The sequence below is a fragment of the Miscanthus floridulus genome, chromosome 10 (assembly GCF_019320115.1).
Source record: "Miscanthus floridulus cultivar M001 chromosome 10, ASM1932011v1, whole genome shotgun sequence".
In the NCBI taxonomy this organism is placed as follows: domain Eukaryota; kingdom Viridiplantae; phylum Streptophyta; class Magnoliopsida; order Poales; family Poaceae; genus Miscanthus; species Miscanthus floridulus.
Genome location: NC_089589.1, coordinates 55164738 through 55236597, shown reverse-complemented (window position 1 = coordinate 55236597; position 71860 = coordinate 55164738). Strand labels below are relative to the sequence as shown.

The 71860-nt window shown below is 48.2% G+C and overlaps 1 protein-coding gene, 1 long non-coding RNA gene and 1 pseudogene across 4 annotated transcripts; 1 reads left to right on the top strand and 2 right to left on the bottom strand.

Moving 5' to 3' along the window:
- The first annotated feature begins 19679 nt into the window (after positions 1–19679).
- LOC136490271 (uncharacterized) lies at positions 19680–21679 on the top strand. Of its 2 annotated transcripts, none has more exons than XR_010767572.1 (4): positions 19680–19809; positions 19913–20947; positions 21054–21191; positions 21413–21679. It is a non-coding gene; the product is annotated as an uncharacterized lncRNA (long non-coding RNA). The 2 variants fall into 2 exon arrangements; XR_010767573.1 differs by having other exon boundaries at positions 21404–21679.
- A 10335-nt stretch (positions 21680–32014) lies between these two features.
- On the bottom strand, positions 32015–46627 carry LOC136490270 (2-alkenal reductase (NADP(+)-dependent)-like; annotated as a pseudogene).
- A 12926-nt stretch (positions 46628–59553) lies between these two features.
- LOC136490268 (E3 ubiquitin-protein ligase UPL4-like) lies at positions 59554–63052 on the bottom strand. 2 transcript variants are annotated; one of them, XM_066486752.1, is made up of 6 exons: positions 62753–63052; positions 61338–61448; positions 60858–60937; positions 60311–60378; positions 60067–60225; positions 59554–59987 (listed from the first exon to the last, which is right to left on the bottom strand). In XM_066486752.1, exons 1-3 carry the CDS (start codon positions 63020–63022, stop codon positions 60926–60928), a joined length of 393 nt encoding a protein of 130 aa, XP_066342849.1. In that variant the 5' UTR covers positions 63023–63052; the 3' UTR covers positions 59554–59987; positions 60067–60225; positions 60311–60378; positions 60858–60925. The 2 variants fall into 2 exon arrangements, with proteins under 2 accessions (XP_066342849.1, XP_066342848.1); XM_066486751.1 differs by lacking the exon at positions 60858–60937.
- Between the last annotated feature and the right edge of the window lie 8808 nt (positions 63053–71860).

Genomic DNA, 71860 nt, shown 5'->3' with positions numbered 1-71860 from the left:
GTCATCCCCCACTCGAAGATGTTTATGCTTAGCCACGAATGCTAGCTCCTACCACAAAGATGGAGACCCACCTCTCGCCACTGGTTAGCTAGACTAGAGAGCTTCGCCATGTACACTAGGCGCTGTCGTGCCACTATGCACGCGGTCAGGCTCCCCCACTGCTCCACCATGGCCAGATCTTGCTCTAGAACTATGCTAGGTCACCGTAGAGGTAGGACCGTCCTTGTTGAAGCCTACCATGGCCGAAGATGGACAGCTCACCACCGTACGACCATCGTCATCTGCCATGCTCGTCGATGAGCTTGCTTTGGTGAGCCGCCGACCCAACCTGGGGTACCCTGGGTGTGGTTTGACGAGAGAAACACGATGGTGCCTGGGGTTTCGTCGGAGACCTCGCCGTTGGTGAGCTTTTCACCGGTCAGCGCCGTCCTTCGCTCTTGTGTCACTAATGGGTTGGACCGTTGACCTGCAGGCCTCACTGTCAGTTGCAGTGGGTGCACTGGACTGGGTGCACCTAGCAGCTGAGCCCGATTTGAAATTCGATTTCCTTTATTTATTATTCCAAATTTTGTAGCAAACTTTAAAAATTCATATCTAGAGCTAGGAGTGTCCAAATTGAGTGAACCAAATTGTGTTGGATTCATCATGAAGTGTGCTATTTGATAAAAATATGAAACCTACTGTCTGGGATATTTTTCTAAGAGAATTAAATTGAGCTAGGTAAGTGCTTTTAAAGTAGTTTATACCATGTAAAATGCATAACTTGAGCTAGGAAAGTGATAAAATTATGATTCCAATTTTGCTGATCTTATGTTGACATGCTATAGCTAAGAAAAATAATAAACCTACAGTAAGAATAATTGAAATATGGTCTTCCTATTTAATCTTAATTAATTGCTAACTTCTGGTGAAATTAAATAGGGTAAAAATACATAACTCAAGATCATGCAAATTTTTACACACTGTTATTGTGCTAGGATGAAAGTAAGAAAAATATGAAATCTGTTGTTTGACACTTTTCACTAGGCTAAACTATTTTTGCTAAAATAAGCCTATGCAACCTGTTATTTTTGTAGAGATGTCTATACTTATCCAAATGGCATGTAATTTGTACAGTAGACTTTTGGGGTCATATGTAGGCTACTGTAATTTTATCAGAATTTATTGTGCATTTTTTATATATGTTCCTTATTTCATCTTAGTGTCTAAATAAATTAATAAAGGCATTTAAATAATTTATTCGGGCTTGACCATTATATTTTCTAAAGTGTATATGATGTCTATGAACTGTTGGTTCCATTAGTTGTGCCCAAATTTGATTGCTTGTATGCAATGAAATATTAATTGCTCTATAATTTGATTTTAGTGACTGTTTTGGACAGTTTCTGTTGTTAAGTAAATTGCATAGATAAAATGATGTTTTTTGTGAATCTTGCCAATAACAAAGTTGTAGATAACTTACTTATATTGCTTATGTAAAATTTTCATGGAAATAGGCTAAAAGGTTTGAGAGTTATAGCTGTTGGAAGCGAGTCTCCAGAAATGCTTATTCTCAGGAATTTCTGGACAGATCTGGGAAATTGCTTTGTTTGACCTTGATAGACATTGAATGATCTTGAGATGACTATAAGAAAGTTGTAGGTAGTTAATTAAGCTTTCCAGAAAGTCCAAGATTATAGTATTTTGTTGTGTGGAACTCTAGATATGGCCAAAATAAGTAGCTGTTGTTTACAGTCCAGGAAATGACTAAGTCAAATTATAATTGTTTGTCTTATGTGATGCTTGTATAGATGCTTAGACTAATTGAGATTAGTTGTTAGCTGCAGGTTCTAAGCCTCTTACTAATGATGAACAACTTACCTTAGGTTACTAGAAGTTGGTGAGTGTATATTTCTTGTACTATAGAAGAGATATGCACCTACTCAGTAAAGATCAACTAGAAAAAAGTTATACATATAATTGGTCAACGAATGTTAAACTTATCATACATCTTGCAGATAACCATGATCATATGTATACAATTTATCATTTCATCTCATCTCTTATGCATTCATGATACTCATTTGTGCATATGCATGCAATAGGTTCCCTGGAAGGAGTGACGCTACTCAAGTTCGAACCCGAGCGTCGGGAGGAGTAGCAGGCAGCCCAGGAGCAGGAGGTTTAGACGGAAGGAGGAGTCAATGTGGAAGATCTTCCTGAGTGTCATGACCACCAATCTTCCTTATTTCTGAAAGGCAAGCCCTAGAGCATTCTAAGCCTCCTATGTTTTCTAAATATCGACTTGAGTCCTTTTATGTTGATGCATTAAGTACTAATTGTTGATTAGAACCACTTGCTGCATATACTTTCCTTGTCCAGACAAATATATCTTGAATCCTATGTAGGTCCAGGCTCAAATATATGCTTAGCCATGTTTAGTCTGGTAGAAGTCGGGTGATTTCCTATCACCTACGAGATATAGGTAGATATCTGATCATGGTTGGCTATAATTGCTATCGTGGAAATAACCATGTGTTGATGAATAAAAAGGAGATCGGGTAGGATTGTGATAGAGAAGCAACAAGGCATGGAGGTTTTGGTGCTTATTTATACCCGTCTGTGTTGGTTATGGACCGATTTGCTATACGTCCTCATGTCATGTTGAACGCATGCCTAGCACTTAGTTGGTTGGATAAGTCATTCCGACCATGAAGCCGAGTAGGCCAACTCAGGCCGAGACCCGGTAAGTGAAAGTGCGCACACTGGAGGAAGTAAGGATGTGCGGGGAGCCAGTGGCGTGAGTCTAAGGGCACGCCAGTCCTAAACTTCCTGGCAGACTGGTAGTATCCCTGAGGGTGCGACGCTGCTCGAACCTGCAACTGTACCTGAATTGTACCAAAGGTGACCCGACGCGACCCCAATGGGGTAAGTATGGGTTTATGTTAGGTATAACTCCCCAACTGGTTGGAATCGATTCGAGTCGCCGTCTCTCCCGGATAGTGAGAACTTGACTAAGCAGCAGCAACGTAGCATTAATTGATGAAACTTGATGGTTATGATGATGCTCAAATTAATACATCGGATATGGTTACTAATGCTTGTTAGCTTAATCAAGTGATTGCTCTAGTATAGGTGCTAATCTAGAGATGCTTAATTGAATAGGTATTGTCGGTGCAGAAAGTGACCAACTAGTAAATATTTGTAGTTTTGTTGTACGTTGTGATTGGAGGTGGTCTAGCACTCACTGACATAGGATTTATACTGGTTCAGGCAACGTGCCCTACGTCTAGTCAGGGTCGGTCGGTGACTTTATTCCTAAGCCTAGGTGCTCAAAGTCTGTAGTGGGGTTACAAATGAGAAGGAGAAAGGAGGGGTGTTCAAGAGGCCCGGTTGGGTCCGACCAGAAGGGTCGAGGGCAATCAGAACTACGCTATGAGCTAGAAGTCCAAGCGTGAGCTTGAGGGATTGAGAGCTGTCGATCTAGTGGGTCTGAACTTGAAGAAGTCGACCTCTCCCTCATTTGGAGGGAGCGCATCCCCTTTTATAGATGAAGGGGATGGATTTACAGGTGAGAGGGAGAGGGTACGGATGTTTCTAAGCCTTGCTGCCCACGCTGATGAAGATTGGATAATGGTAGGTGCCCCCAACACTATTGATGTCGCTGTAGAATGTCAGATGTGCACAGGAGGTCGAGCTATCTTCTTCAGGAAGGATGGACGCCGGTACCTGCAAATACTTTTTGATGCCTAGTGGCATGTGAGGAGCCATGCTATGTTCACCCGGTATGGCAAATCCTGGAGCCCATACTACGATCGATGTCCAGAGACACATGGGGGGCTTACCGTATGGGAGTTTTAGCGGCCCCTACAATACTTTGTGTTAGGGTGGCTGCAGAGCACTATTTTCGTGCAGGGTATGGTCTGGGTACAGTGGTTTTGACTTGTGAGCCATGCCCTACCTTTTTCCACATGTCTTCTGGTTCCTTCCAAACGGGGTGCCCCCAGTCGGATGGCTCCAGTCGGCTCTGAGTGTGCCGGTCAGAGAAGAGCGGTGAGCAGGGTTCCACAAGCCCCGGTCGCGGGGTTGGAGTCGCGGGGTCGGAGTAGGAAGTAGCGTTTTTGGGCCAGGCCTTCCGATTAGAGAGACCGCTTGGAGATGGTTGGTGCTCGAAGCGAGTGCTCTGGTCGGAGAGGTGGGCCAAAGAAGTTGACGGACGGACACTTGTTCTTTTGGGTAGACCTTCCGGTCGGCGACCGGACTGCCCTTCCGTCCCATTGTTTTTTAGACTCTTGGGCCGACCCATGAACTACATGTTGTTTTCCTAGGCCAAGCCTAGGCATGGAAGCCGGTCCTCGAGGGACCCCAGATTTATGAACCCAACAGGAGCCCCCGAGCCCCGGGTGATTCGGGTAGAATCGTTCGGGGGATTTTTTTTGACTTGCTGGTGGGTGCGCGCGAGCGCACCCGTGAATGTAGCCCCCAGGTGGTTCAGGCAGAACTGACTGGGGAGTTTTTTGTGTTGTGTCGGTGGGTGCGCATGAGCGCACCTGTGGGTGTGCATGTTTTTAGTTTTGAGATGGAATTTTGTTTAACCATGGCGTCGTTGTGCAGCCGAGGTGTTTTTAAGCGCGAGGATTGGATCAAGACAGAACTTACTGATCTTTGGCGTCGATGCGCGCTGTGGGATCAGGTGAGGCGGAGTCGTGAGTAGACCCAGGCGTCGGTGCGCATCGTGGGATCGGGCAAGGTGGAGTCGCTAGTAGACCCAGGCATCGGTGCGCGCCATGGATCGAGAGTTAGTTTTAGTTAGTGAAGCCATTACGCGAGTTTGGAGTCATGGTCCCAAGAGCCATAGCCGGATATCACCGATCCTATCGACGTGAGTTCGGAGTCGCGGTCCCAAGAGCCATAGCTGGATGTCGCCAATCCTATCGACGCGAGTTCGGAGTCACAGTCCTAAGAGCCATAGCCAGATGTCGCCGATCCTGTTGACGCAAGTTCGGAGTCACAGTCCCAAGAGCCATAGCCAGATGTCATTGATCCTGTCGACGCGAGTTCAGAGATGTGGTCCCTTGGCATTTGAGCCCCCAAGCCTTGTTGGGCCATCGTGGGGGTTGGTGTGAGTTGTTTTGTGCTGGCCCATCTGGTTTCTCACAACCAGAGGGGCTGAGTTTTGTCGCCTGTCCCAATCGCTCGAGCTCGAAGACTAGCTCGGTGAGCTCGCTAACGGGTGTGATCGAGCGGAATCCGGGTTCATCGTTCATGACAGAGTCGGCATAGCCCTCTTATGGCATTCCACTACTCCTTTACCTACAGCCCAGCAGATGCCTAGGTCGTTCCGGAGACCGACTCGGGTGGCCTAATGGCCTCCCCTCGATGGAGATTCTATGGGCTTGGTGAGAGGTTTAGGATTGAACGAGAAGGTTGAGATGACCCGGTTTGCCAGACCGGGCGAAGGCCACATGGTGCTCATCTATGGTTTTCTCCCCTAGCTCTATTTGGTTGCTCATGTCGAATGAGGCAAGCTGCCGCTTCATGATACAACACGGAGCGTTGTGGTGCATTTCGCTGCACGTGCGATGCTTAGTTCCTGAGCCCCCAGGTGGTTCATGCCCTAACCGTCTGGGGGGTTCAGGCATATGAGATGAATGCGCGTATGGTTGTATGAATGATTTGTAAAGAAATAGAGGGGGTTTTGGCAATGTTCACCTTGGCAACTGAAGTGACGGGGCTCGGAGAGCCTCAGTCGGAAAAATTTGACTAGGACCTTGATGACCTGAGTGACAGGGTTCAGAGAGCTTTAGTCGGAGATGTCTGATCGGGACCCATGCTCGTCGTCCACGATAGAGTCGGCGTGGCCTACATGGGCCACCCCTTCGCTTCCTTACCTGTCATCCGGTGTCTATCCTTACCTGTCATTTAGGTTCCTTTACGTCTGGCCTAGGGAAGTGGGGAGCCGCCCGTGTGCGGTGGTGCTTTGGTTCCTATGCCCGTCGTGTGGTAGTGGTTGATCATGCGGTAGTGGTGGGCCATTGCTAGGCCATGTCCCATCCGATCAGGAGTCGTTCCATCAAGCAGGGCGCGTCTTATCTGCATTAAATGAAAGAAAGAGAAAAATCTCGCCCCATCGTTCCGGCTTCCCCGATCGGCGCGTCCCTCCGTAACCGCTGCTCCCTTTCCCTTAATTAGGAGAGGGGAGAGGGTTTTTGTTCCACTCTTTTACCTGTTCTTCATCTATCGCCGCCTTCTCTCTTCCTCTTTGCCGTGAGCGTTCCTAAGAGCCATGGAGGTTTCTAGGAAAGAATGGGAGAGAGCGAGGAAGAAGAGAGGAACTCACCGACATGTTGGATTGGACGTCATACACCGTGAGGGCGTCGGTGCTGGAGGCGTTCATCATGAAGGGGTTCCTGCCGCCATAGGAGGTGGCGCACTGGAGGGTCCCCGGGAAGGAGGAGTTCCCACAACCTCGTCCTGATGAGGTGGTTTCTTTCCTTACCTTCCACGAGCATGGGTTAGGATACCCCATGCACTGGTTCCTGCGTGGGCTCCTCAATGAGTGGGGTTTGGAACTACAGCACCTCAACCCAATGGGGGTGTTGCACATTGCCAGTTTTGTGACCGTCTGCGAGGCTTTCCTTGGGATGGAGCCACGTGGATCTCTTCTGGCTCTTCTTCTTCAGGAGAGCTATGGCGGACTAGAGTTCGGCCAAGATCGCACCGGTCGTAGCTTCGCCCTGCAAAGGAAGCCACATGTGGGAGGCTTGTATCCCGCATATTCCCCATGTGACTCCAACCGGGCATGGCATGCGGAGTGGTTCTACATCAGGAATCCGGCGGGGGTGCCATTTCCAGCATTTACCGGTGGGAGGCCGGTGAAGCAGAAGAGTTGGTCGTGGGGCTATGCCCACACAGAGAAGCACAAGGTGGAGGCCATCGAGGAGGAGCTCTGGAAGCTCATAAGGGGTGGCCTCGATAGGCTGCGGGTGTTCCACACCCTTTACCGCCACCGGGTCACACCGTTGGCGGAGAGAATGCACCCAATGTGGATGTATGACGGCCAGTCGGACCCAGACCGCGCATCATCGGAGGAGCTGCCGGATGACGAGATCTAGAGTCATGTCGGCCGAGTGCTGCAGCTGAGGCCCAGAGAGACGGTGGTGGGAAAACCCATACCGTTTAATGTCTCGATCGTGTCCATGCTGGTATGCTCTCTTATTTTGTTCATGCTTTTTTCTTTGCCCCCTTCTTTTTTGATTTTGGTTCATTTTTTCATAGGGGCTTGGGAGGTACAAGTCCTGGCCACACCTTCCCAAGGGGCCAGTGGGCCAGGCCCAGCAGGCCACCTAGAAGGAGGCGGCAGATGCCCGGAAGAAGAAGAAAACTAGGGAGGTTCGGCGGAAGGAAGAGAAGAAGATGGAGGTCGCCCGACGCGTGAGGGCTGGGGAACATAGGAGCGATGTCGAGTCAGAACTCATGTCGAACGATCCTATGGATTTGGATGACATGATCTTCTCCGATGAGGAGGAGAGTCGGGAGGTCACCGTGACCTCAACGGAGCGTCACGACCCTGTGGCAGCGTCCACTGGTGAGGCGCAGGAGGCCACGTGGCGTGTTTTTGTTCCTACATCGAGGAAGCACGCTGCGAGTGCGGATGTCCTCAACGAATGGGCGGCGAAGCGGACGCAGTCACCGTGCCCCTCGGCGGCGTTGCCAGCTCCATCGTCGCCTGTGGCGGATGCGGCTGGATGAGCCAGGCGGTCTGAGGAGCGGACCAACGCCTATGCGGCGATAGAGCCAGTGCCAACGCCAAACTTGAGGCTGGAGGAGGCCCCGCCTGCTGTGGGTGTGGTCGAGCAATCCGGGCGGTCTGAGGGGTAGACTAGCACCTGGTCGACGTGTGACTCGTAGTCAGGGGACGCCCCGCCTACCGCTTCGGTCGGGGAGCCCTGAGCCAGAGGTCGTAGCGACCCGTAGGCTAGGCAGGAGCCAGTTGGAATGACTCTGACCCTATCTGAAGTGAGGGGGAGCGGGTCATAGTCTGGGAGCGATCCTTGTCCTATGGGCCCATCGTCGTCGGAGCCTGCCGTCAGAGTAGTGCCGCTCGGCACCCGGTATGTTTCCATTTGTTGCCTCTTCGACTTTTGATGGTTTAGTCTTTTTGGAGTGTGGCTTACCCATGATTTTTGTCAGCGGACGGGGGATGCCAGGGTTGAGCATCGCCTTGACCCCCGTGCGAGAGGTTTGGAGGCCCACTCTATAGCATGTTGCGGTAAGCGAAGGGGGGCAGCAGGGTGGTAGTGGTGAAGCCTTCCCTCCCAGGGGTGGTGCCCCCCGGGGCGGCTGCTGACAACGTGACAGCGGCGGCGACGCTGTTTGTAGCAATCCCAGTGCCGATGGCGGAGGTGGCATCGGAGGTAACTCTTGCGGCCCCTCCTCCACTGGTCGTGGTGGAGGAGACAAGGGGGGGTGAGCTCCCTACCTCGCCTGGTGGAGGGCTGCATGACCTATCCTTACCGTCGAAGCCAAAGGCGCCGGAGGGAAGCATGGTCGGGATGGAATTGCGATGGCCGGCGGTGTCCCATGCGAACGTGGTGGTAGAAATCCCGTCTGACGACGAGGCGGATACCGTGGCAGAACCAACGGTGTTGCCGCGGGAGGTGGTGGTGGTCTGAATGGAGGCTAGGCCCTCCAGTGGTTCATCGAAGGGTGATCTAGAGTGGCCCTTCCCCGAGGACCCATCGAAGGCGAGGTTCGTCCTCCAGGATTCCCGGGAGCGCTAGCTCTGGGACATTTTCAGGGGGCAAGGGCATGTCGTGGTGTCTGAACTCACCAAGCTATCCACAAAGCTTGATAGTGCCCAGAAGCTAGCTCAGTTTGCCTGGTAGTTGGTTGAGGTCGACCTATAGCTCGCCGCGGAGGTGAGTTTCTGGTGCTTACCCTTGCCCTTTGAATCTTTCATCGGTTGTTTTTAGCATGCCTGTTTTTCACAGGAGATAAGGAAGGTGTCATCCCGCAAGTCCTACTTTCTTCGGGCGAAACATGCCCGAATGGCCGAGCTTGAGCGCCGGGTGGAGTCCACTTGCCGCAAGTCCTAGGTCCGGGCAGCCGAGGCGGCCGCGGCGCAGGCGGAGGGGCAGCGTGCAGCGGAGCGGGCGACTGCTGCCGAGCAAGGGCTCGAGGCGACGAAAGCCCGCCAGGCGGAGACTAAGGTAGGGCTGCGGTCGTCCCTGGTGAACACCGAGGTGGCACTTCAAGAGGCCTTGGCAGCCCTTGAGCCGGAGCGGGCCGCCCTGGAGTCAGCACAGAAGGCCCTAGAGGCGGAGCAGAGGGCCCGGTCGGAAGCGGATCGGGAGGTGCTTGCGCTCTAGGACCAGGTGATGGGGATGGAGGACGCGAGTGCCCGGCTGTGCAAGCAGGTGGCTTGGCAGGTAGATTATTTCTCCGCCCTTGAGGCCTCTCACATCGATGCGTACCTTTTTGTTTTGTCGTGGTGTTGATTTTCCCCCCAGCCTGTTTTTGAGCTCGTCGCCCTTCTTGCAGAGCTGGGTGAAAAGGTGAAGGTGCTGGAGCGAGACCTGGAGATGACCAAGGCAAACTTCAGCTGGAATGTTGAGGAGCTGGCCAAGTCCCGTGAAGAGTGACGTGCTCTCAAAGGGGAGCTCAGCTAGATCCGCAACGCTGCCCAGTTCGTCATCTCAGAAGTCTTCGGGTCAGCGCTAAGTGCCAGCGCGCCCGTGGTTCAGCTGGCAGAGGTCCCGTAGGCGGTCAAGGACCTTTTCAGGAGCAGGCTATTTTATGGAGCATCGAGGGTGCTAACCTCGGTGGCGACGTACCACCCGAATCTGGACTTTGCCACTATCTGCAGCGGGTATGCTAAAGGCCTGAGCATGGAGGACATCCAATCAATCGGGGAGAGCTTGCTGCCGCACGTGCGGTCGGTGTCAGAGCAAGTCTCCGCCAAGTGGGTGATGGATGTTCGCTGTCAAGACATGGCCCGAAGCATGCATGGACAGGATGCCTCCGAGCCTATAGATAGCACGGAGCCTGGTTCGGGGGGGAACGTCACCGCAGCCCTGATCGAGCTGAACGTCGTGCTATCGGGGAGCGAGCAGCCTGCGCCTTCGTCGGTCGCGCCGTCAGTAGATGCCGTCAGGCTGGTTTAATACCTTGATGAATATAAGTAGTTAGTAAATGTAAGAAGTTTAAGTTCGTGGGGGGGACCCCTGTGTAAAACGTTCATGTGTGTTTTAATGACTGTAATTGGTTTTTGTTTTTGTGATGGAGTTGCTCCATTCAGGGAAGCTTGTTCCCTTGCGTTCCTTAGTTTTCCCTTAGCATACTTGTGTTTTAAATTTCTTTCTTTCTCGTACCTACCCGTTTGTTCCGTAGGCTGCAACTTTGCGAGCCCGGGGCGTGGCCCATGAGGCCTGGCCGGTCGTAACCGTAGGAAAAGGCGGGGTGCAATCAGTCAGAATGTTTTAAAGCAAAGCTACGTAAGGTACAACAAAGGAATGAACTGCCCTTTTGTTCAGGTAGGAAGGAGTTTCCCCATACGAAAATAAAAGAGTACTTGAAGTAAAAAACAGAAACAGAGGGGTAGTAGAGCCCCCTAGTGGAGCCCCTAGCGCCCTGAGCCAAGAAGTGTTTGGGTCAGGGTGCTCTTATAGGAGCATTCACTAAGTAGAGGTAAGATTGAAACTTAGGAAAAGAAAGAAAGACATAGCTGTTCCAAGGTCCTCGGAGAGGGCGTCGTCATCGTTGTCCTTCAGTCGGCAGGCTTTCGGTCAGATCACTTCAGTCGTCTGGATCCTTGCCCACTGCACCCCTTCCTTTGGTTGCCACTTCCTTGCCTTCTTCTTCCCTTGGCCTGCCAGCCTAACCCAGCAGGCGCTTGAGGAGCTGGCAGTCCTTGTAGAGGTGCTTGATAGGGTAGTCATGGTTGGTGCACGGGCGCTCCATGAGATCGTGGAAGAGGCCCAAAGGGTCTTGCTGGGGCTACGTGCCCACATGATCGGCCGCGGTGACCGACGCGAAGTTAGCCGGTTGGCGGCGATCCTTTCTATTCTTTTTCCCCTTAGCGTGGAGGGGCCCTCGTCTTGATCCTAGCGCTTGGCCTTACCTTTGTCACAGCCTCCGTTGAAGCGCGGTAAGAACGGCGCTTGCTAGAGCGGTTGGACAAAGGTCTGTGGTCCCAGGCGGTCAGGGCTGGGACTCCGGTCGACGCTGTGCGCGTCTCGGTTTGGCCTGAGCCGCGCGTAGATAGACGGTCAGCATGGGGCGGTCGTCAAGTCAAGATGAGGTGCGGTTGCGGCTTCCTGTGCTCCACTCGGTGGTTGTGGCGGTGACGGGGTGTAGTGCCCCATCTGCTGTGTCCTTGTTCCCCGGACGGGGAGCGAGGTCATGAGTCGGCGTCGCGATACGGAGCACTCCGCTTGTTGAACGGCGGTGGTCTCCACCAGTGCCCGGAGGTTCCGGTGGATCACTTGTTCGCAAGGGTCGTTTGGCTCGGACAGACTGCGCCGGAGCATTGCCGCGGCAGCAATGTTCTGACTAGCCGGAGCGAACTATGGGGAGTCGGTCCCCCGAACCGAGGCGTTGCGCTGGGGCTGACGGGCGCGACCCCGAGCGCCATTCACCGGTCTATGCGCACGGGGCACAGTGTGGTGCACCGAGCACACTGGTGTAGTTGGTGGCTGATGCGGCCACTATTGTCGTAGATCCTCCCCGTGCTCACATGTGAGCTCGGGGGTCTCTGCGTGAGGGCCCAGCGGGGCATGGGTCCGGAAGGACTCTGTTACCCCTAGCGGCTGTTCCAGGGAATCCGCCACAGCGTACTCCTAGGACCGATGGTGGCTAGGCGCCACGTTGCCGATGCTGGAGCCGTCACTCCTGACGTCGTCATCCATGATGTCGAGGAAATAGGTGGGAGCATAGCTCGCCATCCCCACAAACTCAGACGTGAGAGGGTGCGGCGCCAGCACCTTTTGGAGTCCCCGGGCGTATGCGTCTGTGGAAGACGCGAGACCATAGGGGAACCGGCCGTATGGCGGCTGCGACAGGGACAACAGGAACCCACCATATATTTGGTGGAAGATAGAGCATAGTAAGTAAATAATAGCATGTATATTACTCACAGTGGGGTTTGAGCAGAGAGTTTGCTCAGAATGAAGCGCAGACGCCGCGCCGTTGAAGTCGCGCGTCCCGGAGTCAGTGGAGGACGTCCCTCCGACGGGTGCCAGGTCACGAGTCTCCTCGTGGAGGTGGAGTATGCCGAGCCAGTCGGCGACGAAGTCTAGGCTCCCAAAGCGAAAGGCCTGGGATGGCTCGAAGACGGGTGGAACCCGTATCCCGGTGGGCGAGAGCGCGGGAAACTCCAACAAGCCGAAGCAAATCGTATCGCCCGAGCCTGTCACGGTGAGGTTAATGGAAAGGTGGGCCATCCGATGACCAAAAAGTGTTGAACGTATAGCGTCTTCCCCACGGACGGCGCCAACTGTCGGTGCAGAAAGTGACCAACTAGTAAATATTTGTAGTTTTGCTGTACGTTGTGATCGGAGGTGGCCTAGCACTCAAAAACATAGGATTTATACTGGTTCGGGCAACATGCCCTACGTCCAGTCGGGGTCGGTCGGTGACTTTATTCCTGAGCCCAGGTGCTCAAAGTGTGTAGTGGGGTTACAAACGAGAAGGAGAAAGGAGGGGTGTTCAAGAGGCCCGGTTGGGTTCGACCGAAAGGGCCGAGGGCGACCGGAACTACGCTATGAGCTAGAAGTCCAAGCGCGAGCTTGAGGGATTGAGAGCTGTCGATCTAGTAGGTCTGAACTTGAAGAAGTTGACCTCTCCCTCATTTGGAGGGAGCGCATCCTCTTTTATAAATGAAGGGGATGGCTTTATAGGTGAGAGGGAGAGGGTACGGATGTTTCTAAGCCATGTTGCCCACGCTAATGAAGATTGGATAATGGTAGGTGCCCCCAACACTATTGATGTCGTTGTAGAATGTTAGATGCGCACGGGAGGTCAAGCTATCTTCTTTAGGAAGGATGGACGTCGGTACCTGCAAATACTTTTTGATGCCTAGTGGCATGTGAGGAGCCACGCTATGTTCACCCGGTATGGCAAATCCTGGAGCCCATACTGCGATCGATTTCCAGAGACACGTAGGGGGGCTTACCGTATGGGAGTTTTAGTGGCCCCTACAATACTTTGTGTCAGGGTAGCTGCAGAGCACTGTTTCATGCAGGGTATGGTCCCTGGTACAGTGGTTTTGACTTGTGAGCAATGTCTCACCTTTCTCCACACATCTTCTGGTTCCTTCCAAATGGGGTGCCCCCGGTCGGATGGCTCCAGTCGGCTTTGAGTGCGCCGGTCGGAGAAGAGCGGTGAGCAGGGTTCCCACAAGCCCCGGTTGCGGGGTTGGAGTAGGAAGCAGCGTTTTTGGGCTAGGCCTTCCGATTGGAGAGACCGCTTGGAGACGGCTAGTGCCCGAAGCGAGTGCTCCGGTCGGAGAGGTGGGCCAAAGAAGTTGATGGGCGGGCACTTGTTCTTTTGGGTAGACCTTCCGGTCGACGATCGAACTGCCCTTCTAGCCCATTGTTTTTTAGACTCTTGGGCCGACCCATGAACTACATGCCATTTTCCTAGGCCGAGCCTGGGCGTGGAAGTCGGTCCCCGAGGGACCTCGAGTTTATGAACCTGACAGGTATTCAATTTGATGTTAAAGATATTTAATCTCCAAGTTATGTTACTTAAGCTTTTATGCAAAATATTATTAAGCTAACTCCACCGATAAAGCCTTGCATACTCCTTGGTGTCATATCATTTCTGGTTTACGATGGGTAAGCCTAGCTGAGTATATTCTCGTACTCAGAGTTTATTTCCCCTTGTTGCAGATGATATGATGTATCATGGGTACTGTAAGAACTCCCTTCATCCTACCATGGATGAGGACTAAACCCTGGGGCATGGTACTCCTAAGATATCCTCTCTGTTCTACTTTTGCTAGAAATGACCGTGGTACTGGCATGTATTTGAACTAAGTGTGATGTTGATGTCAAACTACTTTGCTTCCGCTATTTGAACTTGGTTTGTAATAACTATGTAAACTCCAATGTATGTGAGATACTTGCGAACTAATTGTGAACTATGATGTAACATGTGACTTGTTATGTTGAATCATGTATGATCTTGGTTTGTATGTTGGTTGGTTTGAGATCCTTTGTGATTTCATCGGACTACCGGGTTTATATGGGCTCAAGTATGATAGTTTGATCACTTCGGTAATTGCTATTGTACTTGTGCTCTTATAAATTGGATGGTTCTGTTACAACGATCACCTGATCCACTGTCCCCTTGACGTAACGCAGCAGCCGCTTCACCAAGGCCCAGTGATCCTCTCAAGGATCCTCCATGAAGCGGCTAATGTAGCCCATGGTGAACACAATGTCCAACCTTGTGTGGACTAGGTAGCATAGACCGCCGATGATGCTTCGGTAGGGTGTTGCATCTACCTTCGCCGCGGTATTGGCCTTCGTCAGCTTCAGCCGCTCCTCCATTGGAGTCCCACATGGCTTGCACTTAGCCATGCTATTCCGCTACAATAGCTTCGAGGCGTACACGCTCTGACCGAGCATGGGTGCCTCCTTCCCCTATCTCACCTTGATGCCGAGGAATTAGGAGAGCGCGCCAAGTTCGCTCATTCAAAAACGAGCCGCCATCTCATGCTTGAAGCTATTGATGTCCTCCGAACATGTGCTGGTGACGATCTAGTAATCCACATACACACCAACGATGTGCTCCTCCTTCCCTCGTCACCGCGTGTAGAGCATGTGCTCGGTTGCGCACTGTGTGAACCCAAGCTCACACAGCATGGTGTCAAGCTTGGTGTTCCATGCTCGCGGGCCTGCCGTAGCCCATAGAGCGCCTTGCACAGTCGAAGCACCCTGTGCTCCGCTCCCTTGATGGCGAAACCCAGAGCTTGCCTGACAAAGACTGTCTCCGCTAGCTCACCATTGAGGAAGGCCAATTTTATGTCCAGATGATGGACATGCTAGTCCTTTGCTGCTGCCAAAGCCAGCAGCAGTCGGATAGACTCCATGCACACTACCGGTGCTAAGACTTCCTCGAAGTCGATGCCCTCATGCTGGACAAAGCCTCGGGCGATAAGGTGCACCTTATGCTTGACAATGGCACCACGCTCGTCCCGCTTGACCTTATACACCCACTTTAGGCCGATCAGATGGCATCCTGAAGGTGGATCGATGAGCTCCTAAGTCTCATTTTCCTCAATCGCCTTCATCTCCTCTAGCATCACTCGTCACCAATTTGCATCACGCTCGGCTAGCACAAACGTGGGTGGTTCCTCTGCACTGATGAGAAGCAGCTCTAGGTCATTGAGCAGCCGACCCACTAGGCCTAAGGACCCTGTGCCACCGATGATGTCGTCCAGCCTGTGGAACCGCACCTCCTCGCCATTATGGAAGGCATCACAAACTCGCTGATGTCACTTGGAGGGGAGGTGAACTCGATCGGTGTCAATGGAGTCCCCTGTTCCACCGGAATGGCCGACACAACACCTGTAGTGCTCGGCACCTCGGCTGTAGTGCTCAGCACTACTCCTGGACTGCTCGTCACCACTCCTAGAGTGGTTGGCACCACTACTGGAGTGCTCGGCACCAGTCTTGGAGTGGTCGGCACCACTGCATGACCTCTCGGCTCCGCTACGTGAGCATTCGGCACTCATCCTGGAGTGGTCGGCACCACTGTAGGACCGCTCGACACCACTCCTAGAGTGCTCGGCACCCCTCTTGGAGTGCTCAGCACCGCCCATCCTAGAGTGGTTAGCACCACTGCAGGACCGCTCGACACCACTCCTGGAGTGCTCAGCACCCCTCCTAGAGTGGTCAGCACCGCCCTAGGAGTGCTCGGCTCTATTGCTGGAGTGGTTGGGACCTCCTCTCCAGCGTCTCTACCATCGTGGATGACCAAGTGCTCGACAACGAAGGTGTTAGTGAAGCTGCCAGCTTCCCCTGTGCCTAGACTATCCCAGTCCTAGGCCGCCTTCTCATCGAACACGACATTGTGTGAGACAACCACCTTGCCTCCGCGTGGGTCATAGAGCCAGTATGCCTTGGTACCTTCCTCATAGCCTAGGAGCACCATCGGTGTGCTCCTGTCCTCCATCTTGGTGAGGACCAGCTTCGTCTTCCTGACGTGGCTGATGCAGCCGAATGTCTAGAGGAAGGACACGCTCGGCTTGCGCCCATACCAAGCTTCGAATGGCATCATGCCCTTCAGGGCCTTTAGGGGCTCGCGGTTGAGGATGAACACCACCGTGGTCACCACCTCACCCCAGAACCTTGATGGCATGCTCTTAGCCTTCACCATGGATCGAGCCATGCTGACCAACATCTGGTTCTGCCGCTCCACCATGCCATTCTGCTGTGGCAAGTACGGCGCAGTGTGGTGTCATACCACACCCTATTTCATGCAGTACGTAGCGAACTCCACCGAAGTGAATTCACCACCGTAATCAATCCGCAGCACGCGCAGCTTCTTGCCACTCTATGCCTCCGCGAGCGCCTTGAACTTCTTGATCGCCTCCACCGCCTCGTCCTTGCTCATTAGGAGTTGTAGCCACATATAGCGACTATAATCATCTATGAGCAGGAGGAAGTACCACCGACCACCGTTTGTGGATGGCGTGATTGGCCCACAGAGATAGCCGTGGACGAGCTCAAGAGCATCCACATGTAATACATGGCCGCCTTTGGGAACGACAGCCTCCTCTACTTCCCGGACATGCAGCTGTGACATAGCTCGCCTATGTGCTTGATGTGGGGTAGCCCTAGGACCATCTTCTCTAGCCGACCGAGAGCGTCGAAGCTGAGATGTCTGAATCGGGCATGCCACAGCCACGGCTTCTTGGTGTGCTGTGCAGCCAAGCAGATGGGCTGCTCCACCTTCAAGTCGAGCAGGTATAGCCGATTTTGGGACCTCTTCTCCTTGGCAAGAAGCCATTGCTCCTAGTCCCTGATCCTAAGGACTCCATGCTTGATTAGTACCTCACTGCCGCGCTCATCCAGCGGGCCAATGCTGATGATGCTTGAACGCAGCTACGGGATGTAGTACACATCCGTCAGCGTGCGGTGCTCACCATTCTGGCACCTAAAGATGATGGTGCCGCACCCTCGGATCGCCACCCTTGAGCCATCACTGAACTTCACCGTGCCCGTCATGTTGCCATCGAGCTCAGAGAAGGCTACCTTAGAACCCGTCATGTGGTTACTGGCGCTGGAGTCCAAGTACCACCGTTGCTCCTACTTGCCGCCCACATGTCCAAGGTGGACATGGGTGCATGGTTCGTCGAGGTTGATAGCCTTCAGAGCCTGGTCATTCCCTTCCACCGCCATCACCTCTTCCTTCTCCTTGGCCTCAACGTCATGTAGTGCACAAAATGTCGTCATCAGGAGAGTGGCCTCGTCATCCTCATCAGCCTGCGCTAAATGAGCCTCAACCTTCTTCTCCTGCTTGCGATTTGGGCACTCCTTTGCCCAATGGCCCATCTTCCCATAGCGCCAACAGGCGTTGAGGTCGACCTTCTTCTTCTTCTTCTTCTTCTATAAAGAAGCCTTGCTGTGGCGCTTGCCATCGCCACCGTGGCTGGAGGAGGCTTCCCCAGACTTCTTCTCCTTCATCTGGGCAGCCCACTCCTCCGCTGTCAGGCAGCCTGCCACTGTCCATCGTTGTTGTGGCCTGCTCCATGTGCTCGTCCACCGCCCGCAGATGGCCTATCACATCCTCAATGGTGAGGGTGGACAAGTCCAGCATCGTCTCTATGGAGAGAGCGATCTGGATGTACTTCACCGACATGGAGTGGAACTACTTTGAGACCGCCTCTTCTTCATCGATGGTGACACCATGGCTCCTCAGCTTGCTGATGAGCGACTGCGGGCGGAGGGAGAAGTCCTCCACCGACTCACCATCCTTGAACTTGAGGTTGGTGTACTCCTACTTCAGAAGCTGGGCCGTCGCCTTCTTTGCGTGGTCGGAGCCGATGTGCATCGCTGCAATTGTCTTCCACGCCTCCTTAGCAGAGTTCTTTGCCCCCAACGGCTCCCTGTACTCCGCTAGCACAGCAGCGAGGATAGCCTTCAACGCTGGCATGTCGTCTTCTTCGTTGTCGGTGCCCTTGTCAATCGCATTCCAGAACCGTCGGGCTAAGAGCTTAACCTTCATGGTCACCGCCCACTCACCATAGTTGGTGCGAGTCAGCGTCGGTCAACTAGTGCTGCTGACCTCCCGCACCATGCGCACCACGACCTCCTGCCGTGGTTGGGCAGCCACAGTAGTGCCGCTGCTGTCGCCCATCTCCAAACCGTCCGTCATCGCCAGCGGTTAGTCTGGCGACGGCGCTTGTACGGCTTTGATACCACTTGTTGGTCCCGAGATCTCCCGCACGGATGAGCCGACCGCTCACCATCATTACCGACCACACACACTATGGCTGGAGGTAGAAGAGGGAGGGAGAACAGAGCGCACACACACATCACAAGCACCAGCATTGGCCAGAGCTATGCAGAGAGAGAGTTCAATTTTACCATCTCCTAAGCAGAGCTCCAGCCAACGCTGGTGCTTGTGCTGTGTGTGCGCGCGCTATGTTCTACCTCCCTCTTCTACCTCCGGCCGTAGTGTGTGTGGTCGGCAACAACGGTGAGCGGTCGGCTCACTCGTGCGGGAGATCTCGGGACCAACACGGAAGAGGTTTCTAAAAAACTTTGGTACCAAATATCCATTCTATATATATATATATATATATATATATATATATATATATATATATATATATATATACCATAACGTTATATTAAACAACTTAGTAAGGAGTTACTATAATCTCGTAAATTAACATAGTAATTATCGTAACTCAAAGTAATATAGAACTACTATCCTGTAGCTGGCTGCAGAATAACTTATTCTGTAGCCACTTTGAGTTACGATAATTACTATGTTAATTTACGAGATTATAGTAACTCCTTACTAAGTTGTTTAATATAACGTTATGGTAAATATCCCCATGTGTTATAGTAACCCAACTATCGTAAATATGTATTGACATTATCGTAAATTAGTATATAAAATTATAGTAAATGGAGGTGGCTACAGAATAGCTTATTTTGTAGCCGGCTACTGAATAGCCTCTCCCTATATATATATATATATATATATATATATATATATATATATATATATATAGAACTACTATCCTGTAGCTGGCTACAGAATAACTTATTCTGTAGCCACTTTGAGTTACGATAATTACTATATTATTTTACGAGATTATAGTAACTCCTTACTAAGTGGTTTAATATAACGTTATGGTAAATATTCAGTGGTTCCTTAGTTCAGGATGACTTTTTCTGGGTAGTCTGAAAATTTCCATATAACTTGCAGGCTGCAATGACTCCGAAAGTTTATAACTTTGTTCAAGGTTGACGAAAAATCATGTGCTGAAATAACAAGTTAAAGTCTCTTTCTGTATTTTCCTTTTGACTGCGCATATTAGCTATAAAATACTCCTGTTTCTTGACTAGTTGGTCACAGTGAGTGGGACAACCATAGTGCCCAACTGGTGAAAATTTATGTGGCTGGGCTTCAAGCATGGACTTTTGACTTGGCAAACTGAGTTGAGTGGACTGAAACCTCTTAGCATCATACGTGGTGAATCAAGGCTGAGTTGGTCACTCATAATCTTTTCAAGTTCTTGTTTCACCTTGAAACATCACTTGGTTGCCCTCTGCATCTGTTTCCTGCTCTCTGCTTTTGCTTGAGGTGCGTGTGCACACCATATCTCTCAGTATATCTTGTTATTATTCACTATAATTAGAGAGCATTCCACCCATTTGTTTAATCTTCCGCATCTGATCCAAACTAGGACCTTTTACCTCATCGAGAACTTGGGACCGACGACTCCAGATGATGGACCGATCGCTCCTGGTAGCAGCCATATCAGGTGATGAGGTGTCAATGAAGAACATGGCTTCGCAGAATCCAAGCATGCTCCTTGCAGCTACTCCTCAGGGAACACCTGCCTCCACATCTCCATCCATGGCCACAGATTTTTGGAAATTAGTGTCAAGCTCTGTTGATATATCAATTGGACTGTCCTTGGCGGCAATCTCCACACAATCAATTGCAGCTATCTCGGGTCAAGTATGACTGTTTTCCAAAAAAATGGTGTCAGTTATCAACCGTCTCATGATGATTTCTGGCAAGAAGTTCAACAATGTCCATGGGGATGCATCTAGCACATTATGTTTCTCATGCATCTTTGGCTTTCCTTGCTTCTTATTCTTAGGTTTATTCTGCTAACAGAGTCTAGACCATGCTAGATCTTATGTTTACCAAGAGAAACCTGTGATGATGAATAAAAGTGAATATTTCATAATATCCAGTTATCCAGAGAAACAAGAAAAAATTCAGTGTGTTTTTCGATTGCTTGAATGTAAAATAATACATCATACTAGATTATAAAGAAAGTGTATGTCATTTGGGATTCGCTGACTTGCTCACTCGCTATCCCAAACTAGCTATTTGTGTGTATGACACTGGAATTTCTTTGCCAAGCTACCTACAACCCTACACACAAGTTCTAGTGGTATAAACACAAATAACTACTAGAACTTGTGTCCTGGGTCCTTTTTTCTGTGCTTTTGATTTTCTTATTATGAATGTTTTCATCCAGTTCATTAGAGAAGATCCACCATCAACCTTGTCTACTCCTTTGTGATTCACAATGTTCTTGACAGCTCTTGATTGTGTTTCACCTACTTTCTGTGTGCTAACAGAAGTGTCATTATTATTTCCTGCCTCAAATGGCATTTTGCTTTTATCGTCCTTTCAGAGATCAATAGTGTTTGCATGGTCAACTCGAACAGCATCCGCAGAACCACCTACCTGGTGAGAGCCTGTGAGTTCTGATAACCACCTCATCTTTTTTGGCTTTCTCGGACAAAATTTGAGATCTGAAATATCAGCCAAGTCAGTGGATTTATTCATTTTCTTCTTACCAACAGATCCAACATTTCTTTTCAAATATGCTCAGCATGGAACCTGGTTGCGGACTTGGTTGCTTTTCTACGCAGATATTTGTTTAAAGCCTTTGTGCCCAGATGTCGGTTTACAAAGATTAGGCTCATTGCAGTCATCATTAGGTATGTATGTTGTCCAGTATTAAAGTTTGCGAGGGTATTTCAAATTCAGCGACTAGTTCAAAGACGAAACGGACTTTGAGTCCAAACCTCCAAACAATTTATGCGCCCCCCCCCCCCCCCCCCCCCCCCCCCCCCCCCCAACCCCAACGTGGTCTGTCGTTTTCTACAACAACTAATTCAAAAGTTTTGCGAACATTTGTGTTCGATGGAAGAGGATGCAGGTTCGAATAGTTGGTTAGAAGGAGCAACTACTGATTCATCAAGAGCATCTGCAATGGACATGCATCTTCTGGAAGCGGCCACAACTGGAAACTCTATAATAATGCAGTTTAGATAGCTTTCCTTTCGTTTATCTCTCAGTAGACTTTGGTATGCTTTTGAGATGAGTTGAGCTCTGTGTTGAGATGGTGTTAGAGATCTGTCTTTTAGATGGCACAAGATTGCGGGCTTTTGTTAAGCTTTCAGTAAAGCGGGGTGAAATGTCTTTGATCTAAATAATAATGCAGCGCCTGGTCCTGGTTGGTTGGTTTCACAAGATCCGGCTGTGCTACTTAGAACAACTCCACGCGGGAACATGTGTCTCCACATCTCCTGCATCCATGGCCACGAGAGATTCTGCAAGGACGTCCTGACGCTCAAGCAGTCTCTTCCTCTACTCACCGCCATCAATGCCGACGGTGAGACGCCGTTGCTCACCGCCGTGATGTGATAAGCGGCCTGTTAGCACCCAAGGTGCCGATGGTAACCGAATACAGGAAGAACAGATTCTGAAATAAGCTACGAATGATTAAAACTGGAATTGAGTTTCACATCTCTCTGTTCATCCCTCTTTCTCCCTCCTCTTGCTACTTATACAAGGTTCCTAGTTAACCCAGGATGGGCCAGTCACCAACGAGTTGGGCTTCATGATTCTCTTGGGCCTGTTAGGAAGTAGGCCGGTTGTCAAGCTGGGAGTGGTATCTTCTTGATCAGGTGCCGCCGGGTCCGAGCTGCTGACAGTCCCCGGGTCTTCAGAGCCGGCATGTCCCCAGGCCGGCGCACGCGGAAACTGTTGTCGCAAGGTGACAAGGGACTCCCAGGTAGCCAACTCCGGCGGTGTGTGGGACCACTGTATGAGACCCTGCTCCAGTGGATGATCGCCCGAACTCCAGCGACGCTGTAGAACACGAAGTGGAACTTGGAAGGTCTGTAAGGTAGATGGCAAGGTAGTTGATACCTGTTGAGCACCTGGAGAAAACTTGAGCTGGGACACATGGAAAACCGGGTGAACAGTTGATGATGGTGGCAACTCCAATCTGTAAGCCACAGGTCCAATCTTCTCAAGAATTTTGAAAGGCCCAAAGAAGCGGAAGGACAGCTTGTGATTGGCGTGGCGCAACAGAGAAGACTGCACATAGGGCTGTAACTTTAAGAACACCGAATCACCCACTGAAAACACTCTCTCGAAACGACCTTTGTCGGCTTGACGCTTCATTCGGTCTTGAGCACGCAGCAAGTGTTGCTGGATGAGCTCCTGCATGTGTCTGCGACCAGCGAGCCATGATTGCAGATCTGGGACAGGATCAACTGATTCCACATCGAGACCCATGTGCCTAGGAGTACAGCCATGTAGGACCTCAAAAGGTGACTTGCCCAAAGCTGAATGTAAGGACGTATTATACCAATACTCCGCGAGTGATAACCATTTATGCCATTGAGAAGGGCAGGAGTGAGCAAAACAGCGGAGAAAGGTCTCAAGGCATTGGTTTACCCGTTCTGTTTGTCCGTCAGTCTGCGGGTGGTAAGACGAGCTGAGGCGGAGAGAAGTGCCAGCTTCCTTAAACAGAGCCTGCCAAAACTGACTGGTGAAGATCTTGTCGCGATCCGAAATGATGGAAGTTGGCATGCCATGCAGACGGTATACATTATCGAGGAACAGCTGAGCCACTGTCTTGGCCGTGAATGGGTGCTTCAATGCAATAAAATGAGCAAACTTGGAAAACTTATCGACAACGACCAAAATAGCATTGGCAGCACCTGATGATGGTAGCCCTTCGACAAAATCCATGGAAATGATCGCCCAGGAGTTGGTAGGAACCGGCAGCGGCTGTAGAAGACCCGGGTATCTGGCTCGGTCAGGTTTAGCCTGTAAACAAACGGAACAGGACTGCACCATGTGCCAGACATCAGCTTTCATGCCAGTCCAGAAAAACAAACGTTTCAGTCTGGAGTAAGTGGCTGGGGCACCGGAGTGACCTCCCAACGGGCTAGCATGAAAGGCTTGCAAGACTTGTTGCTGAATGGCTTTACTGGATCCCAACCAAATACGTCCTTTGTATCGAATGACACCTTGGACCAGCGAGTAGTGAGGAACAGCCTCCGGATTGACAGCCAAGTGTGACAGCAGCTTGGTAGCTGCAGCATCAGCATGATAGCTAAGCACTACTGCTTCCAACCACTGGTGTGTAATAGAGGAGATAGCCATTAGAGGCTCGAGATGGCGACGCCGAGACAAGGCATCAGCCGCGCCGTTCTCGGTTCCCTTCTTGTACAGGATCTTGTATTGGAGCCCCATTAACCAAGCAAACACCTTTTGCTGCCATGCTGTATGCAAGCGTTGATCGTTGAGGTGTGTTAGACTTTGATGATCGGTGTGAATATAAAACTCAGCTTGGAGAAGGTAATGACGGCAATGGTCTACTACCAATAGGATTGCCAAGTATTCCTTCTCATAGACAGTGAGACCTTGATTCCGCTTGCTTAGTGGTTTACTGATAAAGGCCAGAGGATGACCACCTTGCTGCAAAACAGCTCCAATCTCGTAACCGGAAGCATCAGTCTCTATATGAAAAGGCTGAGAGAAATCTGGAAGAGCTAGGACTGGGGCTAAACAGAGAGCAGTTTTAAGCAATGCAAAGGCTTCAGCATGAGCAGGAGTCCAAACAAAGACTTGATCCTTCTTGAGCAACTCAGTCAATGGCTTAGCGATGATACCGAAATGACGGACGAATTTCTGATAATACCCTGCCAGTCCAAGAAAACCACGAAGCTCTCGGATATTGGACGGTACTGGCCAGTCTGCCACAGCACGAACCTTTGCTGGATCAGTAGATAAACCAGCTGCGCTAATAACATGGCCGAGGTAAGATATAGACTGCCTGGCAAAAGTGCATTTGGATTTTTTTAGTTTCCATTGATCACGGCGGAGCCAATCAAAAACTTGGCGAAGATGCTGGACATGAGACTCAAAGGAAGAACTGAACACCAATATATCATCAAAAAAGACAATGATAAACTTCCGTAGTCCAGGAGCAAGAGTGGCATTCATCGCACCTTGGAAGGTACCTGGTGCTCCTGTGAGTCCAAATGCCATCACCCGGAACTCGTACTGACCAAGATGGGTTTGAAAGGCCGTTTTGAATTCCTCACCCTCCCGCAACAGAATCTGATGGAAGCCGGCCCGGAGGTCCAGGGTAGAAAACCAGCGGGCATGTGCTAACTCATCCATGAGTTGATCAAATACCGGTACAGGAAACTTGGACTTTACTGTCAAGGCGTTGAGGTGACGGAAATCCACACAGAAGTGGTAGCCACCATCCTTTTTCCGAACTAAGAGCACTGGAGAAGAAAATGAGCTCTGGCTGTGGCGAATCAACCCTTGTGACAACATTTCTTGCACCTGTTGCTCAATCTCGTCCTTGAGCTTTGGTGGGTACCGATACGGTCTCACCATGACAGGAACTGCTCCAGGAATCAGAGGAATCTCATGATCATAGGCTCTGGAAGGTGGCAAGGAAGTGGGTGGCTCGAACAGATCAGAATAAGTCTCCAACAGCGACTGTATCTCAACCGGCAATGGCTGCAATTCCTGCTCAGCGCTCTGAGCGGCATCCAATGAAGCAATATGAAGCAACAGTTGCTGAGGAAATGCAGTTGGAAGCCCCTGCAACACAGTGATCTGGCCCTTGTATGGTATCGCCATCCACTTGTCCTGCCAATGAATCTGCATGGGACTGTGAGCTGCTAGCCAGTCCATACCAATCACCACATCAAAGGTACCCAGTGGTAGCACCCTGAAGTCAGACTGAAAAGAACATGCACCCACTGACCAGGGCACTTGAAGCAGAACAGCTGAGGTGGTAAGCTGAGTCCCACCAGCAACCAAGACAGAAGTAGACACTAGGACTAAAACCACACCCATCAAACGAGGAACCAAAGCTTGATTCACAAAAGAGGATGAACTGCCTGAATCGACCAGGATCTGCACTGGTATGGACTGCAACAAACCGGCGAAGCAGATGGAGCGGGAAGTTGGCACACCAGACAATGCAGACTTGGAGAGAGCTAAGCAACACTGCTCCGGATGTGGAAACTCTTCAACTGAATCAGCCAACGAATCTTCTGAAGAAATGGACTCCCAGAGAGCATCTACTGCATGCAGGACCTCAGGGGCACAGACATGATCCTTACTCCACTTGGCGTTGCATTTGAAACACAGACCCAAGGCCCTCCGATAAGCTTTGACAGCCGCCATTGTATGATTGTTGGTCTGAGCAGTCGGAGCAACAGCAACTGGCCCTGCCGGCTTGTCAGCCCGTGGTGGAGGCGGAGGCAGCGGCAGTGGAGACGCAGCGGCAGCTGACAGTCATGGGCGAAAGGCAGCCGACCAATCACCTCCATGCTAGGCTCGTAGACTAGGAGCTGTGCCCACCTCTTCCTGCAGTAATGCGAGACGAACAACAGTATCGAAATTGTGGGGACGTTGAACTAGAATTACAGCTCTAATGTCAGAACGAAGGCCATCAATGAAACGCTGAGTGAAAAATAGTGGGTCAGCATTAGGAGAATATGAGATGAGCTGATCGACCAACTGGGAGAAAGCAGTGACATAAGCTGTGACAGAGGTCTGTTGGCGGATACTGAACATTTGACGAAGGAGATGCTCATGTTGGTCACGATCGAATCGTTCGTGAAGCCATTGGTAGAATGAGTCCCAAGTAGCCGAGGGTAGTTGTGGGGCTATAGATTGGTACCAAATGGCTGCTGGTCCTTCCATATAATGTTCAACCAGACCAATCCAGAGAGATGGATCGACAGCATACGTAAGGAAATACTTCTCATAGAGGGATCGCCAACGTTTCGGGTTAACGCCATCGAACGTTGGAAAGGGAAGTTTAGGAAGTCTGCCAGTGAGCTGATTGGGGCGGTTGGGCTCAGGATAAGGAGGGTAAACTGTTGGTATAGGAGGGGAATTGTGGGGATAGAGGGGTCTGTGATGAAAATTTGGATGGGGTGGCGGAGGAGGGTGAAACAGATGAGAAGGTGGATGATAAACTGGATCAGGCGGCGGGCGTGGATGAACAACGGCAGGAGGCGGGCGGAAGTCATATACCGAAATACGAGATTGAGGATCAGGAAGCATACCATTGGCCGGGACATGGGTCCAAGTCGTGACGACTCCGGACCTAGCATCCCGTGGGTTGAGGTCGACGCGGTGCCCGTTGGGCGGTGAGGAATGCGGACCGGCTGCCGAGGCCGACACGGTCGCCGCCGGTGATGAATGAAGAGTGACCGGCCGGCGAGACGAATCGTCGAACACCTGACGGTCGAGGGTCTTCACCAGCTTCTGGACGTCCTTCTGGATGTCATCCAGGACGCCGTCCACGCCTGGGCGCCACGCTGCCAGATCGGCCGAGACCTTCTCGACCGCGCCCGCGCCGCGGATCGAACTCCGGCTTGATGGGCACGTCGGTGGTAGGCTCCAGAGTGGTGTGGCGGTGACCGGGACCGACGGCGAAGGAGGCTTCGAGGGAGGCAAGGCGGTGTTCGACGGACGCAGACACCGGATCCGGAAGCCGCGACTCGATCCCCTCCAAGCGCTTCTCGAGTCCGATAGCTTGGGTGGAGATGGAGGTTTCCAGGGTGGCGAAACGGGAGTCGACGGAGCCGGTGCGGTCGGCAAAAGCGCGGTCGCGGTCGTCGAGGCAGCGGTTGAACTCGTCGAAGCGGGCATTGAGCGCGTCGAGGATGTGCTTCAAGGACGGCTCCATGGCGCCGCGAGCGCGATTGAGCCGGGTGTAGTGGTGATGCCGATTTGGGGGTGGCGGAAGAGGGGGCGGTGGTGGTGCGGATTTGGCCAAGATTGGGACGAGACGTCTGATACCAGGTGTTAGCACCCAAGGTGCCGATGGTAACCGAATACAGGAAGAACATATTCTGAAATAAGCTACGAATGATTAAAACTGGAATTGAGTTTCACATCTCTCTGTTCATCTCTCTTTCTCCCTCCTCTTGCTACTTATACAAGGTTCCTAGTTAACCCAGGATGGGCCAGTCACCAATGAGTTGGGCTTCATGATTCTCTTGGGCCTGTTAGGAAGTGGGCCGGTTGTCAAGCTGGGAGTGGTATCTTCTTGATCAGGTGCCGCCGGGTCCGAGCTGCTGACACGGCCGTGTTTCTGTATATCCGTGTTTGTTTATGTAGCCTTTGTTTTGCTCAAGTGTTGCCAGTTGCCGGGATCGGCAGCAGAGCGGGGCGATCTTGAAGCAAGACAAGCACAGGTGCAACGCGCTACGCTACGCCATCCGCAGCGGACACAGGAAGCTCGCGCTCGAGCTGATAGAATTAGAAGCAGAGCCCACCTTGTCGAATGCTGTGAATAAATGTAAGGATTCACCCATGTTCATGGCTGTGATGAGAAATTATGCGGATATCTTCGAGAAGCTGTTAGCGACCCCTGAGTCTGCTCATGTGGGAGAATCCGGCAACAATGTTCTACATGCTGCTCTCAGAAATGGCAATTCAGGTGACCTATGCATACAAGGCAAAGCCGGAATAGGATTCTTAATTTTTTTTCATAATCCTACTATCTTGTCACTGACTTCCATTATGATACTGTCCTCATCATTCATCATCAATCCACGGTTCTTAACATTTTTTTTGCCTCGACATTTGCTTTCAGTTATCCTAAAAGGATTATGGAGACACGTCCTTGGCTGGTCAGCCAAGAAAATAAATATAAGGCCTCATTTAGCACAGCTCAATTTCACTAGTAAAGTTGTTTTCTTTTTTCTTTTCTTTGTATTTTAGCTTCACGAGCAGTTTTTTCGGTGAAGCTAAGCCATTTTCATGACCCCTTTCTCATTAGCCAAAACAAAGAAATGACTATAATACCCCTCTGTTTTCCATCTCCTCCAGTCATCCACGTGACATTGTTTTTTCTCTCTGGCTTCCTTTTCTCTCCCTCCTCCTCCTGACATCCGACACCGCCTACCACCTAGCATCGGGTTCAACGGCCCTAGCCACCGTGCGCCCACGTAGCAAGCTCCGGCAGCCCCAGCCCTTGTGTGCCCACACAGCAAACTCCGGTGGCCCCAGCGCGCCCACGCAGCAAGCTCCGACGGCCCTAGCGCGCCCACTGCGTCCGCTCGCGCAGCATGACCCGGTGGCTGTGCCCCGAGCCCCGGCAGGCCGCGTCCTCGATGTTCCTCACGCCTGCGTGCTCCTTCCCCGTGGGGCACGCAATCTTTTACGCCTACTGGCTCACTTGTGTCAGATAAAGTTGGCATAAGTTTTTTTTTCCAGCTTCATCCACCTTATCCCATTGTGAGAGCAGAAAAATGAAGCTTCACCCATGAAGTTGTCTTGACAAATGGTGTTCGGCAAAAAAACAACTCACAATAACTTATGAAGCTGTTCGTGAAGCTGTATCAAACAAGGCCTAAGTATAGTCCAATGCACCTGGCCGCAAATGGGAACAAGATTGACATGCTAGCAGTATTATTGAAACATGACCAGAGTTTACGGTATTTCATCTCAAAAGATGGTGCTCTCTTCTTTGTATCGCCGCATCTAAATGCCATGTAGGTGCTGCTCGAGAGCTCCTTAAACATTGTCCTGACGCTCCCTACTATAATGTGTAATGCAAATGGCTCCACATGTCTTCATGTAGCTGTATCATCTGGTCAGGTGGAGTTTCTACAGTTTATCCTGAGTTGTCAACATCTTCAGCATCTTATTAACATGGCAGATAATAGCAGAGACACTGCTATGGGTATCGCATCCAAAATCGGCGAGCAGGAGAATGAAGGCCCCTGCTTTACAGTTTCACCTTGATCTCGGTATCCACGCAAAGCCTTTTATGTCAGTATGAATTATTTCACAGTATATGACATGTCATTTTCTTACCCCCTCTATTCCAAATTGTAATTATCTATATCTAGATTGAAAGAAAAGATATATATCTTGAGAAGTCAACACAACTTACAATAAATTTGAAATAGAGAAAGTACAGAATATTTCTTCATCCAATTATAAGATGTTTAGTTTTGTCCTAGCAGGTTTTACAATATCGTAAGAACAAATTTTGGCACATAGTGATTAACACAAAGTTTCAAGAAGTTTGGAAATATAGACCTAATTTATTTTTTTAAACTAGTATCTACCCAAGCTCTCGCATGGACTAGAATTTTAGGAGATATAAGTATTGGTCAATGTTTAATACATCTGACTAATAAAGAAATACTTATGTTAAATTGTATTTGTTTTCTCTTTGTTCGTGGCTGGTTGGGGATAACCTCTTATTTTATTTATAGGCCCATTACACATTCATAACATGTCCTTAGATATTTTGAGATGAATCACTTAACCCAGGGGCGAAATGTTCCAACCCTTGATCAGTGTATCCGATAGCCACGAGCTCTTCACAACTTTGCTACTCCTCGACGCAAGCTTCGTGATGATGCCACGTGGTGCCTCTAAGTCTATCCCAAACTCCAACCTGGTTTTGAGGCCCAAAGACGAGATAGCGTTCACTGATGGTTTTAAGGCCCAAACCACCAAACCCCCTAGAGAGGCGTTTCCACTACGCCTCCTCAACGATCTCGACACGTGTCACCATCGTCCTCGACATCACCAAGTTCTCCAATGCCTCCGCTTGAGTTGGTCAATCATCGTCTTGACTTGGTGAACATGGTCTACACCTCAACATGAGCTCTTGCTTGTCGATGTCCTCAAGTGTCAGCCACCCGGTCAGTCTTGGGGCACCTCAGTCCCTCGGTCCAAGCCTCACATCCGCTCTTCATCGCTCTCAGTCCATCGGCATGGTATGTCTCTACTTGACCTTCTCTATAGCCGTCAACCATCTCAGTGCTCCATACCTACACACCACATGTCAAAAGACATGTTGCACACACACTCATGCTAGGGTTAGTCTCCAAATTCAACCGAAGCCTGATCATCTCTCTGATAATCATTCGTCATTAACTCGACACATAAGGGCACATATCAACCTTGTTTTCGCAGCCAGACCATCCGGTCTTTGAAGCCAGATCATCCGGCTTGCTTCCCAAATCACCTTAGTAAAACAACAGACTAAGACAACTCTGAATCAGTCTATTTTGATGATTCATCTTGACTGAATTCATCTTCCAACAGAAGTGCATTACAAGTAGACGTTATGTACCTTTTGCCTTTCATTTAGAATAAAACAATTCACTACTACAAAAAATATTTTGTGAGGCGTTTTGAAATTGACAGTCGGAGGAGGGCAGGCTTTCAAACCGCCTCGATTAATGCCTCGGATTAACCGAGGCGGTCATTTTTTATTAACCAAGGCGGTTACAGTCAACGGCCTCCCAAAATACCCCCATTTTTGGGCCTCGGTTAATATATGCAAGAATGAAACCCTAGCCCTCACTCTCTCCCTCACCTGGCCGCTTGCGTCCCTCACTCTCTCCCTCACCTAGCCACCAGAGTTCGCGACTCTCTCCTCTCCCTCGCGACGATGCCGCTGCCTCTCCCTCTCCTGCTCACCCGCTCCTTCTCCCTCTCTCCACCAAATCCGGCGATGATGCCGTTGCTCAGAGCGCCGGCCTTCCTCATGGCGTGGGATCGGCGGCGCGTGGCCTCGTGTGAGCTCGCGACTCCATCTCCTATCCCGCTCCCTCTCCTTCTCTCGACACAGCTCAGGGCATGGTAGGGGCGCGGGATCAGCGGCATGCGGCCTCGTGGTTGCGGATCCACGGCGGCGGCACGCGGCCTCACGAGCGTGGATCCACGGCGGCGGTGTGGCCCTCTCCGGGCTAGGTGTCGTGGATCCATGGCGGCGGCACGGCCCTCTCCGGGCTAGGGTGGCGCGCGGCCTCGCGGTCATGGGTCCACGGCGGCGGCGTAGCCCTCTCCGGGCTAGGGCGGCGCGGATCTCCTCCTTCGAGGCGAATCCGCTCTCCTGCGCCCTCCCTCCCTCCCTCCCTTCTCTGTGGATCCGGCGACTGGCAATGCGGATCTGGCCAGCGCGGTCCAGATCCGGCGAGCGGAGCAGCGGCGCGTGGATGGGCTCGGCGGGCCTGTGGATGGGCTTGCCAGGCTTATCCACAGATTTTCCTTTTTTTATTCGATTAACCGAGGTGGGCAGGCAACCGCCTCGGTTAAGGCCACGATTAACCGAGACCTTTGGACCGAGGCGGATGGCTTGCCCGCCTCGGTTAAGCTGTTTCGCCCGCCTCGGTTAAATTTCATGTAGTAGTGATTGTTATTATTGCAATCATATAATCAGCTGGCACTCAGTTAGATGTGAATATGCTGATGAAATATAAATCATCAATATGTTTTTTTTTCTCTCATTTCAATACCGGTGCCATCTTATTAAATCAGGTTTTGCTAGGGATAGGCTATATTATCCTATAAGATTGTAAGTCTACCATTGTAACTAACTACCCCCAGTGGCCCAGTCTGATGGCATCACAGGTAGCGCAAGCATTGGTAGGGATCGATAGGCTATAAATAAATATGTTTATGCCTGAGTTAGAAGCAGACACTACAACATAGTGACTGCTTCAACTCATCAGTCCCTTGCAATCGCCACCAACTATTTCCCAACATTTCTCTCAGAGAACAACCCTATTAGAGCCGACGGTGCTCTATCAATGCCGTCCACGACATCCTCCACGACGGCAACCTTCCCCTCCTTGATGTACCCAGCCATCTCCTCTTCGAACCCCGAGTACACATGGAAGTAGTCAAAAACTCTGAACCCCTACACCCTGATGGCCTTGGGGATGACGCAGTACAGATTGCGCAGGCCGTCCGGCTCCTCCAGGTTGTACTGCGAGATCATCCCGAAGACCGGGACCCTACCGCCGAGACGCATGTGCAGCAGCGCGGCATCCAGGGTCGCGCCGCCCACGTTGTCGAAGTAGATGTCGATGCCGCCAGGGAGGCACCGCTTGAGCGCGCACTAGTGCAAAAAGCATTTTTAGGGGCGGCTAGTAACCCTTTGTAGGGGCGGTTTGGCTAGCCGCCCCTACCGAACCGTCTCTACAAATCATGCATTTGTAGGGGCGGTTCCCAGGCCGCCCCTACAAATCGATTTGTAGGGGCGGTTGGTGATTGAGCCGTCCCTACAAATCGATTTGTAGGGGCGGCTGGTATTACGAACCGCCCCTACAAATCGATTTGTAGGGGCGGCTGTAGTGCCAGCCGCCTCTATAATACCTGTTTGTAGGGGCGGTTCAATCTAGAACCGCCCCTACAGTACGTTTTCTCGCAAAAAAAATTCAAATTTACAATTCAAATTCGACCAGAACTGTTTGTTTCCGCGTATTCCATCCAGCGTTCGCGTTGCCGAACGCCCCGCGACCAACGTTCCGAACCGCGTTCGCGTTGCCGAACGCCCCGCGACCAACGTTCCGAACGCGACTACCAACACAATAGTATTATATAAACTACAATTACAAGTCCAATTCGTAAGGATATATACAATCCATCATTTAATATACAAATTCCATAAAGATTGTTATCAACGTCCTAGAGCTAGCCTTTTAATCTCACGAAGGTGTTGGTACTGAGGATTTCTACCTAAGTCAGACTCTCGGTCATGGTAGGCGCCTTTGACGTGTACAATCTGGTCCAATATGAAGTTGCAAAGATCGCCGACGAGATCTAAGAGTTGGTCATCCTTGTATGGGTCTTTTTTCATCCCTTTCTCTTCTCTCCACTACAAGAGAACAAGTTTCGGTTTAGTATTTCATACCATGTACGAAGTTTTTATACTACTGATGAAGAGGTTCAAACTTACCCTTAAGGGGTGTCTCCTGTAGGCACTGGTGTTACTCATCATAGAACATATATAGTATCCACAATGTACACTCCTAGGCCTCTGCTTGGGGCACTGTGTGTTTTGCATATGAAAATGTTAGGTAATGCTTTTGACAGTCATGTAACGGAGTACTGAAGAAGTAAGTTACACTTACCGCACATAGTGTTTTTATAGCCAGCTTTTCCTTCCTCGCTGAATCGTGCCTTCCGTGATGATGAGTGACATAGAACCTAAATGCCCTGATCGAATTATTTTAGCAAATACAACTTGTTAGTATCCATAAGTGAACGTTACAAGTATGTATACAAACATATAAGCTAATGAGGATTGTCGATATGCATACGTCTTGAGAATCGATATGAAGTCTTTGTATGTCGCTAGGTCCTTATCTATTGAATCAAAGACTCATGCCATGCTCCTCCCGACATCGACGGCTATACAAATCTAGTGGTTGCTGCATGGATTTAATCATAGAACTAGATAAACTCTTTTGCATCGAATAAAATATATTGAACAAAGCTTTAAGTATATAGTTGAACTTACTCGAAGTTGTATGGTAGCCATATAGTAGAGTGTTGTTGTAGATTTTTGAAAGCCAGAGCATTGTATGCCGCAACCTTAAGGGACTCTTCCTTTAGTTTTGCCGTACAGATGCGCTCTTTCTCCCGAAGAGTCTTTGCAGCAGCTAGCCCTTTGGCATCCACTATCCACTGTTAGGGTAATTAAAATTTGGTTGGGCTATAGCTTGAGGGTCTACATACCCGACTTTCAGACTTGGCATTTGTTTGACAATGTGCACTTGCATTCTACAAATCACGGCGTTGGTTAGTTACAACAAAATTCAAAGATTACATTCATATCATATCGGGAGGACAAGGACTTACAAGCACCACGTGCGAATTAGATTCATCTCCATTTCTCCCAGGTGAAAGCATGTGTGCATGTCATTGAAGTCAAAGACAATTTTCCCAGCTAGGCTTTCAAATGTGCCGGTGGGGAAGCATGCTTGTACGAGATCTATGCTCGTTGGGAGAACACGCAAGTACCAATCATGGAACCTTCTCATTCCAAGTGGTAGGCACCGGATGTCCCGGTTTGGTATAAAGGGCTTGCCTCTTTCATATGTTTTCGACCAATCCTTTCACCATTTGATGTCATCAACATTTGGATACTGCTTTGTAATTTGGTGGAGTTTGCTAGTTACGGCCTCCTCAAAACCCCGTTCTGGGACTTGTTTAACTTGGTTCTCAGGCTTGAACTAGTCATGTGAATACCACTTGGACACCGACGAGACGTCTTTCACCGGAACATAAACTGCCCTTATGTTGATTGGAATCTTCTTTTGAAGTTCCCATTCAGGCATGTCCTCGTCTTCTTGTGCATCACCTTCTTTAGGAGGCACTCGTTGTTCATGTATCGGCTGTGCTTGTTGAGAAGACTGTGGCATCTCATCATGCACTTGCTTGGTATGAGCTGGAGAAGGTTGTGGCATCTCATCAGGCATATGCTCGCTAGGAGGCAGGGAAGAATGTGGCATCTCAGGTACGTGGTGGTCATGAGACGGTGAAAATATCTCCCCAACCTCAACAACTCGCTCCAAATTTGGGAGAGGGGGAGGCGGCGAAGAAGTAGTCAATATAATATCCCGTTTGTGCTAGAGGATGAACTACCCAATAACGTCTCCAAGTAACACCAGCCCCTCAGGAGTTGCGTAGTATATCCTCCACTGCATGAACTCAGGCTTCACGGTATGCACCTCGACCCTAGTGTAGTCCGATGGTATCTTATTATTGTGGTGTAAGCCACTGGGAGGATGTGCCACACCCGTTGCCACCTCCATCACAGTGTTCTGTCAGCCGCTTAGAAACACCAAGGTGCAACTAGTTGGTTCCTGTATGCGATCGATGGGGGTTGAGGCTACAGTGGAACCTTGGCTGCTAGGAACTTTTGGAGGGCTGCCAACTAATGCCAGTTCTCCCAGCGGCATCACTAATATCCGTGACTCCGTAGACAGTCCTTGCTCCTCCAGCGCCTTCGCAACTAGAGCCTTCACTTGGAGCTCAAGACTAGTCTCCCGGTCTTGGCCATGTTTCTTGTATATGTGCTTGTCCTCTTCGAATCCTTGCTTCCAGGTCATCCTTTTCCCTAGCCTCTGGTGTGGCCTGTGTTCTCCTTGTTTCCCAAGCCAAGGCTAAGCTCGTCCCTCTCTCTGGAAGGATTGAAGGAGCCCTTCTCCTTGTCTTCAGCATATTTTACTATCCTTGATACCGCCTCTTGGGTCTCTGGCTTATCAAACTTAAGGTTACTGCCAGATGATTCTGTACTCCTCGCATATATCCAGTTCCTTGAGCGTACCTTCCGATTCATCACATCGATATTCCTAGCAGCTGCGGCCTCTTCGTCCATCTTTCTAAACTGCTCTTCCTTGGCATAGTAGCCACCGGGGCCTAGATGATGGTGGTGTTTGTTCCTCTTCGCCAGCTCGGTGTTACGGGCATTGAGCTCCAATGCCTCCGGTGAAGTCTTCTGAGCCACGAGCTCCTCCCATTGACTAGGAGTTATTTTGCCGAACTCTTTGAAGGGAGTTAACCCCTTTTGGATATACTTCGTGTTGAGCTCCGACCTCCAACATCGGAATACCTCTCCTATCATCCTGAAAGCATTTTTTTACCAGTTCGTGCTTACCCTCCGGAAATCTAAAATTGACCCTCAGGTGCCTATCCCATAGTTCATTATTTTTGTTCTCTGATACCACTTTCCAGTTAGGGATTGCTGGGTTCAATTTATCTCTTACTAGGGCCCTGATCGTATTATGGAATCGTCCTCTTAATTCCTTCGGCTCAAGGACCTCCCCTGCTGGCCCGACCTCCGTTATCACATAGCATGCCTTATCTGGATATAGATTTCCTTTTCTATCCCCTCATTTCCTCTTCGGCTTGGTAGTCGTGGTTGTGTCTTCAGGTTGTGGAGCAGAGGCATCGTGATCCGTCTCGGTGGCTGTTGCCTCTGCTCTCCTTTCCTCTACTCCGTCTTGTCCAGCGAGATGTCGCAGATGTCGACGTTGTCTTTTCCGAGTTTCAGGAGGGACCTGTATATAGGACAGGTCAAAGTGTTAGCAGAGGTAACACAGCCAAAGCTTTAGCAAAATTTACAAGCTAAGGCTTTTTCCCTACCTCCTTGTTTGGGTCAAAGTCTTTGTCCAAATCTTCCTCCGTTGGCCTCCTTCTGGCTTCACATGGGAAAGGATCCTCGGGACTTATATATCCCTCTTCTGAGTCATCATTAGCATCATCCTCTTCTTCTTCGCCTTCAGCAGCCTCTCCTTCGGGGCCTTCCTCCTCGTCACACTGCTCCTGAGTAAGCATCACTTCTAGATCATTTTGTACCTCCATATTGAACTATTCCTGAGTAAGCTGGTCCTCTAGTGCTTGCTCCTCAAGGGTTGGCTGCTCATCATGCTCGGGGCATCGGGCTGCACTGTCTGGTGTCCGCGACATTATTTCGCGCTTTGTTCTAATAGATGCAAGAAAGTGTGCTTTAGGTACGCGAGAAGGTATAAGAAATCAAAAAGGTCTATAAACCAAAGTAGTCCTATAAAACAACAATATATAAAAAAACGAGAAGTAGCAGTGGTAGAGGCCTTAGAAACATGTCAAACATCATCTGATCTTGAACTTGGAGCATCAAGGCATCATAACAGAGAAGAGAGGAGAAGGTAATGTAGGGGCGGCTGCTAATGATGCCAAGTTCCTCACAAGTTCTTAATCATCAGCTCATATTCCATATAATGTATGGACTTGGACGATTTCATCATCGACAAAACAAAGGAGAGGAGAGGAGAGGGGAGATTTGGCAAAAAAAAAGCAGGTGCTGCTTCCAAAATATAGAGGATAGGAAAGGTGGCAACAAATAGAGGAGAGGGGAGATTTGGCAAAAAAAAAGCAGGTGCTGCTTCCCAGAAAAAGCAACATGACAATGTAAGAACATCATATGCTTAATATCTTCCGAACATGATAAGCAGATCGGACAATCAGAAGTAGTAGACAGTAGTAGTAGGGAAGTAGTAGAAGTAGCAAAAAAAGCAGCAGCTGCTTAGGAGAGGAGAGGAGTAGAGTGGAGTAGAGGAGAGTAGTAGTAGAAGAGGAGTACAGAGAAGACAGCAAGTACAGAGAAGATTAGTAGCCACCGGCCACAATAATATAAACAAACAAGTGGAAGGCTGCAAGCATACAAATGACAATGTAAGAAGAATAATATAAATGCAAGGATTATTTCTACTCAGCAGATATTTATTCCCAAAAAAATGAAACTGGATGAATCGAAGTCCCACTAATTAAACAAACAAGTGCAAGGCTGCAAGCATACAATGAAAGAACAGCTAGGATTAATGAGCTAATGAGCTGTTGCAAATGGCAGGAAACGAGTACCAACAGTTCACAGATGGGAAATAATACTATTAAGAATGTATAGAAACATCATTGCAAAGTGCCTTAGGTCTCAATTAATAACCCAAGTTCTCATCAAAGCTACTAATCAGTCCACAGATACCATTAGGAAATAGTGCTAATTAGACAGGGAGGATGCACTGAGGGGGTGTATTGTGTGCCCCTAATTGGAACCCACAGTAAAACGAGAAGAGGAAATGCCACTCAATACTCAAACGAACAGATAACCTCCAGATCATGAAGACTTGCACTCATCGTCCTAACCAGAACTCTGGAATACAATAGTTACAGAAACTAACAAACACCAAAAATCTGCCATCTGTTAGAACACCAAAAATACTCATGTTGGATCCCTATATTACAGGGAAAGCGTTTCATTCTTGCTGGTGATCACCGTCAGCTTGCACCAGTAGTATTATCAAGAGAGGCTATGGAAGGTGGGCTAGGAATGTCTTTGTTAGAGAGGGCTTCATCACTACATGATGGACTGCTCACTACGACATTAACAACACAATACAAAATGCGTGAATCTATAGCTAGTTGGGCATCAAAGGAGATGTATGATGGATTGCTCCAATCATTCCCATCTGTTGCTTCTCGACTTCTTGTCGATTATCCATTTGTCAAGGTACCAATGTTCTATCCATATATTTCTATAAAGCTAAAAGAATTTACCAAGGTGTAGCTTGCCACTTTCAGTCGACAAAAAATCTATGAAGCATGTTTATCCTGTCAAGGCTACACTTCTCGTTCCAGATTTTGTACCACCCTATGGCACATGTTTACATGCCACCCTCTACAAGAAACAATGTAGCCATGTTTTCTGTGTTCCTTTTGAATGTTAATGTCATTACAAACAAATTTGCCTATAATCTATATGGCTTAAAAAATCCATATCTCTTGCACATAAACATAGTTGTAGAATGAAGTGTTGTTTCCAGTCCTGTATGGTAAATTATAGCGCCACAGTTTTATTTCTACAGGGATTTAGTGTAGTTTATTATCTAGTCAAAAGTAGTTTGTCTTATAACAGATCAATGAATATTCCACTATTATTTGCTAATATTGTGTGCTACAAAGTTTTTAGAGAACATGCCTTAGCATGTATTTATTTAAGTAGAGTGGTACAACAATGACCAGACACAAACATAGCTGGATAGTTAAAACGACAAATATGGAAGCTACAGTCCAATACTCGCACAACAACTACAATACATCCAAGAACAAGACTAGCCTTCCACAAAAATAGAAGACAAATTCATTAGTATAGAAGGAGCACAGTTACAGCGGACCACAAGGTATAACCTGGACAGAGCTAGGATAAGCACAAGCCAATCAGCAACCCAGAAACTCCAAAGTGCACAGTTGAGATAATTTGGATATGCACAAGTGTTATTCTCTTAGCAAGTCGGAGCCTAAGTGGCCCAATTGGATGGGTTTTAAGTCAAGGATCTCAGAAAAGTTGAATTCGATAAGATCAGACTCAAAACGAGCTTGTATATAAACTTCACATGTGATTAGCTAGCATGGCTTGAGCTCTAATTAAGCTAGCATGCGCCATGTACGTTGCCAAGATTTGAGCATGTGATTAGCTAGCATGACTTGAGCTCTAATTAAGCTCGCCTAGGACTCAACTTACGAGTGATGCCAAGTATTAAAACAAGCCAACTTTTAAGCTACAAAATAGTATACTCTCAACTAAGCAGGTAGCAGCAGATCAAGACACAAAGCTGAAAGAAAAAAAGGAAGAGGTGGTGGCGTTGGTCGGGTGCTCACCGGGACGTGGGAGTCGCGGGCGCTGCGCTTGGGGTCGGTGGTGGAGAAGATGGTGTAGACGAGCACGAAGGTGCCAATGATCTCTGCGCCGAGCCCCGTCCTGCGGGAGTACCCCGACGCGAGCGAGTTGGCGCCGCCGCCGTACCTGTCGAAGTAGGCGCTCTGGAACGCCTTGACGAGCCCCACGCCGCAGATGGCGCCGAGGCACTGGGGCAGTGAGGGGAAGCGGCCGGCCGGCATGGGGCCAACCACCGAGGAGCGGGCTGGCATCGGCGGCGAGGTCAGAAACCCTAGGGCGGGGAGGAGTAGGCGCGCGGGTGCGGGGAAGGAGCAGGCGCGCGGGGGCGGAGATGGGGCGTGCGGGTGAGGGGAAGCGGCCGGCCGGCGGGGGCCAACCACTGGGGAGTGGGCGGGCATCGGCGGCGGGGTCAGAAACCCTAGGGCGGGGAGGAGCAGGCGTGCGGGGGCGGAGATGGGGCGCGTGGGTGAGGGGAAGTGGTGTGGGCCGGCGTCGGCGGGGAAGGGGCGCGGGCCGGCGTCGGCGGGGCAGCCTGACGGCGTCAGAGGAGAAGAGAGCACCCAAATGAAGACAACACCCGTGCGCCCTCGTATATATAGACAGGATGATTTGTAGGGGCGGTTTTTGATCCAGCCGCCCCTAGAAATGCATTTGTAGGGGCGGTTCCTGATACAACCGCCCCTAGAAATATATTTTTATTTTTTTAAATTGTTAATTCTGTATTATAAAAACAATTGTGTATATATAAAACAATTGTGACCAAAATAAAAGTAATATAAAAACAATTGTGTATATGCACAAATATGATATTTTGTATTATTATATATATGAAGAAATATATATATAAACGATTGTAGTCAAAACAATATAGAAAACAAAAAAACAAAAATTATAAATTTGAATTTTAAAACTTCGACTGCAATTTTATGACTTTAAATTAAATAAAATGAAAATATTGTAAACATAAAAGTTGTATAACTCATCGACATGTATAACTTTTATTTTGGTCATCTTGTCATGTGACTTTGTTTGAACGATTCAAATTTTGAAATTCAAATAATTTTAACTTGAAACAATATTTTGAAAGAGTAAATGATTTCAGATGAAAAACTCATGAGTACCAATGTTGTACAACTCATCAATATGTACAACTTTTATTTTGATCATATTTTCATTTGACCAAATTTGAACCATTGTAATTTTGAATTTCACTAAATGGCAACTTCAAACAAGATTTTGAAATCTTAAATGATTTCAACAATAAAAGTCATGAACATAAAAGTTGTTGAACTCCTCACTGTCTACAACTTTTATTTTGATCACTTCTTCATGTGACAATTCAAATTTTAAATTTCAGAAAATGACAGCTTCAAACCTGATTTTCAAACACTAAATGATTTCAGCTGTAAAGGTGATGAATATAAGAGTTGTATAACTTATCAAGATCTCCTACTTTTAATTTGATCATTTCTTCATTTCATAAAGTGTTAAGTGATTTCATAAAGTTTTAGTAGTAATAGAGTGGATGTTCAAATAAAGTCATCTGGATGTTGCAAAGGGAAGTCTCACATGCATAAAATGTAGTCTCACACACATACAAAAATATGTAGTCTTACACACATACATAAATATATAGTCTCACACGCATGTATAAATGAAGTCTTACAAACACACACTTACACAAACACTCCATGTTCAACAACTAGCTAGCCCGCTGTAACGACTTTTCCCTTGACACCTTTTCGTTCCCATGGCATTATGTCTTTGGGGAGGTTCTTTTCCACAACACTGATCCTCTTAGAAAAGTCTATGAATAGCGGCATCTCATCGTAGTTATTGTAAGCTTCAACATCGTCCACGCCATCAACTCCAATAATGTGCTGTTTTCCAGAGGCAACCACGTGCTTTGTCTTCTTCTTTGGGAGAAGGTTACTTTGTGGGTCAGACATATAGAAAACTTGTGCGACACGTGAAGCGAGCACCCAAGGGTCATCTTGGTAGCCTAGATTCTCGAGGTCTAGGACTCTCAATCCAATCTCGTTCAATTGGTGTTGTTTGATCCAGCGGCATCGAAATAGGGCCACCGTTATATCCCTTCCATAGTCAAGTTCCCATATCTCTTCAATGATGCCAAAGTATTGGATCTTTCACCCTAATCCATCGAGAGCCTCTATTTGAACGCCGCTGTTTTGGTTCACATATTTACTATCCTTTACGTGGGTATAGTACATATACCCATTAATGTCATAAGCATTCCAAGATGTCACTTGTCTCGATGGCCCCTCCGCCAACCTACTGATGGTAATAGAGTCTATGGTTTCTCCAGGCGGTATGTTTTGGTCGTTCAACCATGTAGTTAGTCATTGCTTGTGTTGTTTCATGACCCAATCATCCGAACGGCCATTTCCCTCCACCATAATGATAGCCAAGTGTTCATCAATATACGGTTGCATCAGTTGTGTACTCTGCAAGACACTGTAATGCGCCCGACTCACCTCTTTGTAATCATGGTCGATGAACACTTTTCTACCACTGGTGCCCTTCCCAGCCAGCCTACCCTTATGACGAGAATCGGGTTTACCAATCTCTTTCTATACTTTTAAGTACTCTTGATAGCACTCGATGACATCTTCAGTACTGTAACCCTCTATCATGGAGCCCTCTGGGTATGCTCGATTATGCACGTATCGACTTAGAACCGACATGAACTACTCATAGGACCACATTTCATGCAAGTAGCAAGGGCCAAGCGCCTGTATTTGATGAACCATGTGAATCATGAGATGTGGCATTATATCAAAAAAGCAGGAGGTAAACACATCTCCAGTTGGTTTTGTGTCTCCACCACAAATTCATGTAGGTCACTCAGCTCTTCCTTGCCAATCGTCTTCTGTGAGATCTCCATTTTCAAGAACTCTGGTTTTATAGCCCTGATTGCAATAGGTAGAAATATTGTCAGCATCACATGGCAATCGTGAGCCTTGCAGTGTGTTATTGACAAGTCCTTCATCGACACTAGCTTCATCACATTTGCTGAAAACCTAGTCGGGACTTTGATCCCTCTTAGGAAAGTGCATATAGCTCTCTTCTCGTCTGGTGTTAGGTTGAAGCACGCTGCGGGCAGAGTGTATTTTCCATTAGCCTCAGGTACTGGGTGAAGTTGTGGCATCACGTTTAGCTGCACCATGTCTTTCCGTGCTTTCAGACCATCCTTTGACTTGCCTGTGTCCATCAAGGTAGCAATGAGACTCTCAAAGACATTCTTCTGCACGTGCATAGCATCAATGGCATGGGGGACCTCCAAGTCTGAATAAGGCAGATACTGAAAAAAGATCGATTGTTTCTTGAAAGGAACGCCTTCGACAGGAGGTGTGCTTCTATCTTTGTTCGCCCCATCCGGATTCTTCTTTCCATAGACGACACGTATGTTTTTCACCATTCTGTACACGTGTTCTTCGTTATGACGTCTCTCCGGAGGGGGTTCAATCTTCGGGGCGTTGTCATAAAATCTAAAGAACAATTTGCTGTGGTACTTATGACTTATCTTTAAGAAGCGTCGGTTCCTTAGGTAAACTATCTTCTTGGATGCATCCAGGTACACCCATGTAGTACCATCCAAGCAAACCAAGCATCCCGTCTTTCCTTTGATCTGTCCAGACAAAGCAAATAGCGCGGGGTAATCATTGGTAGTAACAAATATTATTGCTCTACATATGAAGTCCTCCTTTCGGAATGCATCGTACATCTGCTCCCCATGCCTCCATAGCCTCTCCATTTCTTGCATCAAGGGCTCGAGGAACACGTCTATATCAATGCCTGGTTGTTTAGGGCCAGAAATAAGAATAGTGAGGAGAAGGTACTTTCTCTTTTGACACTGCCATGTTGGGATGTTGTACATGGTCAAGATCACTGACCATGTGCTGTGGTCGCTCATCCTCTCATTGAAGGGATTCATTCTATCGGTGCTCAAGCCAAACCGTACATTCCTTGGGTCATCGCTGAATTCTTTGTGCTTCTCATCAAACCTTTGCCACTGACTACAATCAGCCGGGTGTGCAATCTTATCATCATCCACCTTGCGCTCATCATCCCACCATGTCATGAGTGTGGCTTCTTTAGGGTTTACGAAGATACGTCTCAAGCGGTCGGTCACTGGCAGGTACCACTTTACCAGGGCAGGAATTATTCTCTGCTTTGCATCATTGCCTAATGGAGTGTCCTCTGGGAGCTGAGATTCTTGTACCACCTTTTTGGTACCCTTCTTATTTCTCTTTTTCCCCATAGAGACTTCGTCCCCACCGTAAAGGTCATTGTTCTTGTACCGGCTGGCCCCACACCGGGGACATTTATCCAGTGACTTGAACGTTTCACCACGAAAAAATATACAGTGGTTGGGGCATGCATGGATATTTTCAACCCCCATTGTCAATGGACTTATGACCTTCTTCGCTTGGTATGTGTTGGTGGGAACTGAGTTTGGTTGTGGCAGCACCCATGACAGGAGATGCAATAGATCATTGAAACTACAGTCTGACCAGCCATACTTAGCCTTCAGGATGAGCAGCTCAAGCACAAAACATAGCATTGTCCAATGTATCGGACAACACTTTTCAACACCATACACAGTCTCCTTCGATGCTTTTGTCACCCTTTCTAAATTTTCTAGACCTTTCGGACTATTTAGTAAAATCTCTGGTCCAAGGGCTCGAATCATGTCCTCCACATCATCTTCATCCCCGACATGTGCTCCACCATCATTATTGGCACCATCTTCGTCGTTACCATCCCAACCACCAGCATCACCACCTTATTCATTGCCAAACTCGAAATTCATTCGTGCATCAAGCTTTGCTGAATATTGGGACATGGATTCTATGGTTTCGTCGTCGTATTCCTCATCCTCATCGTTAACAATAACCGTTTCACCATGATGAATCCACACTGTGTAGTCCTCAACAAATCGTCGCATAATCAAATATGATCTGATGATAGTCACATCTGTCCATGCCATACGGTTCTTGCAATCTTTACATGGGCAAATAATTGTATCCTTATTCTCTTTCAATGTCGTTGCATGCTTCTTTGCGGCTTCAATAAATTTATCCACCTCTTCACGGAAACCTGCCTTGAACCTTAACGAACCATACATCCAAGAGTTCCTGTACTCCATTTTTTACAACAACAACAAAACAAACATTAAAGGAGTACTTATTCAGATATATATAAAAATGAAACAAATTAATAATTACTTGAGAATAATTGTATATACTTCAGATATATATGAATATAAATCTAATATAATTACATGAAGCATACAAACACACCATGGTAAAAGAAAATTAATTAACGGCCTATTTATCCATAAATAATTAAAATACATATTTATTGATTACAATAAATAATTTCAAAGACAACAATTAGCAAGAATTATACTTTACCCAATATCTTTCATACAAACCCTAGTCCAATTTCATCAAACATAAATTTACAAAAACGAAATTAATAAAAATACCAAACCCTAGATCTAGATCCACATGCACATGAAATATCCATAAAACTAACTAATTGTTCACTAAAATCAAGAAACATGGACCAAATAAGGGTATGATCTTGTTCCCCTCCCTAATTTACCCTTGTACATTTAAAAGTTGGGTCTAATTTGCTTCATAAATAGCTCAAGCACCATAGAAGAGAGAGCAAAATAAAACTCTAATTACTCACTAACCAACCATTAAAACTTCAAAAAAAAAGTATGAAATAGCATTTTCTTACCTTCTACAACCTCTCCACCAAAGGATTTGAGACCAAAACATTCCCCTTAATAGAACAATTTTTGGGAGGTGCACAAGGCCTCCCCACCTTTTTTTCACGGGTTGGAGTGAGTGACCCGAGGAGAAAGAAGATGTTGCATCTGTTTTATATGGGGTGCATTTGTAGGGGCGGCTGGTGATTGAGCCGTCCCTACAAATCGGTGCTATAAATATGGAGCCATTTGTGGGGGCGGCTCAATCACCAGCCGCCCCCTACAAATAGCATTTCCAGGGGCGGCTGGTGATTGAGCCACCCCTACAAATCAGACCACATTTGTAGGGGCGGCTCGTAACATCAGCCGCCCCTGTTGTTCTATTTGTAAGGGCGGCTGGTGTCTGGGCACCCAAGCACGCCACTATAGGGGCGACTCCATCACCAGTCGCCCCTAAAAAAAATCGAACCGTTGCTAAAAAAAAACGTTTTTTATGTAGTGGCGGCGCCGAGGTCGGGCTCCAACTTGTAGTTGAACGCGTCGTCGAAGCCAAACCAGGTTTTCAGCAGGCTGACCTTCTTCTCATCGGAGCCAGCGCTGCCGACCACGTAGCAGCCTGCGATCTTTGCTATCTGCCCGACGGCGCCCGACGCCGCTGAGACGAAGAGGAACTCGCCTTTCTTCGGCCTGCCGACCTGGGTAAACCCAGCGTACGCAGTGAGCCCCCTTATGCCTGCGCGGTATGAGGGTAGTGGTAGTCAGTTATCCGTAGATGTCGAAAGCAAAATGGAGAATAATTTAATTTGGAGAACAAGACAAAGTGCATGGGGCATGTAGTCATGAGCTCGATCGCTGACCAAGAACCCCCGTGTAGTAGGAGAGCGGCAGCTCGGTGTGGTTGATTTTGTTCAGGGATTCCGGCTGGGTGACGAGTGTGTCCTCCTCCCATCCACTCATTCCCCAGACGAGGTCGCCGGCGGTGAACTCCGGTTGCGTTGAATCGATCACCTTGCCTACACCGAAATTTGCCAAGGCCTGATTCATGAATCACATGCATGTCACACAGATTTAGGCTTATCACACGTGACGTGACGTGACAATTCACAGGGCAGTCGGCGGATCGAATTTGGATGCTTACCTCTCCGATCACAAAGTCCGAGCCTGGCTCTGTGGCGCCACCGTCATCGTGCTTGCTCATGCGGCTACGCATCCAGGGGTCGCAGGACAAGTACAGGTTCTTGACCAGCACGGCGGTCTGCCCTGCCGGCACACGCAACGCGACAGTGTCTACCATGATCTCCATATCCTCTTGGGTCGGGAACCCGGTGGACGTGCCGCCTCAGCACCTCCTTGTCGCTGCTGCCAGTGCCAGCCATTTCATCGATCAAATAGATGGCTACTATACACTGCAAGCTGCAACGTCTGTGTGGATTTTGAAGGGAAAATGAAGAATAATTTGAAGAACAAGACAAAATACATGGTGCATGCAGTCATGTACTCGATCGATCGTTGAAGAACGCTTGTGTAGTAGGAGAGCGGCAGCAACGAAGTAAAATTTGGAGAACAAGACAAAATGCATGGTGCATGCAGTCATGTGCTCGATCGATCGCCGCCAAGAACGCTCGTGTAGTAGGAGAGCGGTAGCCTGGTGTGGTTGATCTTGTATAGGGTGTAACGAAAATGGTCCTAGCAAGGACTGTTATTCATTTTGGAAATTGAGTGACAACATAATCAATAGGACTAATGTTGTTTGCTAGTATACAAGACAATAGTACTAGGGATGCAAAGATGGACTTGAGCAAGACCATGATAGAGATCAAGCGATCAACATTCAAAGTGAAGGTCAAGGAGCTGCCATGAAGACATTAGAAGGCAAGCAAGAAGCACAAGACATAATACAAGCAAAGCCCCGACAAATGGACGTGAAGATCAACACTCAAATGTACACCAGAGTGGTGTTCCACAGCTTTCTGGTGACACTGGAACTCCTCGGTGGGTGCACCGGACCTTTGTGGTGAGGTCCAATCCGAGGTCTGAAGATGAAGAATGCCACATATACTTCCGGTGTGCACCGGATATCAATACACCGGAGCTTTAGCTTGAATTTGGTAGACATGCACCAAAACTCTCCGATGGTGAACCAGAGCTCCTCACCAAAGCTTGAGTATAGTGGCAATGTTGGAGGCGAGACCACAACAGAGAACACCGAAGCCCTTGAGTAATGCATGGGATTGAGCACCAGAGCTTACAGGTGCACTCCAGTGAGCAAACAGTGCCCTAGACAGTGCACCAGAGCTCTTTGGTGGTGCACCGGGCTTCAGCACTGGAGTTTGGATCCTCCAACAGCGGCAACAGTTAGTTTACGTGGTAGAGGCACTAGAGCTCTCCGGTCATTTCACTGGTGCTCACTGCTTTTGTAGCTTGAGGTCCAACAACTAGTTTAATACTTAGGGCTATATACTACCCTGTCCCCCCGCTGTCGAGGGCCATTTGGGAAATGTTGGAGCTTAAGGAACATAAAGTTGAGTTGGGGCTCAAACCTTAGTGCTCTAGCCATCAAAGTGTTTAATAGAAGATTAGGTGATTAGAGTTAGTGCTTTGCAAAGTACTATACTTACGCTAGTTTAGACCACAAATAGAGCTTGCTCTAGGCTTAGGTCTAGTGTTTAGTGAGGTTTGCATACCACAATGCCATCGGTGCTTGCGCGCACCATGACTTGTACACTATGGGCTATATACTCACAAATTGTTAGTCCACTAAATTAGTATGCAAATCTTCTGCAGTGCCGCGCCAGGAACCCCCATGCGTGCGGGCGCTGCGGAGCGGCGACGGCGGCGGTGGTGGTGGTGACTTGGTGTACTGCTGCTTACTCGTACTCCTCCTCACACGCCGCACCAGGAACTCGTACAGCTGTGTTCCCACATTGTTGTCCCACCATGCATAAGCACTTCTGGAATTCGACAACTAAGCACGGTTAGTCCTTTGTATCAATTAGCAGTGGGAAGCAACACTGACAAAGTCCACTAGCTTATATACACAAACAATAATTAAATGACTTTTGATTTCATCAATCGTGAAACAAATTTGTTTTGGCCTTGTTTGGTTCTTTTTTAAAAATGAATCAGAGAGAAAAGCTGCTGATTATTATATTAAAAAGGAGAAAATCTAGCCCGGGAAGATCGGGACCTCAACACGCACAATACTACCCCATCCCGCTCCAACTTTACACAATGTTACCACTCTACAACTGAAAACTATACAACTTCGGCTGCTCCACAAGCACCACATCACCACCCGCCGATTACCGCGTTGCATCAACATCACCCAGAAGACAAAGCCATCATGTCAGCATACCATCTTTCTCGCTTGCACCGTCATCGCCGACATTGTCCCACATTGAACCAATAGTTGCCATGCTGGGTTGGCCGCCACAGTTTGTTGCAAGCCATGTAGCCATCGCGCAGTCAATTCCGCTTATGCCATCAATCGACATTCTCCAACACCGAACTAGCCCTGCCAAGTAGAGGTAGCCACCGAAGTCCGTTGTAAGCGCCAAACCTAAGACATGAACAAGACAGTCGTCTCTAATATCCAATCATATCCTTCCACATCCGAAATGTCGAGTGGGGCTATGAACTGTCATCCCACGACCACCTTCCACCAAAACGGCCAACCACTATGCAGGACTGCCCGTGGCCTCACTGGTAGGTCACCTCAACAAAGCACTTATACTGCTCACCTCCTTCTGTGCCTGCCACTCTAGCCAACTTTGCAGACACCAATAGCACACAGTCCTACCATACCGTCGCTCAACAACTGACACACAGAAGCAAATAAAGTCCTCAAAACACTGCATCTCCATCCTCGATGTAGCCGCTTTTTGAGACTGCCGACACCTATACCATGAATTCACGCCATGGTCTCCACCGTCCTTTAATGAACTTTGCCTTGCAGATACCACCACCATTGCTTCCAGGTCGGACTCACCATGGCGAGCCAACATACTTACATACCACTGCAGCCCGCACCCACTGCAACAGCGACGCTCCACCAAGCCTCTTCGTTTGCAGCCACCTCACCATAGCTACTTGAACCCAGAAGCAACCCTGAGTTGCCATGCATGTCGCTGTCGGGCTGCTACAGCTGCATCAAGCCACTACTCGGGCTGTCGCCAACATGCCCCATGTGCACTGCATCCGCAAGGCACCACAACATCGACGCTCGCGGCACCGCATGGCCTTCGTGTCACTCAAGCACGACCACCACAAACTACCACACCACCGCGCCACTGGGCTACCACGTCCAGCTAGCCCCAATGCTCCATGAACAGAGAACGCGTCCTCCATTGTCGCATGTACGCCGCCACCATGTGTGGCTATCATCAAAAGGCCACTAGCAGCCAGCTCCATGCGTGGGGGTGACAAATCCGGGCAGGGAACGCGTGATACCCCACACCGGCGCCTGATTTGTGCCATTGGTCGTCGCCCCTCTTAGACCTTCTCCGACCGTGCAGGGAGCTCCACTAGACCGGCTACATCTAGCCACATCAAGCCTAGCATGGGTGCCGCCACCTCCGGTCGCGGCAACAGTTCCAAGCAATGGCACTAGAGCCGTGTCCCTGTGCATTGCAGGGGAGGCTAGGGACAATGAGCTCCACACAGATCCAGCCATGGAGCCTGTAGATCGGGCCTTAGGGCTAGAGGGTCTGGCCTCGAAGCTGTAGGAATTGGGCTCACCACCACCGTCGTAGATGCTGCTATTAGAAGAGACACCCACGAGAGAAGGCTCCGGGGAAAGAGGCCCCGCCGCCACCGTCATCCTGGTCTTGCGGATTTCCAGCTGCCCTGCTCTGGCGGCGGTGAGGCGGGGTGGGGCCAAGGGAACGAGTAGCTGGGTGGCAGCGCTGTGAGCCGCCCATGTTGCCCCTAGAGGTAGCGCAGGGGCCAATCTTGTTTGGTTCCCCTCAACGAAATGTTAGCTATGTTACTAGGAGGAAACTAACTAATATCTAATTGTTAGCTAGGTGGTAAGTAACACACTAGCTAGATTAGCTGACGATCCAAATGGTTCTCAAGTTCTCAACTAAGTTTTAGCAGCTAACTATTACCTTTAAGGGATAAAAAACGGCCCTTAGCTTGCTAGTACAGATTGTAAAATAATTTTGCATGTGACAGAAAATGGTGACATCCCTGTTAAATTAAAAGGGAATGAGAAATCTCCAAAGGAAGTCAACACAAACGACAAAAAACAAATTGTGAAATCAAGAAAGAATTCGACACGATTTTAAGCATGTTGTAATAGGGTAGGCTACCTTTTCTTAGATGCCATTGTGGCATTGTAACCGTAAGGGAACAACACACTGAAAAAGATAGCTGCGCCGTCTTCGCAATCATAAGTTTTCCTTGTTTTTCTTGAGCATTGTATAATTTCTGCAACCTCCATTTGCATGTTATTTACTTTGAATATATGAAGAACGAAGTGTCCATGCTCATGTCAAAAGCTGACCCTAAAGACGTAACCTCTATCTATGGATAATCTCCACAAGAAAGTCAAGGACGATGTGAAAAACTTATCAAGCCTGAGCTCCTTAGTATGGTTTGACCTGACCAACCTCTGTATTTCTGGTTGTAGTTACTCCGTGGGTTCATTATGTCTCAAACAATAGGATGCATATGTTACCTGTTGTGTGGTACATGGTGTGGTGAAGGTAATTTGCTTGGAATGCCATGTAAATCCGATCCCAGAGTATGTAAATTAATTTGGGCATCACTTGCATGTGAACAACAAAGCATGACGGGACGATCGAGTGATTCCTTAAATTTTATTTATTTGATTTGAGTTTTATATAAATAAAAAGTTCCATTCTCTTGATTGGCAATGTGTTCTTGGCGCCAGTATGTAGGGGAATTGATCCGCGTTGTGCATGGTCGCTATACTCTGAACGGTGTGCCAGCCAGAGGCTGCGTGCATTGAGGTCTGTTTTTTTTGTTGCAGGACCGTGAGCGTGCTGGACGCGGATTTGTTGACTTTGCTCTGCTAAGTCACATGCTGTAGTAACTTTATGTTCATCTACTGCGTCTATTTCAGATCCTACGGCCCTGGGTGATTCCTATAAAAAAGAGCCCACAATTCCAAATTTTCAGCTTGCCTCGTGGATGTGGGCGGGCGGACCTGTGCTGTGCCACGCCACAACGCGCCGCCATCCCTTCCACGCCGTGCCAGTGCCACCCTCCAGCGCCGCACCGCTCACCGGCTCACCACTGAGGTCATAAAGGAGCCATGGCCTAGCTTGTCACCGATTCGATGGCCAGAACGGCCCGTGCCGGCGTGCCCGAATCTCTGTCGCGCGTCGCCGATTCACTGGTGGCGAGTGATTCGCCACCACCATGCTCTATTTGCTGTTGCATGTCGTCGCTATATTGTCACCAGGTCCAGTTCCCTGCCTCTGCTCATCGAGTGCTCGCCGAAGAATGCGTGTGGCGCCTCTGCACGCGAGGCTACGTCCTCAAGGTGCACATCAGTCATGGCCGAGCAATCACCTTTGGCCTACGACCGCACTACGAGGCAGAGAGCAGATCAAGCGCTGGTGCAGCCACATGTTCGTGCGCAAGGACGAGCCATCAGTGCATTGCCGTGTCGAGGTGGGAACCTGTTCATCATCCTGGCCATGCACTGATGCACATGCACCTCGGCGGTGGATCACAAGCGGCTTCCTAAGCTCGTCGGTCTCCATCTCTCCTCCCGCTCTGAGATTGAGTTGCGCATGTAATCGAAGCCACATGCATATAGCTCCCTGTATTGGGGACACCGGCAGGCCCTACCACGTTCACGATTGGAATCGGGGAATGGAGAGTGCCTGGAAATTACAAAAAAAAAAGGTAGAGGGCCTTCGAGCGAATCATTTCCGCAGTGCAGTGCTTGACCTGAACAGACACAGCACGTACATGGATGCGCCAGGCCAACTGGCCAAGTCAGTGTCTTGCTCTGCTGTGTGAGCCCAGAGCGAGTGTGGACTGTGGACAGCAATTACCTGCGGACTGGTGTGATCATTTTTTTGAGGAAGATTGGCAGGGGCTCTGCCTTTTCATTCAGTAGGAAGCAGTTAAAACAAACTGTACAACAAAGGTAGTCTGAACAGAAAAGAGAAATCAAAAGGGCAGTAAAGAAAAGTAAACATAAAAACCTACAGCTATCCAAGGCCTGTAACTATGAGAAGCTATTCATCAGGGTCCTCTCTTGCAAATTGAAGCGACTGAATGTCATCCTTGATTGAATCCAGCAGATGCTGTACATCCATAGCTTTGTTGTCGAAAACTCGCCTGCATCGCTCCTTCCATAGATTCCAAGCTGTGTATACTACGATTTGTGCACGCTTTGGATCTGCACCTGCTGTATGTCCCTGTGCTGTGTTCAAGTGTGTCCACCAGTCCTTGATCCTTGATGTATGTTGGTTTTGCTTCAATCCTTGCTCTCCTGACCAGACCTCTACCAGTTGCCACACCCACTTGGAATAGGCGCCGTTGGCCATCATATATCCACATGGGATTCCGGCCTGCTGTAGCAAAGCTTACAGATTGGGTCAGCTTGACCTCCCCGCTTGCTAATTGTATCTGCCGTAGGTAGTTTTCTTTGAAACAATAGCCCGACGAAGAAACGACACTTAGGCTCCACTTTTGTTTTCCATATCTGATTCCAATTATGATCTGAACATGCACCGATGAACTGCGTGTTGTATGCGGACTTTGCTGAGTATTGGCCTGATGCTTCAAACCTCCAAGTGAACTGGTGTGATCATATATTGCTATTACCTAGCACCCAGGCCCCCGCGTCGCTCTCCCTGAGGGCGACTCGGGCGGCACCCCAGCGCCACCGCCGCAGGGTACTTCTGCGTGCCTCCTCGGCCCGGCTGCCGCTGGAGCCCAACGCCGGAGGTCCGGTCGATGGCAAGGAAGGTGGTGGCCAGGTCCAATCCCTCCATCCCATGGAGTTCCTGCGGTGAATTTAGGCGACGTCGCGGAGGAGCTGGTGGGCGGAGCTGCCGGCGCAGGTGCGGGCGGATCCACCTCCCCACGGCCGGATCTGCCTCCCCATCTGGCGCAGGCGACCTTCGTCGACCCGTCGGTGCCCGGCTCCCAGAGGTCCGGTGCTGGTCTCCTCCCCTCTCGATCCGGTGGCTTGGGGCCGTATCCGGTGGCCTGCTGGCTAGATTCGGTGATTCTTTGCCGGATCCGGCTAGGAGCCCATGCGTCTGCGGCGGCGGCTCTAGCCTGGGTGCGGGAACGGCGCCGGGGGCTGGGGCTGCAGGCGCTTGGTGCTTGGCGCTCCCATTGCGGCATCCGACGTCTTTCTCGCCCGGTGCCAGTGATGTGGTTTGACCGAGATCCACGGAGGGCTGGGAAGCGGGAGTGACGGCGGCAGTTCGGCACGGAGGCTGCTGGAGGTGTTGCGCGGCATGGTTGTTGCAGGGCCGGCTCGGCAGGGGGTGGGGACATTGGTGGGTTGGGCGACTGGGGCTTCTTCTGATCCCGGCCCTCTTCTCCCTGCCATCTGCCTTTCCCCTTCCCTGGGCTGGTTTTCATGGTGGAGCTGGCCGCACTAGTAGAGAAATGACCTTTGATCCAGCTCAAAATTTGGTTTTAGTCCCGGTATATTTCGCGTCCGGGACTAGAGAGACCTTTAGTCCCGGTTTGTAGCTCCAACTGGGACTAAAGGTCCCTGCCCAACGGTTAGTACGGCAGGCTTTTGCTGCAGTGGACCTTTAGTCCCGGTTGGAGCTACAAACCAGGATTAAAGGTTAACTTTTACTTCCGGTTGGTCCCTCCAACCAGGAGTAAAAGTCTACTCCCGGCTGGAGGCTCCGTCCGGGACTAGAAATGGACATTTAGTCCCGGTTGCTGTCTCCAACCGGGACTAAAGCTTGAAACTGTAATAGGCAGTCTTTTGGGCTGACACTAACAGGGTGCACGTTAGCTGAATCCAGTCTTTTCTGAACCATAATCTGCGGTCAAAGCATCCGCCATACCTGTGGCCAGTATACCATGCCATGCGTGGAGCGAACAATTATGACATGATCGGACCAGAAGGCCAGAAATCAGCATAGGTGAATTGATAGTCTGTTCGTTCGGCTGCTGTGCCGGTGGGGGCTCAGCTATAGCCTCAGACCGTCGTCAGACGCATTCACGGCTGCTCTATCTACACATGCCGACACATGCAACATGCATGGGTCCGATGCAACTGAACACGACCAAATCAATTAGTCCCGGCTGGTATTACGAGCCGAGACTAAAGGTACACCTTTAGTCCCAGCTGGTATTACCAGCCGGGACTAAAGATCTTTTAGTCCTGGGCGTTTACAGGAGCCGGCTCGACCTGAAGCCCACACATAGGAGAGAGCATATACCAGAATAGAGCGGCCCAGTACGCAATATGCTGGAATTGCTGGCCAGTCCCACCTATTAGCACCACCTCGCTTGCTCAGAAGAGTGAAAGCTAACTTAAAAGCTCAGCTCCGGAGCCATGAACCACGATCTTACTTGAACAGGATCTGTTCTATAAGATCATACCGCTGCATCCTTGACTAAAAGTCCTTCGTACATTAAAAACGTGTAGAATATGTATATTCTAGCAGCGTAGAATTCGTATTCGAAAGCCAAAACGAATCATCAATTGAAAATAGAAACAAAAAAAAATGAAAGTCCCGGTAGCAACGTAGAATGCGAACGAATCATCAATTGAAAATAGAAAAAAAAAGAAAAAGAAAATAGAAACAAATAAATAAAAAAAATAAAACCTTTAGTCCCGGTTGGTATTACCAACCGAGACTAAAGGGCCGGCCCACGTGGCCAGGCCGGGAGGCCTCTTTAGCCCCGGTTGGTATTACCAACCGGGACTAAAGGACCTTTAGTCCCGGACGCGAAACCGGGACTAAAGGAGGGGCCCTTTAGTCCCGGATTTGTGCTCCCGGTTACAAAACCGGGACTAAAGGGGGTTGAGAACCGGGAGTACAGCTCGTTTCTCTACTAGTGCCGGTTCTGCCTGTTGCTGGCCGGCATTGCCGGTTGCGGTGGGGGCGGACTCTCCGGCGGGTTCCCTCGACGCTTCTCCTGGTCGACGTCCCTAGGGGCGGCGTCTAGGCACCGCACCCTGCCTCCTGGTAGGGTTGGGCCTCTGGCGGCGACGGTGTGGAGGTGGTTTGAGGTGGGGGCGAAAGCGTGGACAACGATGTATGCGGACGTCGTTCCCTTCTTGAAGGCGTCCTTTCCTACCTCTTCTCCTACCGTACTGGATGTTGCCGTTGAAAACCTCCCTTGGCAGGCTACCATGTCGGCGCTTTTAGCATCGTTTCCTCCTTGGCATGGCTAGGCATTCCAGTTTCGCGATTGATCCTTGCTGTTTGGTGTTGCTCGGCAGGACGTCGTCTTCTTCGGTCCTTGGTAGTTGATAGTTGAGTTGTTTAGTTGGGTCACTCTGACCAAGTTGGATGAAGTAGTGGTGTGAGTTGTGATAGTTGCCCAGTTGTTGTACCAAAGTTGCTAGGATGAGTGGAGCACTCTCCTGAGTTGTATGGTTTTTAGACCCAGTTTCCGCTCAAAAAACTGGGTGGGCATTTGCCTTTTTTTCTTTCATCGTCTAATAGAAATCGCGGCAAAGCTTTTGCCGTCCTTTCGGAAAAAAAAACTGGTGTGACAGCACATACCGCTAGCTTGAAGCTTCGAACTCTTTTCCTCAGTGCTAGGATGCATCGTGTCAGGATCTTCAAACCTGAGGAACAGCAATTCAGGATGGGGCGATGATGAGAGAAGAATATGGAATGGGTATGAATCAACAATAATTTGGGATATAAGAACAAGAATGGAGATTGGAGATGATGGACTGTAAAATAGGATTCTAACTAGTTCTACTTTGAACAGAGATGAATAGCAATCACTAGATTTCATATTCAGCTTCAGGTACATGTATGGCCTTTTATATCCTTGAGGTTACCACTACTACAAAATGTTTATCCGCGGCGGCCGTTTTTGGTTTCCCGCGGCGGGCAAACCGGTCCGCCACTGCCGGGAAGTCACGGCAAATCGTGGCCTTCCTGCGGCGGGCTGCTTTGCCCGCCGCGGTTAATCGATTTACCGCAACGGGCACCTAAGGAAGCCCGCCACGGTAAATCATTTGGAAAAAACAAAAAAAAGAAGAAAAGCCCACACGGGCTTGGATCTGGGCCGCACTGGACCTAGATCTCGCCGTCGACGTCGATCCGCCGCCGTCACCTGGATCCGCCGCAGCTCCAGCCCGATCGCGCCACCGTTAGATCTGCCGTCGGCACCTCCGCCCGGACCGCCCCCGCCTGGATCCGCCCGATGTAGAAGAGGAAGGAGGCGCTCGCGGCAGATCAGGCCTCCCAGGCCACGCCATTGCCGGATCCGCCGCCGGGGCCTCCACCGGGGGCCACCCCCGCCTGGATCTGCCCAGTGGAGAAGGGGAAGGAGGAGCTTGCGGCGGATCCGGCCTCCCCGGCCGCGCCACCGCCGGATCCGCCGCCGAGACCTCCGGCAGGGCTGCCGTCGCCTGGATCTGCCCAGCGGAGAAGGGGAAGGAGGGGCTCGCAGTGGATCCGGCCTCCCCGGCCGCGCCACCACCGGATCCGCCACCGGGGCCTCCGCCAGGGCCGCCGTCGCCTGGATCTGCCTGGTGGAGAAGGGGAAGGAGGGGCTCGCGGCAGATCCGGCCTCCCCGGTAGCGCCACCGCCGGACCCGCGGCCGTCCATGCCTGGATCCGCGGCCGGCGCCCTCGATCCACGCCTGGATCCGCATCCGTCCACACCGGCGCCCTCGCCTAGATCCACGGCCGCGACGCCGCGCCACCGCGTGCCTCGAGCCGCCGTCCACCGCCTGTTGAGGGAGGAGGAGAGGGAAGAGGAGGGCCGCCGGTTGAGGGAGGACGAGGAGGAGAGGAAGGGAGGAAGATGGACGCCGTGCCTCGTGCGAGAGGACCGAGAGGAGTGGTGGCTACCGCCGGTTGAGGGAGGAGAGGATCGGAGGAGAGGGAGAGAGTGGCTGCCGGTTGAGGGAGGAGTGGTGGAGTGAAAACCCTAAAACCCCCGTATATATAAGCCCGATAAATCAGAATTGGATACGGGCCTCGCTGGTGTGCCTATTGGGCTGTGGCCTTTTCCGTGGCGGGCCTTATAATGTGTCCGCCACGAAAAATCGATTTATCGTAGCGGGCACCTTAAGACGGCCGCCACGGTTAATAGGGTATTTTCTGTGGCGGGCATCTTAATATGCCCGCCAAGGTAAATCGTTTTACCGTGACGGGCAAAAATGCCCGTAGCGGAAAATAAAAAGTGCCCACCGCAGTAAATCGTGGGATTTACCGTGACGGACAAAAATAGGAGCCCGCCACGGAGACCTTCGGGACGACGCTGCGCAAATTGAATTTTGTAGTAGTGTACAGTGATGAAAATAAAAGATAAGCAAAACTGTTATTAAGATGTTTTTTCTTGCATGCAATGCTTCTTATCCGTTTGATTAGGTGAACCGGCCGATTAACCCATGCTCAGGCTAAGAAAAATTTTATGAGATATAATAAACATTAGAAGTTTGAATTTAGTGTGTACAACTAATCAAAATTAGTTATCATTTTCTACACCTGTCATTCTTCATTTTTAACAAAATGCACGTACATATACATATTATATAATCTCTATCCATTGCAATGGGCTTATCAATTACTCCATCTTTGTGGCACTAGTGTTCAATATGCATGCATTTGGTTAAGATTTTAGCTTAAGTTTCGGTCGCTCTTATTGTGACAAATTCAAACGTAATTTTTCATCCATAGATGATTTTCAAATGAAAAAGTTGTCAACTTCAAAGTTTTATAACTTTTCAAGATCTAAAACATTCATTTGGTCCTTTCTCCATCCGAGGTTGTTTAACATTTTTTAAGTTCAAATGTGAGAAAATTAACCATAATTTTCCATGCATAGATGAATTCTAATGAAAAAGTTGTCAGCGACGAAGTTACATAACTTTTTGAGATCTACATTTTTCATTTTGGTCATTTCTCCATCCGAGATCATTTGAAAAAAATCAAATTTCAAATGTGAGAAAATCAATCATAATTTTCCATACATAGATGAATTTTAATGAAAACATTGTCAACTATAAAGTTTCATAACTTATTGAGATCTACAACTTTCGCTTTGGTCGTTACTCCATCTGAGGTCATTTGAAAAATTCAAATTTCAAATGTGAAAAATTCAAACGTAATTTTCCATGCATACATGATTTTAAATGAAAAGGTTGTCAACTACAAAATTGCATAACTTTTCGAGATCTACAACTTTCGTTTTGATCGTTTCTCCATCCGAGATCGTTTGAAAAATTGATTTCTAGAGATGGCAGCAAATAGGGGTATTTTTATAGGCGGCTGGAAATAGTAGCCGCCTCTAAAAATCGATTTTTCAGAGGCGGCTTATTTTGGAGGCCATTATAGAGGCAGTTCTATATTGACCTGCCTGTATAGTGAAAAGCCTTCCGTCTTTAGAAATCCTTGTTGTAGTAGTGTAGGAGATCAATCTTTCCTTAGGAATATGTAACTGTCGGGAAACTTGCTGACACAGACTAGGTTGACAACATGTAAAGCTGATATCCCTACACTACTAGAGGCCGCGGCTTTGCCGAGTGTTTTTACACTCGGCAAAGGCTTTGCCGAGTGTAGCACTCGGCAAAGTCCGCTCGGCAAAATTTTTCTCGGCAAAGGGTCTTTGCCGAGTGCTTTTTATCGGGGCACTCGGCAAAATAAAAAAATAATTTTGCCGAGTGCTTGGGGCGGCACTCGGCAAAATATTTTCGGCCGTTAACGGTTATTTTGCCGAGTGCCCGACCCAGCACTCGGCAAAAAAAAATTATTTTTTTTTAAAAATTACTTTGCCGAGTGCCCCAGCCCAGGCACTCGGCAAAGTTTTTTTTAATTTTTTTTAAATTACTTTGCCGAGTGCCCCAGCCCAGGCACTCGGCAAAGTTTTTTTTATTTTTTTTAAAAAATTACTTTGCCGAGTGCCCCTGCCCAGGCACTCGGCAGAGTTTTTTTATTTTTTTTAAATAATTTCTTTGCCGAGTGCCCGCACTCGGCAAAGAATTTCTGAATTTTTTTTAAAAAAAATACTTTGCCGAGTGCCTGGGCAGGGGCACTCGGCAAAGTACTTTTTTAAAAAAAATTAAAAAAAAAACTTTCAGGGCCCAAAACTGCCAGCAGGGATGTTCCAACAAAGCAGCAAGTTCATATAAATATACTAGTAAATCACTAGGGAAAATCTCTGACATTATCTTCATTTCACCAAACTTCATCAGTTCATATAAATATACTAGTAAATCAATATCACATGCAAAAGAAAAACTATTGAATGCACATGAGTCAAGGGAAGAGCACACGCGTAATCTTTTGCTTTGCTTATAAAAAGAAAAGTATACATCATGATAGCTATAAAAAAAATTATTGTTATCAGCGAGCAACAGAACACATCCGCTATGCACATCTTGTACTACTTGGCTAGAAGTAAAGATGTGAAAAGGCCAACCTGATTGTTTTGTTTTTCCAGAGGCAAGTATGGCATGCCATGGGAGATGTCTGAAGTGATCAAAATCCCCTTTATTGTGCTACTAACACCCAGCTCAAATAGAGACTTCACTGCCACAAGTGAAGTACAGGCTAGCTTAGCAAGAAGCCCAATCAGATTCTGCAACCACGAGACACAATAGTCAGCTGCCTCAACACATATCGAGCACACGCAACAAATTGTTGTAGAGAAAACATACACTGCATGTCGATGGGCTAAGGGCCGTGAGTCCACCAGTGTGGATCAAAGGTAGGACCTTCTCTATAACACCCTGGTGACAGAGCTGGTCCACAAGATCAACTGAAGTGCTAAAGGAGTCCACGATGCTTATCAAGCAAGCTGCAACCTTCTCCACTATCTGGAAATTGACATCACTTAGAAACAAAAGCAGAGCACTCTTTACATGCCAAAATGATCTCAGTTATATGGGGGAACAACAGTACCATTTTGTCCTCAGATTGCAGAAGATTACAGAGAGTTGGGACCGAATCCAGAACAAACTGGGAGCAATCTGCTCATGTGTACACTTGCACATCGAATTAATAGTACACTTGTAAAATAGAAACAACAAAGGCAAACTGCTCATGTGTGCAAGCCCCAAAAAATTCAGTATCAATAGAAACTAGAGGCGAGATAATTAAGATTGGAATGTCACTGCACTAAAAAACAATGATCAGGCCAGCGACTACATACACCGGATACCCAAAATACCTTTGCTCCTATTAGTTTTCAGAGTCCTCTAACATTCGAACAACTGGGGACAATTATTGTTGGAAAAATGGTATTTGAAGTAATGCTTCGTTGGAGGACTAAGCATTTGGTTGTCAACAAAATTTGTGAGAAAAGAAAGCTAAGATCAAACAAAAGCATCCATGACCACAGACACAGAGTAGAATTTGATGGGCGTCCAGTGTCAAGTTAGTTTCTTATGCACAAAAAATGATGCTTGTGACTGCAAATAGATCTGGATATATACATCAATACTAGTACCTTATCTCAAAGGCCACGTGAGGTTATTGTCAGAACTCCTAAAACACTTCCGCGCAGATGATGGTCCTCTAGCTTAGAACCTGTGCGGTGGCTGCTAACTTATCAACAATGTTTTAGCTAGCTGTATTGAAGAATAATTAGTTCTTAGTTGTTCCTATACACAACATGGTTATTTGATCCAGGTGCAGAGATATTATCAGTCAGAGAACCGAATAATTTTTATCAGATTGTATAGTGTATACATCTATCCTATTGTATATAAATTCAGTTCTAAATGAGCCATGTTTAGGAACAGGGAAACAATACTATACTGAAATTGATATATTCTAATCTGTTCTAGTTGAACTGAAAACCCATCAAAATCAGCACGCCTAGATTTCAGATCGTATCTGACCATGCACATGCTACAATTTCATTCCATATGTACAAAAAAAAAACCAGCAACCTCGGCTAGTGAAATACAAGTGAAAAGCAATATACATGTATATTACTCCAACAACAATGTAGATTCCTTTGGGTGTCGTAGTCCAGAATGGAATGTCGCCAGTCCTGGTACCCTGCTATTGCGCGGTTGCACCATACAGCATAGCCCTGTGGAAAATCTTTGGATTCCTCAGTGAGAGATCTCATAATGCATCACGAGACAACGAAACATCGCTGCTGATGCCAAGGCCGATAAGTCACAGGAGGAGTTGAATGGATGATTGGAGCAGGATGGAAGCCAGCACCGCCACTGCCAAATACACGGTGAACCCACGGAGGAGCTAGACTACAGCCACCATGAGAAATGAACTGCCTCTGCCAGGCGAGAAAAAGGAGGAACCACCCTCTTCCCCCCTGTCCGATGACCGAAAAGTTGAGGGAAAAAACTAACATAAAAAGGAAGAAGAAAGGAGGGGCGGTGGAAACGAACGAAAGGGAGGCGCCAAGGCTGTTTTTGGTGGCTTGGGAAATAGCTTATTGGGCATCCACAAGCCCTTGTGACCAACTTTATTTCTAACCACAAAATTTCATTGTTTGAATAACAAATACTGTTTCTTTTCTTGGATGCACATATACTTATGGCCATATGTATTCTTAGCCGTAAAAATTATATTTTCGAACCACATTGTTTCCTGAGTACTCTGTTGTCAAACCACACGGAGTACTCTGTTGAGTAGATAAAAGATCATGCATCGTAAAAAGGCAAAACTAGATAGACTACTCAAGAAAATTATATTTGACCAAAAAACATTAATTTGTAGCATACAGCTACATGCAAGGAGTATTTTATTTTCCTATGTAAATTGATAGAAGTGAACAGGAAAGGAGGAAATATTTTCTATCTCATGCAGAGCAAATACTTGAAGATGTTTACTTAACTAAGAAAGATAAGTGAACTGGATCACGGAATAAGACTGTTGTGAGTGTCTACAGCTGTTTATTCTGGAGGCACAAAAAAAACAAAATAGAGAACAGGTATGAGATCAGGACCGAGTGTTCCTACTGAAACATATTTCATATTTGTACTGAAGCGTTCTCAAGTGGGCAATAGGTAGAAGATAAAACAACAATATGAGTAGCAGTCCATTAGATTAAACAAGTCTTGCAAATGTTGACTGAAAATAAACTAAAATAAAGTAAAAAAGGTAATAAGATGCACAACTAAACTGAAAGTTAAAAGACAGAAAAAAGGTCTGGCTCCTCATCAATCCTCACTATACAACCTGTAGTAATCTGTGAACGATAAATACAAATAAGGTATATCTAAGTAAGCTAAACAATCTGCAGGCTCATTTCACGCAACAAGGAAAAGGCCAGAGAACAGAAGTACCCAAGGAAGCAGAGCACAAATCTGATTTTGATGGCAGATGAGATGATGCCATCGGTGGCAAGCCTGAGCACTATAATGTTACCTGCTCAGCTACATCGAGGTACTCGATGGCTAGCAGCCGGGAGCAGAGCACGGGGAGGAGGCCGTGGCGGACAACGGCGTCCCCGGCGCGCGGCATGGCGTCGCAGAGGTACGTGATGGCGCGCACGGACAGCAGAATCACGTCCGGGGTAGCCCCCGTGCCATCGCCGCCGCCGCCGGCCCGCCGCACCAGCGCCCGCGCGGCTGCCTCCGTGGGGAAGTACCCGCCGGCGTCCTCCGCGCAGAACGACAGCGCCTCGCAGAGCTCCATGAGCGGCGGCTGTGGTGGGCGCGGGGGCGAGCGGGTGTGGCTGGGGCGTTTTTTTAGGGTTGGGCCGGTGGGCTTTTACTCGTCAATTTTTTTTAAAAAAAAAATCAACTTTGCCGAGTGCCCCCATGGCACTCGGCAAAATATTTTTTTTTATTTTGGGCCCAAATTTTTTTCTGGGGCCCTGTGACAGTATTTCAAACTCTATTTTAAAATTTGGGGCAATTTTGACTTTTTTTGATATATTTTATTAGTTTATTTCATTTCGTCGAATTTTTCGGGATATTTTAAATTTGAACTGCAGGTACATGGAATAATGGACTTTGGTCATCCAAAAATTGATACTCATGATATTTAGGGTATGTTTAGGCTGTATCCAGGAACTCACATGAAATATCGAGCATCTCGTTGACGTAACATGTCGAGGTACTTGCCAGAAATGTGATTTTAAATTATGGTACCTCGATATGTTACGTCAACGAGATGCTCGATATTTCATGTGAGTTCCTGGATACGGCCTAAACATACCCTAAATATCATGAGTATTAATTTTTGGATGACCAAAGTCCATTATTTCATGTACCTGCAGTTCAAATTTGAAATATCCCGAAAAATTCGACGAAACGAAATAAACTAATAAAATATATCAAAAAAAGTCAAAATTGCCCCAAATTTTAAAATAGAGTTTGAAATACTGTCACAGGGCCCCAGAAAAAAATTTGGGCCCAAAATAAAAAAAATAAATATATTTTGCCGAGTGCCATGGGGGGCACTCGGCAAAGTGGGCTTTGCCGAGTGTCGGCCCAGGGGGCACTCGGCAAAGTTGATTTTCAAAAAAAAAAAATTTTGCCGAGTGCCTCGCGCTAACACTCGGCAAAATAAGTTTTAAAAAATTTAAAAAAAAATTTGCCGAGTGCCCAAGGCTTACACTCGGCAAAATATGTTTTTAAAAAATAAAAAAAATTTGCCGAGTGCCGCGGCACTCGGCAAAGCCCAGTTTTGCCGAGAGCCAGGCTTTGCCGAGTGCCTGGCACTCAGCAAAGCCACCTTTGCCGAGTGCTTTATTTTGCCGAGTGCGGCATTCGGCAAAATATTGCTTTGCCGAGTGCCCGGATAAAAAGCACTCGGCAAAGTCTCAGGCACTCGGCAAAGTACAGTTTTCCAGTAGTGCTAGGAATCCTAGTCTCTACTCTCTAGGGTAAGGACCTGACTTGGCATGAAGGCTTTCCCTAGGAATATCATTGGTAGGGAAAAGAAAGACCTTTCTTTGTAAATAGCATTTAGTAAATATTTTTTATTAGAGCTAAAATACAATTCAATATTTGAACTAATAAAGGACAATATCGAAATTTGAATTCAACTAAAAACATTGAAATGCACGTGAATAGGAATATAAACATTAGTTTCATCATTCAATCAACATTCATGAATCCATACATTTTACAGTTGTATCTTCACAACACAACCTACTTAGTACACACATCCCTATTTTTGCTACTCTAGTAGACATCTATAGCAACTCCCTACCGCACACAAGAGATGACTAGCTTCTTAACTAAGATGCAAGGAAAACCACTACAACTCATGTCGAATGTGAGGAAAGCCACTCCAAACCATTTTTCGACAGTAACTAATGTCAATTCAATGAAACTCATCCTCTAGAGCCAACACTTGTAGTTGCATTCACATGGCAGCGAAACACCCCATTAGCGATCCTACTTATCGTTTCATCTGGGGTTTCCATCCCAACAGATGAACCAATCGTGCCAACCTATGCAATTAAACAAGTCAAAAATTTAGAAAAGGAACTAATTATGTTTACATGATAAACACTATACAAATAAATATGGGGCTTAAGCGTTTATGCCACTACTTTCATGTCAAATGGTGATTTTGCCCTTGTTTTTTTTTAACTTTATGATTTTACCCCTACGTTTTTAAAACGAAGTGAGAGTTTACCGTTACCAAGTAGTCTTAACGGTGTTACTTTTGGACAAAAGGACAAGTTTGCCCATATGATTTTGCCCGTATTTTATTTTGCTCTTTGTGTTTTTGCCCCTATTTTCATATCAATGGGGTCCTTGATGCCGCAACAGAAATCTCTTCTATGAAAGCACATCTTTCAGCATTCCCTGAGGCTTTGACTTGTTGTAATTTCTATGTCTGCTCAAGAGAAAAGAAACATTAGCTTCAAGAATGAATGCACCAGGATATGCCAACTTTCTGAGTTCAGCTATTCCACATCTGACAAGAACTTTGCCCAGACTTCAAGGACACAAGTGGCGACGAAATGCTTCATTCCCTGAGGCTTTGACTTGTTGTAATTTCTATGTTTGCTCAAGAGAAAAGAAACATTAGCTTCAAGAATGAATGCACCAGGATATGCCAACTTTCTGAGTTCAGCTATTCCACATCTGACAAGAACTTTGCCCAGACTTCAAGGACACAAGTGGCGACGAAATGCTTCATTCCCTGAGGCTTTGACTTGTTGTAATTTCTATGTTTGCTCAAGAGAAAAGAAATATTAGCTTCAAGAATGAATTCACCAGGATATGCCAACTTTCTGAGTTCAGCTATTCCACATCTGACAAGAACTTTGCCCAGACTTCAAGGACACAAGTGGCGACGAAATGCTTCAAGCTTCACCAGGGGGCAATAACCTAGCAAAAATCTCGCCTTTACAAACCTAAACGCCTTGACGTCATAAGATTGCACTACAGCCGCATACCACCGGTGTGACGAAATTGACGGCGCAAGAGACCAAGAACAGGCAACTGAATTTCCTAAATCTACACGGATTAACAGGGGGACACGCTAGATTCCTTGGACAACCAATGCCATTCGCCAGGCCCCTCACAAAGGATGGTCGCGTGCCTCCCTTGCGCCATAGGGGGATGGTCGCGTACCTCCCTAGCGCCGCCGGGTGTACGGTGGCCGCGCCTCCCTAGCGCCGCCGGGTGTACGGTGGCCGCGCGCCCTCCCGCAAGCCCCCGGGGTGTGGCTGCGCGCCTCCCGTGCGCCCTGCCTAGTGCCGCCTGGGGTGGCCGCGTGCCCTCCCGCACACAGCCAGGGGTACCCGCGGCCCACGTGCTATCCTGCGCGCCAGCGGGGTGCCCGTGTGACCTCCCGCGCGCGCCGGGGATTAGCCGCGCGGCCTCCTGCACGCTGCCGGGTGGCCGCGCGACGTCCCTCGTGCCGCCGGGGTGTGGCCGCACGCACGGAGGGGCTCCTGCTGCGCACTCTCTGGCGCGCCGCCTCCTATCTTTGCCCGCATTCTCATGGATGAATGACACCCTAACCCCTTTGTTTGTGAACTGAGAAGGCTGAGAGAGGAAAGGATAAGGTGAGTGCATGGTAGTCTTTTCGCGTGTGTACCTTTTATTTTCTCTTTTTTTTGCCATTTAATCAGCTCAGATCTAACGGTGTCACAAAATAGGGGTAAATAGAGGCTTCGTTTCAAAATCACAGAGGCAAAATCACAAAGTTTAAAAAGTAGAGGTAAAATCACCATTGCGGTATGAAATATGTGCAAAAACACCAGATTCCCAATAAATATATGCAAACAATTTAGATGTTAAATGTTGAATAAATCAGGGTCTAGGTGAAGTTTAGCATAGATTGCAAAAACAGAACTCAATTACATGAGGAAAAGAAATGGTCGTTGTAAATTCCTATTCTCTGAAATCAATAGTTGTAGTAGTAGCGGTAGCTAAACTATCATATAAGTAGATGAATTAAAATGGACATGTATTAGTCAATCTAAATTTGTTTATAAACCAAAGCCCCATTTGGGTGACGAAATTGGAGTTGGGGTGGCCGAATTAGAGCCAGTGTTTTTGTGTTGGTTGTGCTATAGGCTTGGGGCGCTTGCAGATTCGTCGGGCACTGTGAATTAGTGTGGCACCCCATTGCATGGGTTGGGGCAGCAGTGGGAGACTTTTGTAGCAGCACACGTACTGGATGGTGGTGACGCACTGGATGGGGGCAGCCGGAGAGCAGTTGATCATGGCAACTGTGTGTGTGTGTGTCTCTCTCTCTCTCTCTCTCTCTCTCTCTCTCTCTCTCTCTCTCTCTCTCTATATATATATATATATATATATATATATATATATATATATATATATATATATATATATATATATATATATATATATAAGTTACGATAATTACTATGTTAATTTATGAGATTATAGTAACTCCTTACTAAGTGGTTTACTATAACGTTATGGTAAATATCCTCATGTATTATAGTAACCCAACTATCGTAAATATATATTGACATTATCGTAAATTAGTATATAAAATTATCGTAAATAGAGGTGGCTACAGAATAACTTATTTTGTAGCTGGCTACTAAATATACTCTCCCTATATATATGGCAGTGGTAAAATGGAGACATTATCTCCAGAGACAGGACTTTGTAATTCTGACAGACCACAAATCCTTGTCTTACCTGACAAAACAGAACTTACACTCAGAGATTAAAATGCAGAGGAAAGCGCGCAATGACCAGACTTATGGGTCTTTAGTTCAAAATTGTGTACTAGAAAGGTAAAGACATTCTAGCTGCTGATGCACTATCCAGAATTGCCCACCTCCAAACCCTACAAGTTGTCTCTATGGTCAAACCTGGCTGGACCCAAGAGGTACTCCACTCTTATGCTACTAACCCTACAACCCAACACACTACTGCAATAGGCTTAATGGAGGCGGGGCAACGCAACCGCCTCTGTCTAAAGGTCGCCGTTAGTGCGGACCTACATAGGCGGTTGCTTCGCACGTCTCGGTTAATACATTATTGGAGGCGCAACCGCCTAGGTTAATTCTTATTAACGGCGGCAGTTGCCCTATGCAGCCCGCCTTCGTTAATAGATTAACCAAGGCGGTTGCCTTAAGGCGCCCGCCTTCGTTAAATGATTAACGGAGGCGGCAGGTTATTATTTGCCCGCCTCCGTTAATGATTTTCTAGATTAAAAAATAGTTTCCTTGAATTTTCCAGATTAAAAAAATTATTTCTCTTTTATGTAGTAGTGACAATTGTTGACTTAGCTAGCCATTACCGGTCCAAATTCAGCTGGGTATAGTTTGGACAATGGTTTGATCAGATGCAAATCTCAATTTTGGATTAACCAAAACTCAGCACTACAAACCAAACTGATTGTAGCTTTTCATTCCAATGCTATTGGGGAACACTCAGGAACTAAAGCTACATATCACAGACACAAGAGGATTACATCAAACAGTGTGTTATTTGTCAACGGGCCAAACATTACCACTAGGACAGAGACAGGCTTTACTCCCGGTGGGGAACCCCCTCTAGTCCCGGTTCCCCACCCGGGAGCAAGCATCCGGGACTAAAGGGTCCTTTAGTCCTGGGTCAGGAACCGGGACTAAAGGGGACCTTTAGTCCCGGTAGCTAACACCAACCGGGACAAAAGGTGCCTCCTGACATGCCACGGGGCCGGCACCACCAACCGGGACTAAAGGTTTTTTTTTCTTTTTTCTTTTCTTTTTATTTTTTTGTTTTCTTTTCAAAATAGGTTTTCGAAGTCGTATTGTACACTGCTAATAATACATTTATATGCGCGTATAGTATGTTTCGGTTCAAGCACAATGAATGTATTAAATGACACAATTAAAGCATAGAACTATATATATATATATATATATATATATATATATATATATATGCATGCATGCATATGTGTATTTTACATTATATTATTTCATGTGTATATATTACAAAAGATTGCATTACAGTTGTTGTGATATAACAAGTTTCCTCTCATCCTCTAGCTTGACTTCCATGGCAGTGTTGGGTCGAAGTAGAACTCGTCCTTGGAATCGATGACCTGATCATAAAAAAATCCGGCTATAGACTCTTGAATTGCTTTGAACTGGTCTTGCCGTATGACCTTTTCCTCCAACCATCGAGCCTACAGGTTTGAATTAAAGGAAAATAAATTAATATATGTACATATATATATATATAAAGACATAGTAACACAATCAATAATAATAATTAAATGAATATATAGTGTATTTTTAACGTACTTTGAGTCTCTCTGCAGGAGTTCTTTGGGAGACCTGCTTGATAAACTCGCAAACATAGTAACTACAGTAGTTGTTCTCCTGTTCCTGCCTCAGACACCACTTTACGAGAAAAAGATTTATCATCCAATCTAGTGATCCGGTGAAAGCAATATGTTTAATTAATAAAGATGATGCGATTTAGGGGACTTACTTTCAAAGGGATTACATTCAGTGGCGCTTTGCATTTTCCTATGTGTTGCTTCTCAATAAAGGTTTTCCAAACACTGCCCAATAAAAAATTTGCCATATCATCAGATATAGTTAATCATCATGTTTGTGTGTATATATAGTTGCTAGAGATACCGAAATTACCTCCGGATAATATCTATCATATCTTGGTAGTCTTGTTGTTGTTTTCTCATCGAGTCATAGATTATCAAGTGACTTTTCACCAGATCGATGTCCATCAATATCCAGTGATTGCTGCATGTGTTTATAGGATATAACGCATAACACTCATTAATTAACTAGAATCAACATATGAGCCATTAAGGATGATCGACATTATTAACACTCACTTGAAGTTGTAGGGGAAGAGTATATCCTTCTTGTGGCGTTGGTTCACTAAGAAGTTCATGAGGTTACTCTCTGACTCAGACTTCCAATTAACCCCTATACCCTTACGGCTGGGCCTAGGCCGGCCCGGATCAGGGGGTCTGGTCCACTAGAAGACGACGCACGACCCGGCCAACCTGTTCGGAATCCCGCGTAAGGAATCAAGGCAGATTTGGAGATCAAGCAAGATCCTGGTCAGTTAGAATAGGAATCCTTATCTGGCCACCTATGACAATTGTAACTGGCTAGGATTAGTTTCCAGGTCTGTAACCCTGCCCCCCAGACTATATAAGGCGGGCAGGGGACTCCTTCAAAAAAACATCTCTCATTGACATACAACAATACAATCAGACGCAGGATGTAGGTATTACGCCTTCGCGGCGGCCGAACCTGGATAAAACCCCGTGTCTGTCTTGCGTCACCGTCTTGTTTGTGGCTTGCGTCGATAATCTACTACCTTGGGCATACCCCTAGGTAGACTGCCGACTATATTTTGCTAACCACGGTGGTGCGCCAGGTAGGGGGTGTGCGTACTGCTCTCCAAGCGAACAAGATGGTCATCATCTCTAGCTCCGTGGCTATGCCGAACGGCCTCAAATTCACCATCGGCCAGATCACCTGGACCACTGGCTCCGACGACTTCATCGCCATGATCACGGAGGAGGCACGGATTCAATCCGCGTCGACCACTGCTTCACCTGCATCGGCTATGGCTCCAACCACGGTGGATCTGGCTCTGACCACGGTGGATCTGGCTCCGACCACATCCGCATCGCCTCCAGCCACACCTACAACCCGTCGTTCGCTTCCTCGCTACAAAGGGAAGCGGATCAACAACACCGACCTGCTCGACTCCATCGATCGGGTCGGCACCAAACTTGCTGAAACCATAGCTCTGGTAAGTTCAATTCAAAGTCAACCTAATGAGCAGGTAACCGCTACCCACAATAGATCTACCCGACTAGCTCGGGCCAGTCATCCTGCACGACTCGATATAGATCTCGTGGTCACATCTACTCCTGAAGGGCGCTCTGCTCGTCGCCGGCTAGCCTCCGCAACAGGTCTCTGGCTCTCCGAGTACGAAGCCTCAACAGAGAACTACTAGGCCCAGCCCTACGGCCTGCGAAACACTGCCTCCAACTACGCTTACAATATACAACACTGCTCGGATCTGTATTTTATACATCGACCTCGGCCAAAGCCACGCAACTTCGTCAACATGGTCCGGATTGAGGATTATCAAGAAGGATCGGTCCACATAGTTCAAGAGGGTGGCTCAAGCTCTTCGTCCAGCATTGCATCTAATGCCTCCATTCGCACCGAGCTCCAACATCATGACGATGAAGGCATTGAATACGATCTGGATATCCCAGACCACGCCCTGGGATACCCATGATTCCCGTCCTTCCCACCAAGGCGAGGAGACTTGATCAATATTGTCAGTAATGATGAACCACCGGCAGTCGGTGAGACGGAACAAGAAAGGCTAGCACACAAAGCACGCAATATTGATTGGTTTAATCGCCACAAATTGAAGCCGAGGCAGAAGAGGAGGCCCAATGTATAAGGGTCCAGCCACGCGATCTTAACAATGCCTTTGACAGGGTGGGGGACAAGCAGGTCTTCAGGACTCCGAGCGCCAATGTAGTTGTTGCTATGGCCACAATGCAATGACTACCCAACACCCTGGAAACACAGGCAGTTCGTGATGATATACAAGCTTACCTGATGGCTGCTATGGCCTAGACCGTAGGGATTGTAAATCAAGCCCGGGCTCCATCTATCTCAGTCGAATCAAGCCACAGCCGCTAGTACTCAAGTCGCTCACAGCCACCCAACCAACGTGGTTCGCACAACAATGACCCATCAGACAACCGTCAAGGTGGAAACGGTGGCCATGATGGTGGTCGGGACGACAACCGCCGTCGGGATGACAACTGTCGTGACTTCCGGGACAACAACCGCTGAGACAACCGCGATAACCACGGTCGCAGGGTTAATCATGGTGGCAACCGAGATCGCCGTGATGGCAATAACGATCTCCGCCATTACCTCGGAGAACACGATCTGCGCGATCGTATCAACCAAAGAGCCAACGATCGTGCATCCCACGAAAGCTATCGCCGTATGAAATATGATACTGCCCACGGCCCTCCGGGTTTGAAGCAGTTTACTCCGGATCTTCGCCAAGT

Coding starts and splice junctions, on each gene's coding strand:
- LOC136490268 (XM_066486751.1), bottom strand. CDS start 63,022: ATGGAGCTCTGCGAGGCGCTGTCGTTCTGCGCGGAGGACGCCGGCGGG. Junction 61,449..62,752: donor ACCTCGATGTAGCTGAGCAG/GTAACATTATAG, acceptor GATTTTCCACAG/GGCTATGCTGTATGGTGCAA. Junction 60,379..61,337: donor GTTGTTGGAGTAATATACAT/GTATATTGCTTT, acceptor ACACATGAGCAG/ATTGCTCCCAGTTTGTTCTG.